The sequence below is a fragment of the Urtica dioica genome, chromosome 9 (assembly GCF_054948205.1).
Source record: "Urtica dioica subsp. dioica isolate 48M chromosome 9, U.dioica_male_clone48M_v1_H2, whole genome shotgun sequence".
Taxonomy (NCBI): domain Eukaryota; kingdom Viridiplantae; phylum Streptophyta; class Magnoliopsida; order Rosales; family Urticaceae; genus Urtica; species Urtica dioica.
The window spans coordinates 7,170,295-7,225,776 of NC_142764.1; the positions used below are offsets into that span (position 1 = coordinate 7,170,295).

The 55,482-nt window shown below is 40.2% G+C and overlaps 4 protein-coding genes across 5 annotated transcripts; 1 reads left to right on the top strand and 3 right to left on the bottom strand.

The window, feature by feature from the left end:
* Positions 1-2,786: 2,786 nt before the first annotated feature.
* LOC149384753 (uncharacterized) lies at positions 2,787-8,430 on the top strand. Its single transcript, XM_089626153.1, has 7 exons — positions 2,787-3,065; positions 3,144-3,269; positions 3,327-4,023; positions 6,314-7,101; positions 7,145-7,236; positions 7,393-7,846; positions 8,389-8,430. Exons 1-7 carry the CDS (start codon positions 2,787-2,789, stop codon positions 8,428-8,430), a joined length of 2,478 nt encoding a protein of 825 aa, XP_089482279.1.
* An 884-nt stretch (positions 8,431-9,314) lies between these two features.
* Positions 9,315-10,201, bottom strand: LOC149384754 (uncharacterized). The gene is made up of 2 exons (XM_089626154.1): positions 9,750-10,201; positions 9,315-9,651 (listed from the first exon to the last, which is right to left on the bottom strand). The coding sequence occupies exons 1-2, from the start codon at positions 10,199-10,201 to the stop codon at positions 9,315-9,317; spliced, it is 789 nt and encodes a 262-aa protein (XP_089482280.1).
* A 20,416-nt stretch (positions 10,202-30,617) lies between these two features.
* Positions 30,618-33,344, bottom strand: LOC149384755 (GDSL esterase/lipase At5g45910-like). Of its 2 annotated transcripts, XM_089627327.1 has the most exons (6): positions 32,949-33,344; positions 32,662-32,874; positions 32,453-32,601; positions 32,093-32,366; positions 31,554-31,814; positions 30,618-31,109 (listed from the first exon to the last, which is right to left on the bottom strand). In XM_089627327.1, the coding sequence occupies exons 1-5, from the start codon at positions 33,217-33,219 to the stop codon at positions 31,576-31,578; spliced, it is 1,146 nt and encodes a 381-aa protein (XP_089483453.1). In that variant the 5' UTR covers positions 33,220-33,344; the 3' UTR covers positions 30,618-31,109; positions 31,554-31,575. The 2 variants fall into 2 exon arrangements, with proteins under 2 accessions (XP_089483453.1, XP_089483452.1); XM_089627326.1 differs by lacking the exon at positions 30,618-31,109 and having other exon boundaries at positions 31,356-31,814; positions 32,949-33,343.
* Positions 33,345-42,422: 9,078 nt separating this feature from the next.
* Positions 42,423-43,211, bottom strand: LOC149384756 (uncharacterized). The gene has a single exon (XM_089626155.1). It carries the CDS (start codon positions 43,209-43,211, stop codon positions 42,423-42,425), a length of 789 nt encoding a protein of 262 aa, XP_089482281.1.
* Between the last annotated feature and the right edge of the window lie 12,271 nt (positions 43,212-55,482).

The window sequence follows — 55,482 nt, forward strand, 5'->3', positions numbered from 1 at the left end:
GGGATTACCGCCGGGTATGGTGACAATCAGAAATGCTCAACGAGTCGCAAGTGCGGCGGGGACGGTATCGGAGCTCAAGATTGATAACCGGAAGGATGTGATCTTTAAGAACTTTTTCAGGTTCAAGGTGGTGATTCCACGGAATGGAAAGCTGAGCCCGGGTTGGTTTGTGCCGTTTGGTGGGAAGAAGTTTTGGGTTGAGTTTCAATACGAAAAAATCCCACCTTTATGTTATCAGTGTGGCGCGCTTGATCACGAGACGAAGTCATGCTCCAACTCGCTGCTGACAATCCGTCGTGAGGATGGAAATGAGGTCAATGCTTTCGGGACGTGGCTCAGAGCGAACGTGAAGAAAAAGGGAGTGTTCCAATCTCCGGTGATGAAGATAGCGGCCATGGACACAGCTGAGAATACCATACCAACCCAGGATAAAACGGAAGCCAAGGGTAAGGGCATAGGACCGAGGCAGACATCGGAGAAGAGAAGTGCGAACCAAGAGGATCCCTTTGCAATGGCTCAGGCAGAGACACGAGGGGTATCCCAAACCAAACCTAGGAGCAGCAGCGGAGGGGTTTTCCCGGCTCAGACGAAAACTAGCTTCTCCCTACATACTTCTACCATGGTGGCCCAGACGAGCGATACCACTATGGTCGATGCTGTGGCTTCTCTTCCGCCGGTCCTGAGATCGGAATTGGGCCTCCCAAGTGCAGTTCCCCCAATTGCAAATCCCCCAAGAAGTAAATCTTGGGAATTCCAGGCTTTCGCATCACCCAATGGTGGGAAAGAACCGTTGGCGGGCTCCTCCGACGGGATTGGGAGTGCGAATTCCAAGGCCACCTCGTTTGGTGTCTCCCCGTTGATTCCCAATTCGTCACATGAAGAGTTCCAAGAAGACAATGATGAGCGCGTTGTTGAAACGAAAACGACGATATCCCTTAAACGACAAATTACCTCAAGTATTAAAGAAAAAATGGAAACTCTTAAGTCCATGTCTACCGGGCCGGGCCCATCGCTGAATCCGGTTACTCTTGCTGTGATGGGCCAGAGCGGGCCTACTCGGAGGGGACAGGTCCTGGGGCTAGCCCAGACGGGAAAGAAGGGCTCTAACTCAGACTAACTTCCCCATCCAGCTGAGTCAAAATCGTCGCGGAAGAATGTTGCGCTGGGAACGTCCGGTGGCTCGGCGCTCCCTGCCCACGCTGCGAAGAATTGCGGGACTCCGGCGACCTGGGCAACTCCACAAGACCCAGCCTAGGCGGATCAGCGTGCTCCATTGGGGGAGAAGACGAAGAATGATTTTATTTTCTCAGCCGTGAGGGACCTAACTGATGGGCCCCAGAACAAGACCTCTCCGGAGCTGCTAGTCAACAAACTGAAGAAGACTCCCTCAAAGGAACGCCATGGAGAGGTGGCGATGGTCTGCTCCACGACCAGTGCTCATGGGTCCTAGAAGAAGAGAGCCCGACACACCTTCGTGGCTCTGGTCTCAGGGGACAACACCAGGATGGCTCTCAGCATGGGGGAGAACTCGGGATCGGGGGATGAGGGTAGTCGGTCCAAGATTAAGGGGAAGATCCAGTCTTGGCACTGGAATGAGGGAAGCTTGACGGGATCCCAGGTTTATCAGCTAGCGAGGCTCCTGTTTCTTATCTGAGGCTGTCACAGGAGCCCTATCACCACGCCTCGAACACGTCCCCATTCTCAGTTCTTCCTGCGACTCCGGATTCGGCTGTGAACTCCTCGATGATTGAAGCGGTGCCCCGCATTGACGAGGACCACCGAGGACAATGATTACCCTTTGTTGGAACGTCCGAGGGTTGGGAAACCCCGGGACGAGGCGGGATCTTTAGTCGCACTCTCAAAAGTATAAGCCCGATATGATTTTTTTATCGGAAACTAAACTTATGAGTGGTTCGGCTGATCGAGTTCGCATATGGTTGGGTTTTGAGAACTGTTTTGTGGTGGATCGCGTGGGCCATAGCTGAGGTCTCATGCTTTTGTGGAGAGATACGATTTGATTCACGCTAGGATCTTACTCTCGGTTTCACATCGAATGGGGCGTTCGGGATGAGGAAGATCGGAGGTGGAGATTCTTGGGCATCTACAGGGACCCGGTCGCAGCGAATCGCAAATGATCTTGGGAGCTTGTTCGACGAGTCTTGGCTGCCCACACCGAGTCGTGGCTCATCGGAGGATACCTCAATGAAGTGCTCGAGAACCACACCTACTCGAGTCCTTCCGACACCTTGTGGAAGATTGCGAGCTCATTGACTTGGGCTTCAAGGGCGCGGAGTTCATGTGGCGGTGTAGCTCTTCTCCGGATAGCTTGGAGGAAAGGATCGATAGATGTTTGGCCACTCCGGAGTGGACGACGATCTTCCCTTTGGCGAGAGTCTTCCACCTTGAGTATTAGAGCTCGGATCACCGGTCGCTTCTTCTTACGTCCGACGGTACGAAGGGAAAACCCAAACCTAACAAGCCAAAGAGATTCTTTTTTGAGGAGGCGTGGTGTGACGAAGACGAGTGTGGAGCTATTATTCGGGAGGCTTGGGAGGCGAGTATCGGCTCTAGAGACCTCTTACGCTTCTTGATTCCTTAAAGAAATGTAGGAGGGGCCTCGTTCGGTGGAACTCGGGCAAGAAGTCGGAGCTCAAGTTGAAAATTGAGAGACAAAAGATCATCGTTGAGAGGGCCGGTGATAGGAGGCCGAATGGGTGTTGGGCGGATCTTGGTTGCGAGATACATTTGTCAAGAAAGACGAGATTTATTGGAGGCAACGAAGTAGAATGGCATGGATGAAGAGCGGGGATAGAAACTCAAGACTTTTCCATCGTAAGGCGACTACGAAGAAAAGAAGAAATAATATTCGGGGTCTCTTTGATGATGACGAGGAGTGGAAAGAGGGGGATTCGGAGTGCGAGAGGGTGATCACGGACTACTTTAGAAGTATTTTTTGCTCTTCTAGACCCGGGTCGGAATGCATTGATACGGTCCTTGCCGGAGTGGAGCCAAGAGTTACCCCGGAGATGAATCACCTCCTCCTTTGCCCCTTCAACAAGGAGGAGGTCAAAGCTACCCTCTTCTCGATGGATCCCATTAAAGTGCCAGGGAGTGACAGTTTTCCAGCCCTTTTCTACTAAAAGAATTGGAGGATCGTGGGAGATCGCATGACCGACTTGAGCCTTGGCGTACTCAATAGAGGCGACCCAGTCTCGGAGCTCAACGACACCATTATCACTCTTATTCTTAAAGTGGACAACCCGACCAAGGTGAATGATTTTTGGCCTATAAGTCTTTGTAATGTGATTTATAAAATCATTTCAAAGTGCCTTGTTTCTCGCTTGAAGGGTTTGATGGGCGATATTATTTCGGAGAACCAAGGGGCGTTTGTGGGAGGGCGGCAAATTTTTGACAATGTTATGGTATGCTTTGAAGGCGTGCATACTATGAAGAGGGGGCGCTTTGGCAACGGCGTCTTCACCGCATTGAAGTTAGACATGGCTAAAGCGTACGATCATGTGGAGTGGCCGTTCATCGAGGCCATTATGTTGAAGTTGGGGTTCGATTCGCGGTGTGTAGAACTAATCATGCGGTGTGTCTCCTCGGTTCGCTTCGTCTTCAATATCAATGGCTCGATCCAAGGCTCCCTCACTCCGGAACGTGGCCTCCACCAAGGCGACCCCATATCTCCCTTTCTTTTCCTTTTTTGTGCTGAAGGCCTTTCCCGCCTTCTCCTGGACAAGCAAAGACGGGGGCTCATCAACGGGGTTAGGTTCGGAAGAGGGAACTTTCGGGTCTCGCACTTACTCTTCGCCGACGATAGCCTCATCTTCTTTCGAGCATGTATTGAGGAGAGTGAAGAAGTGGGTCGATGTCTCTCGGGGTACGCCTTGGCCTCGGGACAAGTCGTCAATTTCTCGAAGTCCGACGTGTGCTTTGGCCACTCCGTTCCAGAACCCACGAAGACCTTGGTAGCCGAAAGTCTTGGAGTCGCGATCACCGCTTGCCACAAACGATATCTCTGTTGGAATTGATCTAGGGTTTAAGAAAAAGTTTTTCGCTTCGTTAAGCGGCAGAATTTTAAAAATTTTCTTTTTCAAGTAAAACAGTTTTTACTAACCTAGACAAAGTGCAAGCACATGTAAATAAAACTAATATGAGCATAATAAATTTACTAACCTCTTTAGAAGCTTGAACGTTGATGAGCCTTCGGAAGGTTGATAACGTTCGTCTCCCTCACAGCACGTCTCTCTTTCTTTCCTCGGCAACTCGAGCAACCACGAAAGTTTCTATCACTAAATCACTCGAAATAATAGGAATTAGTGTGTGGGCACTTTTAAACACTACGACTTAAGAAAAAGTCTTGAAGTCGCAAAGCTAAACTCTAGGTCAAATGAGGACCTAGGTGCCAAAACAATAAAATAAAATTGACTAGAGAGAGAGAGGAGAGGGGCGGCCACAAGGTCTAGAGAGAGAGGCTCTCAATCTCTAACTTATGTGGAATGAATGAAAAGAGAGGAATGAGGCTCCTATTTATAGAAGAGGTCTCACCTTCAATAAGGTAGTTTCATCTTCTATAGAATATCACATATTCATGAGCCAATTTCCCTTTTCCTTCATAGAGGTGTACGGCCAAGACTTACCAAGTAAGTCCTTGGATTTGTTTCCTCTATTGTTTGCTTCTCCCTTGACCCATGTGGCCGAAATTCCCTATGCATGTGTGGGAAATTTGTTTCCTCTTTTTCTTTTGGCAAGTATCATAATACATTTATGCACAAAATATTCTCTCTCTTTTTGGGTATTATGGGCGCCCAACATCATTCTAGAAGGAGCTTCTAGAAGCTTCTTCATTTGTTCATGACAACATGAAAAAGGCCCATTAAGAATTTTCAATAAAATTCTTATGAAATGAAATTAATCCACAAGGCCCAATGATCAAGTCATGGCCGAGTGTTATTGAGTCATCAAATGACCTTGTCAAAAAATTTATTGACATTCATTTCATGCTATGTCTCAAAAGACAAAAATACCATTTTGACAATTTTCGTTCTTGTTTTGACTTAGCTTCCAGTTTAACTATTCCTAATCGATGTGATTCGTGACAGCGACCTCATGGATCCAAATGAACAAAGCTTCAGCTAAAATACTTGGACTCAAAAGTTCACAAACCTTTTCCAAGTTTAGCTTAATGTCAACTGACTCCACTAAAGAGTTGACACTGAAAATCTCTCGATTCAAATGAATTTATTTTCTACTCAAGAATTCAACCTAATTGTAATGAGTGGATCCACAGAATATTATCATGTTTACCCTTCATGAATATCATCAGCTAGTCGGGATTTACAAAATTACCATTTTACCCTTCTAGCTGTTATTTCCTCAACTCATTTATCGCTTGTGAATAAGTTAGAAACAATGTATTGACGAGGAGCTAACAAGTCACATTGTTTCATCCAAAAGAGTCAAGACTCAATTTGGACACTGGCCAGTTCATTTATTCACACTCCAAGGAACAAAGCATGAGGTGATATACATTACATTTCAGCAATCTTGTACATGAATTCCATATCTATGAGAACTTCACAAAGTTACTCATGACATTCTCACAACATAGTACTTCACCAATAGGCCTTGTTCGGAATCACATAGTGAGTCCGAACTCTGACTTTCTCAAATGAGAATACGTAAGGTGTGAAATGGCATGTCTCATTTCAGGATTAAGGTAAGCACGATGCAATTCATACGTAGCGACTTCGAGACATAAGAGGTTAAATGGTTTGTTCTTATTTTGTCTCTAGAAGTGCACTGGTCAATTCAGTACCTTCGGAAGATACCTAGAAGAACTATAGAGTCTCCAACTCTCAATGCCTCATAACCAGACATCATAGATTCTTCTAACAATCATACTGAGGTCAATAGTCCTTTGACCCTTAGATTGCGAATATATCGTTTTAAGCAAACTACGAAGAGTTTGTTCATGCAAATCTACATTTGTCTCTTCGTAAGTTGTTTAGTTTGTTTATGGACTAAAGACTAATGTTTTATCATAAAGCTTCAAACAGACACGAAAGAATGAACGAACGTTTCAACTTTTTATTAATGAATAAGCAATTACAAGCAAGAGTCTTCATGAGACTTTATTACATCAAATGTACAATATAAGGATTACAACTCTTCTTGTGGACACCATTGACAACAATCTCGGGCTGCCTACGTTCTCGGGCCGGAGGAAGTGCGAGTTATTTGCTTTTATTCAGGATCGTGTGTGGGATAATCTTAATTCGTGGAGGGGTCTTTGGTTTTCTCACTCCAGTCGCGAGGTCCTCGTCAAAGCGGTTCTCCAAGCTATTACCGGGTACGTTGCTAGTTCTTTCCAACTCCCGAAGACTCTTATTAAAGATATCCACAAAATCATCGCCAAATTTTGGTGGGGTAGCAAAGAGAACGACAAGAAAGTCCATTGGTGCAAAATGGAAAGAGTTGACGATCCGTAAGGAAGATGAAGGATTGGGTTTCCGGGACTTGGAGCTGTTCAACCAAGCCCTTATCACCAAGCACGTGTGGAGGCTTGAGAGAAATAAGGGTAGCCTCGTCGAGAAGGTCTTCCGTGCGAGCTATTTCCCTAACAGGAATATTCTTGATGCCACTTGCAAGTCGAACGGGTCCTCTATTTGGCGGAGCTTGATGTGGGGGAAAAAACTTATTGTGAGTGGGTCGAGGTGGATGATTGGGAACGGAGAGACGGTGTTTGTGATGAAGGATCGCTGGATTCCACGGCCCCACAACTCCGCGCTCTCCGATGCCTACCTCATTCCCGACGATATGAGAGTGACGGAGCTCAAGCACAACGGAGGCGAGTGGAATGAAGCCTTGGTCCGAGCTATGTTTGACGATGAAGATGCTAAAGCCATCCTCGCTATCCCGGTGAGTAAAGACGGGGTCCAAGACAAGCTTCGATGGAACTTCTCCACCGACGGGGAGTATACAGTTAAAAGTGGATATCGCGTTGCTTTGACTTCTCTTGCCTACGCCTCCCTTTCCGATCCGAGTATCACCGGAAAATGGTGGAAGACCCTTTGGAAGCTCTCAATACCGCCCAAAGTTAAGCTTTTTATTTGGAGGGTTTGTAAAGTGTGGATCCCAGCCTTGGCGAACCTTTTGCGAAAACGGTCACGCTGTCCAAGATGCTTCGGTGGGCCGGAAATGGTCACGCACGCTTTATGGGGCTGCTGAAAGGTTCGTAGAATATGGGAGGTTACTAGCTTCCACGATTTCGTCAAGGATATTAGGGGAGATGACGCCACTTCGACCTTCATCAAAATCATGGAGAACTTTGAGGTTAGTAACTTGAAATTTTTTTGTGATTTTCGTTTGGGAAGTGTGGAATATTAGGAACAATGTCACGGCCGGGCGGGCCAAGTGGCATGCGGAGGACACGGTGGAATGGGCTGGAAATTTTCTCTCGGAAGTCCGGGCGGTCAACAGGGCTGCCCCACCTCGCGCCGCGACCCTCTCGCAACTAGAGCCCAAATGGCAGCCCCCAGGTCTAGGCACGGTGGACATTTGCATGGATGCCGCTCTCGGCACGGTGGAGGGGAAGTTTGGCACGGGGTGTATCCTTCATGACCACCGGGGATGGGTCATCGCTTCGGAGATATTGGTAAGAAACACCGGGTATTCCCCCTCTCTTGCGGAGGCCTATGCGATTCTTGGAGGTCTTCGTTTGGCGGAGGAGCTTGGGTTTCCTCGTCTCACGGTGCACTCCGATTGCCTTGAGGTGGTTCGGACGCTTAAAAGTGAGTCTATTCCGGTTACAGAGCTTGGTACGATTTTGGAAGACATCAAGGTTAGAAGATTAGCTTTTACTAATTTTGATATTATTTTTATTCCTTGCTCTTGTAACGTGGCGGCGCACAATATGGCTAAATACGCTCTTAGAATTAACTCGGATACGCGATGGATGGGGCTTGTCCCTCCTTGTGCTATGCAAGAGGTTTTGAATGACTTATGTGTTGTTGTAACCACGGTTTTCCTCCGTCATTTAAGTGAGAGTTTTAATGACATTTTTCGTGGTACTGTCCACGTTTTCAAAAAAAAAAAAAAAAAAAAACCTAACAAAATTACAAAACTATCACTAATCTTATAACCTTTTTGAACGTTACAAAATTACAAAAGTGCAACAAATAACTTCATACAGAAAATTCAAAAGTGTAACGTTTCATCTTCATTTCTTCTGCGGTGTCTACAAATATGTACATCAGCCTGGAAAAAAATACACCATATTGAAATCAACAAAGATTCAAAGAATAAGGCAATCAACAAATCCACCATTACCTGAAATTTGGATATAAATGTGTTAATTTTGACTTTTACCAAAATACCCAATAGGGTATAATTGTTGGTGATCCACAAGATGCAAGACATGCCTAGTATGTCCAACGTTTACTTTTACGTAGACCAAAGCTAAACCTTCTTGAATAGATAACCGTACACGTGTACAAATCAATAACGCCAATTTCTTTTTATCTCTAATTACCTAATCCATTAAAAGAGCGATCCTCTATAATAATGATCCTTTTTGTCTCCCAAGGATAACATATTGCTTCAAAAGCTAGATAACTGTGTAGGTCACGATTGTCAAATGAGCTTTTTGTTTACAAGTGAAATCACAATTATGCCAACTTTCCGTCGATAAATTACATCTAAGCTTAATATTAAGTACACTACATTGGTACTGCTATCGGTTTGAATGTGGTCACTCAAAGAAGGTTGGTGATTGAGAGTTTAAAATGTTACGCAAGCCAATTGAACAGTAAATAAATGAAAGGATAAAGTAAGTATTTATTAAGTAACTCATGGATTGGAGGTAAGGCAGAATCAACGGTAGTATGCAACCGACCGAAAATAGCTTATTGCTTACCTTATCCGATTATTTGTAAAATAATTAATAAAATCCTGATTCCCAAAATGTATTAGGTGCGCAAAGTGAATGAGAATTTCAATTTTTTTTTTTCTTATGAGATATGTTACTATACCCAGATTCACTTAATCCAATCCTCAAAAATATTTCTAACTTAAATTTATTTTTTCTTTTTTTTATGAAAAACTGATCTCATTAATCAAATAAAGATTTTCAGCCAAAATGACATTTACAATAGAAGGAGGGACATCAAATAACCAGGTAGTAGAATTATTAAAGGGCAGAGCAAATTTAGCAAGCAAATGCGCTGAGTTATTGTAGTTTTGAGGGCAGTGAGAAATCGAAAAACTCGAGAAACCATTGCAAAGGTGGCGAATCTCATCAATAAGAAGGCCTAGTTCCGTTGTGGGAGAAACGGTGGCCGAGATGAGTTGAGTGACAGAGAGGCAATCGGATAATACGGACACATGTTGTAGTTGGAGATCAGAGCGAGCTTGACAGCTTCAAGGATAGCTTTAGCTTCAGCAATATCGGGAGCGAGGAGAGCAAGAGTTGAAGCGATGTGGGAGGCCATGACAACACGTGTGTTTGTGCGAAGTATGGCGCCGAACCCGCAACAGTTCCGTTGGTGGCAGACAGCAGCGTTTACGTTGATGAGGATCGTGTCGGCATTGAACTGAGGATATTTGAAGATGTTGCTGGTGTCGGGATGGCGGACGTATGGCGTGGGACTGATTTCATCAGAAGTTAAGAGGTCCAGTTGATGAGATAGCGGGGATCGAGATGATTTTGGCCATTGAGAACTTCGTTCCGGTAAGTCCAGCGAGACCAAGTAAGCGCTGCAAAGAAGCGGAAAGCTTCCGGGTTTAAGTGATCCGCCATTGTAGAAAGGAAGTCAATATGATCTGAAGTGATGTATGTGTCGATGACAAAGTCGAGGTCGCAACTTTGCCAAAGAGCAACGGCGTCGGGGCACGTCCAAATAGCATGGGTGGCCGTTTCAGTTTTGGATCTGCAAAATGAGCACACGGGGTTATCAATAATTTTCGTTTTAGCGAGAACATCACTGGTGGGAAGGAATCCATGACTAAGTCTCCAAAGAATTTTTTTTTTAATTTTGGGAGTGAGCTGGAGTCCCAAAAGCTGGTTCCACCAAGTCTCCGAGGGAATAGAAGTAGACGGGGTGAGGGAGTTTTGTTTTGTTAAAGGCGATATGATAGCCACTTTTGACGCTGTATTCACCGCTCCGAGAATAGTGCCAACAGAGGCGATCTTCAACATCGCGAGTGGGGGTTAGGATGCTAAGGATAAGGGCAGCGTCCTCGTGTCAAAAATGGCATGGATGAAGTCTATGTTCCATTCGCCGTTGCCAAGGCGAAGGTCCGCGACCTGGGTGTCTTCGGGAAGGAATGGCTTTTCAATGAAGGAGAATGTAGGGGGTCGGGGAATCCATTTATCTTTGAAAACATTAATATTTTCACCATTCTCAACTCTCCATCTAGACCCAGCATGAATGAGGTCCCGTCCCCAAAGGAGGCTTCTCCAAAGGTAGGAGCTTTTGCGGTGAATTTTGGCTTCAAGGAAAGGTTTTTGCGGGTGGTATCAAGCTTTGAGAATCCGATAAGTGAGGGAGTTTAGGTTTCGAATGATACGCCAAGCTTGTTTAGCTAAGACGGCTTGGTTAAAGGCTTCAAGGTCACGAAATCCAAGACCACCATCAGCCTTCCTTTTACAAAGAAATTTCCAAGTGCACCAATGAATTTTCTTTTTTTCATTGGTGGACCCCCACCAAAAACGGGCAAGGAGGCGATGGATTTCGGTGATGAGGGTTTTTTGGATGCGGAAGCAACTCATGACATAGCTGGGAGTAGCTTGGACGATGGATTTTATGAGGATTTCTTTGCCGGCTTGAGAAAAAAGAGAGGATTTCCAGCCCCTAACTTTGTTCCAAATGCGGTCTTTTATGTAGGAAAATAGTGCTTTTTTTTAGAGCGACCGGCAAAGGCAGGTAGGCCAAGATATTTTTCGTGACAAGGAACAATGTGGACATGGAGGGTATTGGCTATGGAGGCTTTGTGCTCAACCTTCACTGATTTTCCAAAATAGAGCTCGGATTTTCAAAATTTATTTCTTGGCCCGAAATTGTGGCACTACTACAAATTTTATTTTCTAGTGCGAAAGGGTATCCGGTGCGACATGTCGCACCTTAATGTCGCACTGAATACTTTTCCAGAAAACCAAAAATTTCGCTCATTTTAAGTGGTATTGGGTGTGACATGTCGCACCTAATACTATCCGGTGCGACATGTCGCACCTAAAAGTTTTAAAAAATTTAGGCGGGCTTAAAATTCCCCCCTCTTATTTTCACTGTCTTGAATTGATTTTTTTAGTATCCGGTGCAATATGTCGCATCTAATACACTCAATAGATGTGACATGTCGCACCCAATACACTCAACAGGTGCGACATTGTCGCACCTAAAGTCGCACACTGATGCCTATATTTGTAGTAGTGTGGAGTAAGTGTTGAGAGTGTCACAGAGGGCTAGGTAATCGGTGTTTGTGGTTTTGAAAAACACGAGGCTATCATCGGCATAGAGGAGGTGGGATATTTGTGGTGTCGTAGGGCCAAAGGCGAGCCATGGATATGGTGGCGAGCTTGGGCTTCGTGGAGAAGGGAAGAAAGACCTTCAGCACAAAAAAGGAAAAGAAAAGGGGATAGCGGGTCGCCTTGACGGAGGCCGCGACTAGGGGTGATGTGGCCATAGATAGAGCCATTGAGCACAAAGGAATAGGTGACTGATGTGATACCATTCATAATTTTGTGGGTCCATCGGTCATCGTTTCCGAGCCGGTGCATCATGGCCTCCATGAACGACCATTCCACTCAGTCGACTTTGGAAAGGTCGAGCTTAAGGGTAGCGTGGTGACCATTACCAAAACGTCCAAGTTTCATGGTGTGTAAATCCTCGAACTCGATAATAGCATTATCAAAAATTTGTCAACCACGAATAAAGGCTGATTGGTTCTCGGAAATTGTAGCTGGTATGGTAGATTTGAGACGGTTTGCAAGGCACATGGAGATGTTTTTATAGATGACAGAGCAAAGGCTAATGGGTCGGAGGTCTTTCATTTGGGTAGGTTTGTCGATTTTGGGAATGAGGCTAATAAGGGAGTGGTTAATATCTTTGGTCGACCAATTTTCATTTAGCACCCCAAGGCAAACCCGAGTGAAGGTGGTGCCATAGATATCCTAACGTTTTTTCTTATAGAAGCTAGCCAAGAAGCCGTCAATGCCCAGGGCTTTATGAGGAGACATTTGGTAAAGGGTTTTTCGGATTTCGGCAGGCTCGAAAGATCGGAGAAGGAAGTCGTTTGTGGTGGGAGAGATTGTATCTGGGACGCAGTTTAGGATGACTGTGATGATGGAGGGTGATGGTTTAGAGGAAAGGTAAATGTTTTGAAAGTAGTGGTTAATTAGCTTGGAGATAGAGTAAGGTTGAGTGTGCCATGTGCCTCTAGCGTCAAAAAGGCCAGAAATTGAATTCTTCTTTCTTCGATGAGTGGCCTTATGGTGGAGGAAATGAGTGTTCTTATCTCCATGTTGTAGCCAAAGGGCTCGACTACGTTGATGCCAATATCGTTCTTCTTTGGCCAAAAGGATGCTGAGGCATTTTTCTTCAAGCCGAAAAGTATCAAGTGTGGCTGAGCAAAGATTGTTGCTGATCGAAGTAAGCTTATCCTTTTGGCAGTGAATGGAGTTTTGAAGGGCTCGGAAGTTGTCGCGGTTCCAACAACGAAGGGCGGCTTTACATCGCGAGAGGGCAGTCTTCAGTTCACACATCGGATTAGGGGCTGTCGGGGTGGACGATGTGTCATAAATGATGCGTGTGTAGTCAGGATCTTCAACCCAGGCCTCCTCATAGTGGAAACGGCGGCGAAGAGGGTTAGATTTTGGAGTTGGATCACTCAAACCATTGCAATGAAGGACAATGGGCGAATGATCAGAGCACCAAAATCGTAAGTGATGGACAATGGCTTGGGGATATTGGGCTTTCCATGAGGTGGTGGCGAGGAAACAATCAAGTCGTTCGAGAATCATATCATTGCCATTGGATTGAAACCAAGAAAATGAATCTCGAGAAGGACCAAGATCATAAAGGCTGCAATCATCTATGGCATGTTTAAATTTCTCCATTTGGTGTCGGGGTCGTGAGCGACCTCCAAGTTGTTTTTCCCATTTCTTATAGCTTTTGTCTCGTTTTGCGATTCCCAATATTGTGGATTTAAGAACTCTGAATCCGATTTCCATCTCTTTGGTTTGCAATAATGATTTGGTCTTACCATGGAATTGAATCCCTTGACCTTTCTCTCGATCAATCTCTCAAGTTCTCTCTCTCTCTCTCTCTCTCTCTCTCTCTCTCTCTCTCTCTCACACACACACACACACACATAACAGCCTCGTCGCCGCCATCAGACTCCGACACTATTGATGCTTGCACCTTCATTCCACGTCACTGACGCCACAATCACCATCGAGCCACCTTCAGATCCCAAATCCCCCAAAACAATAACCCTAAATCTGGCATCTTCTTCTTCGCTGGAAAAGAAGAGGATGATCTCCTAAGATGGAAGGACGAGGCATCGCTGAGGGCGGCTGAGGAGCATCAACGAAGAAGATTGATCACCAAGCTCGCCGACGGAAATGTTTTATTTTCAGAATTTTTTTCTTCAGAATTCTATTTAATGTATTTCTTCTTTATTTTTAGATTACATTACAGGAATCCCCCCTCAACTCTAGGTCGGGTAATAAGTTGCACTTTCAACTTCATTTTTTTTACAAAAATTGGTGTCTGAAACTCTTGTTTTGCTGCACTGCTGCCCCTTCCATCCAAAAAATTCCATTAACATCCACATTTTGAACATGAGATACTCACATGACCAATATTTAGAGGGAAAATTTGTAATCTTGCCAAAATAAATAAATAAACAATTTTCATTAAAACAAATGAATAAAAAAAGAGAAATTTTTTTTTTTAAAAAAAATCATTAACCACTTTAATCTCTCTCTCTCTCTCTCTCTCTCTCTCTCTCTCTCTCTCTCTCTCTCTCTCTCTCTCTCTCCAAATATGAATCGTTCTTCACAAAAAAAATTAAGTCACCGTAATTAAGAAACCTTGCTTGAATCCAACTCTAATCCAAAGAAAGAAGAGACATTTGATCACCCCCACGCGAAGAAAAGAGAAAGATGAAAATTTTTCTTTAATTTTGTATCTCTTAATTTCTCACCCTCTCCTAAAAAAAACCATAGCTATACTCCAACAATCACCACCTCATTTTCCTTGAAACTCGACCTCTTCTTCTTCAATAACACTACACTATGCGCATAAAAAGATTACCCATAACCAAAATCCCACATCACCTCAAAATATCATCTTGCCACGACGAGCCTACAATCAATCTCAAGCCTCTAAAGCACGAGCACCTATCTCTCCACCATCAAATTAGGATTCACTGTAAATTCTTGATCATCAAGCGAATCCCAATGTATTTCCGGAGCTCCGACGATGATACCGTATTAAACCCTAACAGGTAATAAACATGGGCCACATTACTTCCCACATACAAAGTTCACTAATAGGCGTCAGGAAATATACTGTCTAACATGATAATGTATTTTACGTGTCAATGATTAGTATCACAATACCACTAATGGTTTATTATTTGACAGGGCAAGATTTAAACTTTTAAGGTACCATATGTTATAAAAATATTTTAATTTTTTTCATTTTTTATTTTTATTTTTATGAAACAAACTGTATAATTACTCAAACTTTGAATACGGCCTCTCTGTGAAGAGGGCAGTGACAATATGAGGATGAACAATGTCGTTTATAGAGAATCAAAACAGAGGGCAAATTTAGCGAGATGGTGGGCTGAAAAATTGTGAATGCGAGAGTAGAATGTGACGATAATTTAGCGATTTTGTCGACAAGCAATCCGACTTCAGTCAGTGGGCTTTTCGGAAAAGTCTTATATGTTAATACTTTACTGTTAGTGTAATAATGACATTTTATATTATTAAAAATGACACCGAGTTAAATTGTCACACCTCACGGAAATATCTCTTTGACGATCATATCATAACCCAACGGTTACATTTAAGGTTTAAAATACAAAAAATTAGTCGGACTAAGCCACTTGAAACGTTGGTATTCTAATCTAGCCTATGTTTCACCTAAGTTTCATATCTAGCCACGGATGATGACATGGTTTTATTATTCATTTAGCAAATTACTAGATTATCCTCTATTAAAATTGACATCAACATATAGCCAACGTTTTAATGCGCACGTCAACTTTTTCCTTTTAAAAAAAAAATAATACACGTCAACATTTAATAGCCTATAATATTTTAATTCTATTTTTATAGTTTAATTAGTTGAATTGAAAAGGGCATTCAAATCTGCGTAATCCATAATATACAGCAAGTTTTTTTGGGTTAATTTCAATTAATTTTCGTTTATTTTACTCGCGATAAGTTTTGACTTCAAGTTTTCTAGGGTTAATTTCAGTTAATTTTCATTTATTTTTATACGTGGTAAGTTTTGGCTAGCTGAAACGTTGGCTAGTAGTTGATTTCTATGATTTATATTACATAAGAGTATTTCCGATATTTTCTAACCGTTTATTATTGTAAATAACTAGATTACAAAATTTACCAAACATTGGCTACATCCTTAAAACCATGTTTGAAATTGGCTACGTTGCTAGATTACCCTTAAAATACTGCACGGGAGAGTAGTATCCCACATCCCACAACCTCATATGAGCATAATGTTATTTTCCTGCAAAATACCTCAAATAACACGAGATTTTCGCATATTTCACAAAAACCGCAAATATTTCACAAATATTGCGAGTATACGCATTATCTGTCAATACCTCACGAATTGTAATATATATATATGTATATATATATTATATATATATATTGTTGTTACGTTTTATGTTGGCTTTATTTTTTAGTGCAAGTTGTTTGGAGAGATGTCGGTTGTCATGCTTCTACTTCTGGTGAGACATATTTCCTCCTGTGTGCAGACTTTATTTCAGGCAAGTTTCCAATATTGATAGATTGCCTCCCTGGTAACTTCATGATGAGATATTGCCTCTCTGGTGACTTTATTATGAGATATTCGTATGAGGCTGGGTAAGGAAACCCTAGATACACTTCCAGGCCTGTACAACTGCTATAAAAGCAATGCGCTCTCCCTTAGCAGCCTCAACGCTTTTGATAAAACACATAGAGCTCTTAGACGTGCAAGACCGGAGGACTGGGAGGCTTTGTGTTTTGTTAATCGCGGTGTTTTTCTCTCAAACACTATTCCACAAAGATTGAGTGTCTGTGAGAGTTGGGTTTTGTGTTCTCTTGATTGAAGGTTCACGAACGGCTGAAGACTGAAAGTCATCCAAGCACAGGCGGTTGCTCGAAGGGTAGAATTGAGACGGAGCTCAAATTCAGGGGGAGTCCCTGACTAGGTATTCACTGGTGGTAATAGTCTCTAGGTTTTATTGATTTGACGATTGTAATAATATATAAACCTTGTGTGTACTATTGACTACAAGATAGTGAAATCGTTTTCACTGGCAGAGTACCCCCAGACGTAGGTGTATTTCACCGAACTGGGTAACCATATCGTGTGTACTTTGTTTATTGCACTGTTTGTTGTTTATCCAGAACCTGTGTTCAAGCAAATTGTCGGACACATTGTCAACACATTGTGTACGACATCTTGTCTTTGTGACTAATCAGAATTTCAATTGGTATCAGAGCATGCACCTAGATCTTTTTTTGGTTTCCTGGATTTTTTTTTTCTGATTACCAGATATGGATAGTTCCAGAGAGGGAGGTTCGGTCAATCGCCCTCCAGTACTTGATGGAACCAACTATGGTTACTGGAAAGCCCGTATGAGCGCCTTCATGAAATCCCTTGACAGCAGAACTTGGAAGGCTGTGATACACGGGTGGCAAGCCCCGGTCACTGTTGATGACAAGGGAGCCCCTACAGGTCCAAAACCCAGAAAGGACTGGATCTCTACTGAAGATGTGGCAGCTCTGGGTAATGCACTCAATGCCATTTTTAACGGGGTTGATAAAAATGTTTTCAGGCTTATAAATACCTGCACAAGTGCCAAAGAAGCTTGGGAAATTCTTGCTGTTGCCTATGAGGGAACCACGAAAGTGCGTGAGCAGAAGCTGCAGTATCTCACAACAAACTTCGAAGCTCTCACTATGCTCGAAGATGAATCAGTTGCTGAGTTCAATGTTCGCATCCGAGACCTTGCTAACGAATCCTACTCTCTCCGGAAACCCATGACCGATGAAGATCTTGTTCGGAAAACTCTGAGGGCTTTAAGTCCAAGATTCAAAATGAAGACCATGATCATTGAAGAAGTCCATGACCTTAAAAATCTGAAGTTTGATGAACTCGTGGGATCTCTTATGACATTTGAGCTTTCTCTGCCCAAGATGGAGAAGAAACACAAAGGAATGGCCCTCAAAAGCTCTATTCATGAACGAAAGGATCAGGTATACTCGGATTCTAACAATGACATTGACGATACTATAGCTATGCTTGCAAAAAATTATAGCAGGGTTATGAAGAGACTCAATCAGATGAACGGGAAGAATGTCTCGCAAGATGTTAAGGACAATTTTCAACAAAGATTCCAGAAGAATGCTAACCTTCACAGGAACAGTAAAGGTGGTGAACGCTCTGGAAAGGGCAAAGGCATTCAGTGCCATGAATGTGAAGGTTTCGGACATAGTCAGAAAGAGTGTCCCAACTTCCTCAAAAAGCAGAAAAAGGGATACAACGCCACCCTATCGGATGACGAAGATGAAGATAGTGACTCCGACCAGATAAGTAACTTTGTGGCCTTCACAGCATCTATTTATACTCATGAATCTATTAATGAATCTAGTGAATCCTCTTAGAAATTTGTTTTAGATGAGGAACTATCTGATGATGCCATGAATGATGCATACAATATCTTACACACCAAATGGGTTGAAGAGTCCCACGTTCTCGATAAGCAGAATGCTCTTATTCTTTCACTAACTAAAGACAAGGCAAGGCTCTTAGAAACCATTGAGGATCTGAAAAAGGAAGTCAGCCGTCTAAATGGGGAGTTGGACTAGATGACTAAATCAGTCAGGATGCTGAACTCTCGCACTGACAGCCTTGACAAAATCCTCACCATCGGAAAACCTGCAAAGAATATGAAAGGGCTTGGATACACGCATGGTGCTTCCTCATCCCACACTACCTTTGTTCCCCAAAAGCATGCTAGCCAGATGTCGCGAAGCATGCCCCAAACATCTGGTGATGACAAGTTTCAAGATCTACATCAGCGACATCCTTCTGAACCAACCAGGTCTCTTGTCAACAAACCTCGTTGGGTCTGCCATCATTTTGGTCGAAGGCCATATACGACCCTTCTGCTATCGATTATACGGGAGGAATCGTCATCAGCATCAATTATCTCACAGGAATGCTCTTTCTCGCCGTCAACCCTTTACACGGTTGGAATGGAGAGTAAAAGACACATCCTACCATGCCAATATCGCGTACACATCTCTGAGTGCGTCCACCGGTAGCGACTGGTACTTCGATAGTGGTTGCTCTCGCCACATGACAGGTGATCATACCTTCCTGACTAACGTAAAACCTTACTCTAACTGTCATGTTACCTTCGGCGATGGAGTGAAAGCCAAGATTGTAGGTAAAGGTCAGCTAAATTATCATGGTATGTCTTGCTTGACCGAGGCTTTATTGGTGGAAGGTCTTACTGCTAATCTTATCAGTATTAGTCAGCTTTGTGATCTGAATCTGCGTGTCAACTTTACTCGTGATAAGTGTGTAGTGATGAATGAGGAACAGAATGAACTTATGGAAGGAACCAGGTCACGTGACAACTGCTACATGTGGACTCCCGTCCCAAACACTCATGCCAACAACTGTCTTATAACCAAGATTGACGAAACCAAACTGTGGCATCAAAAGCTTGGTCACTTTAATCTGAGGAGCATGCAGAAAATTGTTTCTGAGAAGACCATTGTCGGTGTCCCAGATCTAAAAATTGTTGAAGGAAGAATCTGTGGTGAGTGCCAGATTGGGAAACAAGTCAAGAAGTCTCACAAGATGGTGCAACATTTTACCACATCTCGTGTTCTGGAACTTCTCCACATGGATCTGATGGGACCAATGCAGGTCGAGAGTCTTGGAGGGAAGAGATACGTGTTTGTGTGTGTGGATGACTACTCCAGGTATACTTGGGTTGATTTTATTCGTGAGAAATCTGACACCTTTGTTGTTTTTGAAGCGCTTTGCAAGAAGGTTCAGAGAGAAAAAGGAGAAAGTATAGGCAAAATGATCAGAATTCGGAGTGATCATGGGAGTTCTCCCCCTCACTATGAATTATGGAGGGGGAGAAAGCCAAATGTGAAATACTTCCATGTCTTTGGTTCGGTTTGTTATATCCTTGCTGACAGGGATCCTCGACGTAAATTTGATCCTAAAAGTGATGAAGGTATATTTCTTGGGTACTCTAGAAATAGCCGGGCCTATCGTGTCTTTAACAAACGCACTAAGTCTATGATGGAATCCATAAATGTGGTTGTAAACGATGATATTGATGTTTCTAACAGTACTAATGATGAAGATGAAGTCTTTCCTAGTAACACAGATGTCAGGACAGATGTTGAGAATTCTTTGGACGACATCTCTTCTGGAAGCCCTAATGTCAGGACAGATGCTGATGACAAAGTGAGTGACATTGTTCCGGATGAGGGGTCTCCTCCTGTGACTGAACGAAGAATCCCTTCCAGAAGAATTCAGAAAAATCATCCTGCTCATGAGGTGATTGGCGAGATTAGTGAAGGAATGAGGACTCGCCCAAAACCCCCTGTAAACTATCGGGAGATGATTGGTAACCTTTGCTTTGTCTCTAAGATTGAACCTAAAAATGTGAATGAGGCTATTAATGATGAATAATGGGTTAATGCTATGCAAGAGGAACTTGTTCAGTTTGAAAGAAATGAAGTCTGGGAGCTAGTTCCTAAACTTGACAATGTGAATGTCATTGGAACTAAGTGGATATTTAAAAATAAATCTGATGAGCATGGCAATATAACTCGAAACAAAGCTAGACTTGTGGCACATGGTTATACAAAGGTGGAAGGCGTAGACTTTGATGAAACCTTTGCTCCTGTTGCAAGACTTGAAGCCATCAGACTATTGCTCGGCATCTCTTGTCATCTGCACTTCAAACTTTTCCAGATGGATGTTAAAAGTGCTTTCCTCAATGGGTACTTGAATGAGGAAGTATATGTGGCCCAACCTTAAGGGTTTGTAGATCCCAGCTCATCACAACATGTCTACAAACTCAGAAAAGCTCTCTACGGCCTTAAGCAGGCTCCTCGGGCATGGTATGAAAGACTAACTCAATTCCTTGTGCAGAATGGTTATACCAGAGGTGGAATTGATAAAATCTTATTCATAAAGAAGGAGGATGGAAATCTCATGATAGCCCAAATCTATGTTGATGACATCGTCTTTGGAGGAATGTCGAACAAGATGGTGGATCTTTTTGTACGACAAATGCAGTCTGAATTTGAGATGAATATGGTTGGTGAGCTTAATTATTTTCTGGGCTTTTAGATCGGAAAATGATTGATGGTATCTTCATCTCCCAAAGTAAGTATGCTAAAAACTTAATGAAGAAGTTTGGCTTGGAAAAGGCTTCTCACAAGCGGACCCCCGCCGCTACTCATATCAAACTTACTAAGGATGAGCATGGTGAATCTGTTTATCAAAGCCTCTACAGGAGTATCATTGGTAGCCTCCTCTATCTCACTGCCAGCCGACCAGATATAGCCTACTATGTAGGTGTGTGTACACGATATCAAGCTAATCCCAAAGCTAGCCATCTGGCCCAAGCCAAGCGAATTATAAGGTACATCTCAGGAACTGCTGACTTTGGCCTTTTGTATACTTATGATACCTCATCTACGCTTGTGGGATACTGTGATGCTGACTGTGCAGGTAGCACGGTTGATAGAAGAAGTGCCTCTGGTGGATGTTTCTACCTTGGAAACAATCTCAACTCCTAGTTCAGCAAAAAGCAGAATTGCATTTACTTGTCCACAGTTGAGGCTGAATACATCGCTGCAGGGAGCAGTTGCACTCAGCTCCTCTGGATGAAACAGATGCTTGCTGAATATGATGTTGGACAAGAAGTCATGACATTATTCTGCGACAACATCAGTGCGATCAATATTTCTAAAAATCCAATTCAACACAGTAAGACCAAGCATATTGAGATCAGACATCATTTCATTCGAGACCTTGTGGAAGATAAAAAGATCAAACTACAATATATTCACACCGAAAAGCAGCTAGCAGACATCTTCACCAAGGCCTTGGATGCTAACCGGTTTGAAAATCTCAATAGCAATTACTGCTTTTTAGAAGGATTTTTGGTTCCTTCATTCATGTTGTCCAGACTGATAACTCTCTCATTTGTGTTGAGAAAGTTTGCTCATCGGCCTATTTTTCTGGTTGGCCCATTCGACTGTAGTGCCGGGCTAAAATGCCACTTGTTCTTTTCTTGGGCCCAAGACGGACCATGGCCCATTCCTTGCTACGACGTCGTGTTATTCCTTGACATGCTCTCTTACATGCAGACGGTTGCGTTTTCGAGAAAAACTGCGTAGTTACATCTTGCCTTTTTCTTAATTTCTCGCATTTTTCTTCGCCTTTCTTTCACACTATCTCCTTTATTTGCGCTTTCACCTCTCTCGACTGTTATTTGTGTGACAGTTTTGTTCAAATTCCTTTCAAAATAGTTGGGACTAGAAGCGGGATCATCACTACCATTCTTCCCAAGAAAGAGAAGACCGTGATGAAGGGGAAAGATGTTAAATCAAAGGGGCCTGGGCTGGAGAGTAATAGACACAGTGTCCGGGTTCGAGGTTTGCGATCCAATAAACGCCCCGATGGTCAGGCCGGATGTGCGATTACTAGGTCAATTCCTCATGGGAATCCCTCACTCTCCGCCACAAGAAATGCCATGCTCAAGAAAGCCTCTCTCTCGATCACTGACATTACTGGAGAAGAATTAAGCTCCAACAGTTCTTCTGAAGAAGGAAGAAAAGATCACGCTGCTCCCGAAGAAGAAATTCTCACTGGTGGGTCTCCTATTGAGAGCCCTCACGAGGTTGTGCAAGGTAACCCTGAAACCTCTTTTCCCCCTTATGAAAATCCTAGGGACAGTGAAATGTTGAACTCTCTCCTCCATGAACAAGAGCCTCCTCCAGTTGATGCCATTGCTGGCATTCTAGGTTTAAGTGGAGATGTCGCGAAAGATGTTCCAACATCTTCTTCTCTGAGGCAAGAGAGGAAGACTGATCAAGTTCAGAATGATGGGGAGGATATTCTTGCCTTACTGAAAGAGAAGGTCCTGAAAGATGACGACGTCTGCATTGCCACTCTTCTGTCAGAAAAGAGAAAGAAGAAGAGAAAGTTGATTGAAGAAAGTGCTCCTGATGCTCCCATCCCTGAAAAGAAGAAGAAGAAGAAAGAAAATGTGGGCATGATAAAGAAGCGTGTAAAGAAGTCTGCTGAGACTCCTATTGACGAGGTCCATGAGGTTGAGGAAGAGGAACCGGTGATTTCTCTTGGTTTAGGGAACAAGAGATCTGTGGGAGGGCAAAAGCTCCCAAAGAATGTCCCTGCTGCTCCTATGGACAATGTCTCATTCTATAAGGAAGATGGTGTCCTCAAATGGAGGTATGTGTATCATCAAGCCATTTTTCCTGAAAAGGAATTGTCTGTTGAGGCTCTCAAGATTGATACCGTCATTGAGCTCTTGCACGATGCTGAAACGCTCAAGACTGTCACAAGCATTGGGGTTTACTATCCGGCTTTGGTGAAGGAATTTATCGTCAATCTCTCCTCGTCCTTCAATGCTCCAGACAATGCAGAATTCAGAAAGGTCTTCATCAAAGGACATTGCTTTGAGATCTCTCCTAGTGTTATCAACGAGTACCTTGGTCGAGGGAAGATCATTACTGCCGATCGGGAACCCTCTCTGGACATCATTGCTCAAGAGATTTCTGGTGACGAAACCAAGGTCTGGCCCTCCAAGGGGACACTGCCATCTGCAGATCTCACTGCCAAATATTCCATTCTCTATCGCATCGGCATTGCCAATTGGGCTCCCTCCTCTCATGGGTCGAGTATCAAGGCAGATCTGGCTCGCCTAATCTACCAGATAGGTACCCGTTCCTCCTTTGATTTTGGTGATTTTGTTCTTGATCACTTGGCGAAGCATGCCAAGTCGTTTGCAGTGAAAATTCCCATAGGTTTCCCTTCCCTCATCACTGGTATCCTGCTCAAGCAAAACAAGAACATTTTGCGAAGTACAGATGTGGCGGGAAAAAGACCTGGTGTTCTCAACTTCAGTCACAAACTCTTTGAGGGGAAACATGTTTGAGACCTTGTCAGACCTGCGACATCTGACATCTCTAGAAGCAAACTGCATTTGGGATCAATGACAGAAGAAGTTTAGAAGAATGTGCTGAAAGAACTTCTTGAGGAGATTGAGACTCTTAAAAAGACTATTGAGACTCTCTCCAACAGGAAGTCCAAGTGTGAAGCCCTTGTCCGAGATCTCACTGCTCCTAGTACGGCTACCGACTCTCAGCCTGGCCAAACTAATGATTCTGATGTTTCTGATGCTGTTGAAGACACTGAGGATGCTGAGGAGTCTGGGAACGATGAAGGAGGTAATGGCAGTCCCCGAGATGATGTTGGTGATGATGGTGGTTCGGCTTAAATCTCTCTCTCTCTCCTTTTTTTTCAAGATCTGGTCTGTATTTTTCAACTTCTTTTCAGACTTCTTTATGATTGGTCTTTGCTACAGTTCATCGTGTGTTACAGACTAAGCTGCTTTGTTGTGTAAAACATCTTTCTCATACTTTTGATGGTTAATGTACTGTTGTTTGCTTCAGTTCTCACCTCTTTACAGGCTATGTTTGTTGTTTGTTCCTCCCTCTGTTTTGGTCGATCCTTGCCTTTGGTATTCTTTTGAGGCAATCAGGGGGAGAGGCGTCATGAGGTCATTTATTTTTACTCCCTTATTCTGGTCATGACGCTTGTATGAGAACTGTTCCTGGAAGTGCTTGCCTAAAAAATAGCCAAAGGGGGATATTGTTGTTACGTTTTATGTTGGCTTTATTTTTTAGTGCAAGTTGTTTGGAGAGATGTCGGTTGTCATGCTTCTACTTCTGGTGAGACATCTTTCCTCCTGTGTGCAAACTTTATTTCAGGCAAGTTTCCAATATTGACAGATTGCCTCGCTGGTGACTTCATGATGAGATATTGCCTCGCTGGTGACATTATTATGAGATATTCGTATGAGGCTGGGTAAGGAAACCCTAGATACACTTCCAGGCCTGTACAGCTGCTATAAAAGCCATGCGCTCCCCCTTAGCAGCCTCGACCCTTTTGATAAAACACTTAGAGCTCTTAGACGTGCAAGACCGGCGGACTATATGTAAATTGATCGGCTCTACCTGCACATATGTAAATTTACCATAATTAACATAAATTAACAAAGCAGCGGAGATTAACAAAAAATTAGAAAGAAATAAACGCTCAATAACAAACTTTGTCATATATAGAATTTTTTTTAAAATTCTAAATATATACACGTGTATTAACTTCGAAAATTTTGGTTGATCAAACGTGGGCTACAAGTTTTGTAAGCAAATTTTAGTAGAGGATATTATAGTAATTAACATATTACATAATTATAAGACACGCCATCATTTTTTGCTAGAGTGAAAATTTGGACGAAACATTGACTAGATTACAATTTCAACGTTTCAAGTGACTTAGTTCGACTAATTTTTCTTAATTTTATGCATGCGGTATGCTTAAAAACCTCTGTATACTCCAGCGGTATGCGAGTTACCAATAAAGAAACGCGGTTGTGGTAAACAATATTCTAATCCTTAGCTGCATTTAGTTAAGAAATTAAAAAAATATATATATTATCTCTCAGTTTTATATATGATTCATTTACAGTTATATTAATATGATAAGCAATCCTGAGAAAAATCATTCATAAATTTGATTTAAAAATTAAGATTATGTTTGGTTCAAAAAATAAATATATGGCAGCTACAGCAGCTATTTTAGATCATCCTTCTTTCTCACATTATGTTTCTCCAAATTTAAGAGTTAAGAGGCTTTTACCCGCCTCAAAATGTGTTTGAGGGAAAGTATTTGGGGCTCGGGCTATAACAATAACAAACTAGTTGTTAACGTCTTTAATAAAACCAGATTGAAGTTCATAATGTTTCTCAAATCCAAGCCACCTTCGTCTTAAGTTTTTATCATGTTCTTTGACCTTCGTCAAAGAATACTTTTCTTTTCAACTTTGACATTTTTCAACGGTGGACTGAAACTCGTGCTTTTTGTGATAAAGGTGGGAGGTCCATATATGTATCTATAGTCTATACCCTTGTTTTCTTCGCAACCCATGATCTACTCTATGAATTAGGTTTCAGCTTTAGTAATAGGTCTTCTTCAATGGTATGCTTGTTGCCCATCAAATTAGTAAATGGATTTAAGAAAAATATTTTTTTTATTATATAAGAGGATAAAATCATGTGTCTATTTTGATAAAATTTAAAGGAAAAGATATTCTTTTCATGCTAAAAATCGGAAGTTCTATTTTGATCAAATGGGATATTATAAGATTACTTATATTGACCTGAAAAAAAAAAAAAAAAAAAAAAAAACAGAAAAAGAAAAAAAAAAAAAAAAAAGACCATATTGGAATCGCTTTTTCGTGCGTATAAAATAAAAACGGTCGATCAATCACGTGGGCTCACATAGAGATCTAAAATCTCTTACAGAAACTTTATAAGCATTTTATAAGAAACATTAGCATAGGATAAAAATTAATGTTGGCTTGTACGGACATGTGAGAGTGGGGGAGTCTCTTTTCGGGTAAGTCCCAAATGGCAACATCTTACAAGCATTTCGAAAAAATTAAATGAACGGAAAGTAAAAGTCCAGATTTGCAGACTTTTTTTATTCGAAAATATCATTTTATTAATTTTTTTTTTTTAGTATTGTTCTTGAGAGTAACACACCGCCAACCCTTTTTGTGCTTTCACCATAATTTATGGATGATAAAATAAAACATTATCTCTTTTTTTTTTTTCCTTTTCAGAAAATAAAACATTATCTTAGATATGTGCATCGACGAATCTGTGAATGTAATGTTATTTCACTTAAATAATATTATCCAAAAAAATTAAAAGTGTTGATTCATGTTTTTTTTTTTCGGGGTGTGAACGTGGGTTGGAATATATTTCTCTTTAGCAGCGCAACTATCTGCACGTGGAGCTTGGAAAACTTCAAACACAATTTCATATGAAAAAGGTAAGTGTAGGGAGTCTGAATCTAAGGACTCATTTGATGGCAATTACAGACCTAGAGCGTGGTCGGTTTTATACTATCCTAGACCATGAGTTTTTCTTTTTGATGATTAATTACTTATTCTTTCCCTTCAAATAAAAACGGCATGATTGAAGAACAAGGTAACACTACTACAAATGTTGGATTATACAATCCATATTCTACAACGCTTACGGCTAAATGTTGTAGAAACTGGAGATTCTACAACACTTAAAATAAGCGTTGTAGAAATTAGGTGTTTCTACAACGCTTATGGCTAAGCGTTGTAGAAACTTGGTGTTTCTACAACGCTTATGGCTAAGCGTTGTAGAAGCTTGGTGTTTCTACAACACTTACTATAAGTGTTGTAAAATTTCACCATATTTCTACAACACAATAGTCTTCGCTGCGGCGAGAGTTCTACAACGCTTACTCTAAGCCTTGTAGAAGCGTTTTAAAACTTAAAAATTTAATTTTTTTCAAAAGGCCCGCCCGAATTTCAGACTTAGTCAATTTTTCTTCTTCATTATTCTTCTTCTTCTTCTTCATTGTTCTTCATTATTCTTCTCCACCTCTCTCTCTCTCTCTCTCTCTCTCTCTCTCTCTCCGTTGTCACTCTTCTTCTCCGCCCGCACCCTCTCTCTGCCTTCACTTATCTTTCTCTCTCCGCCCTCACTTCTCTCTCTCTCCACCTCGCTCTCTTCTTCTCTCCCTTACTTTCTCTCCGCCCTCACTATTCTTCTCCGTCCCTACAAAACCCAAACCTCAAACCAACAAAAGTCACAACCACAAACCCATAAACTCCACCACCACGTCAAACTCACACAAGCCTAGGCATCTCCGGCGACAACTCCGACTCTCTCTTTCTTCCACGCCTCCATGCTCCACATCTACACTCCGGGTTAGTTTTTGGTTGAGAATTATGTATGATTTAGGTTGAAAATAAGTGTTTGTTTGGAATTGAGAGTATGGATTGATATAATTTAGGTTGAAACATCATATTTGTTTGATATTTTTGTTGGAATTGAGTTTGCATTTGATATTTAGTTGAAATTGTGGTTCTTAGATTTTATGTCATCCATTACTACTAGTTTTAGCGGTAGCAGTAAAAGAAAAACTAGAAAACGACCACAAAATACACATCACCGCGACGAGAATTGGGTAGAACCCAGATATTTCTCGCCGCGGCGAGATGCTTCTACAACGGATATATTATCCGTTGTAGAATATCTCGCCGCGGCGAAAAATTCTGGAATTTTTTAAAATTAGACAATGGAACTCTATCGTTGTAGAAGCTTCTACAACGGATGTGTATGCGTTGTAGAAGTCAAGCTTCTACAACGGATATCTAAGCGTTGTAGAAGCTTTTACAACGCTGGATTCTACAACGCTTAATAAGCATTGTAGAATCATTCTACAACAGTTTTTAAGTGTTGTAGGATCCCAGTTTTGTAGTAGTGTAACGAGTTAAAATTCTAGTCGAATTATCTAAAAAATTATAAAATAGCTCAAAATAAAAGCATGACGCGTACACCTTATTACAGAGTCGTATGCATGAATTTGACTTCTTTTTTTAATTATTTGAATAATTTAGCTATCATTTTAAAGGGCTGCCGTTTCACTATTTAATATAATTTCATGTATAAATAATTTAGTCAAAAAAATTATTAACACGATAAAAGAAAATTATTGACCCGTGCTATTTGCTCATTTTGGTACATCTAGACTATTTTACTAATTTCATATAAACTTTGGTTATTTTAAAATTAATTAATTTCAGTTTGTTATTCAGATATAGAATATCCATGAATATTTTGAAAATATTCATGAGATTGTTTATTTTTTAGAATTTTAATCATATTTATATCAGTTTTAGTTTTTCTTCAATGAATCTGTATACAAAATACATATTTTTCAATTTAATTAGTGATTTGTTAATGTTATAAAAAAAAAAACTAATTATTTTATATCTTAACTCTGAAAAGATTATAAAAGTCTTTTTCAGTAAGATTGTCTCAATTAATACTATTTAGATTATTAATAAGTAACATTAATTTGTAAGTATGTTTTAAGTTGTTAAGTATTGAATATCATTTAACAAATCAAATATATTATGAAAATATTTATAAAAATATTATAAAGTCAATAAAAAATAAAGACCATTTCGTTAAAAAAAAAAAAAAAATCAGTTTATTGATCAAAAGCGCTTGTGTACATTTGAGAGACCAGTTTATTACAAATAAGTTATATATATATATATATATATATATATATATATATATATATATATATATGTATATTATTGTTATCGAATTGAATATAGTATTGATATTAGTACCACAAACATTACAATTTTTATGGGTCAGCTTGTAAAATCTTTACAAATTCTCCATTTGTATTTGTGATATTAAATAAATTATCATTGTTGGGTTCTATATGGCATGGATAAGTTTGACAAAACAAGTTGTAACAGCTCTTCAAATGAAAGCTGCAAGAAGTTGTTCAACCAAGTTCAAGACTCGGGTTACTTCAGTCACCTCCCTCATGTGCGAACTGAAGTAAACAATAATCAGTTTTAAGTTTTGAAAATCATGGAGATACGATCGACTTGGTTTCTTGATCGATTTGATTCACGGAGATTTTGTTATTGACTCTAATAAAACTCGCATAGGGTTTCATTAGCTCAATTGGAACTTTTAGGTCAATTAACGCTGACCTCAACCCAGAACCAGTCTCTTTGATATGAGATCATCATCGACAACTGGTGCAAGAAACTTGTTGTTGCTGTGTATAGAGTTTTGCGAGTGCGATCTATGGGGAGTTTAGATTGTCGTCCATTAGAGAAACAAAAGAAGCTAAGCGTTTGAGAAAGAGTCTGCAAACTTAAGTCATGTACCTTTGATTGTTGAGACAGTGGATCTCTTTTCACCATCGGACGCATTAGTCCTCCCGAGTAGGTGGTTTATCATAGAACATGGTTACTAATTTTGTGTGTCCTTAATTGTTTTCTACTTGTTTTTCACCAACAGATAGTTGTTCAACTAGTTGTTCAAATCGGTATAATTGAACAGCCTTCTCAGTACACGTTTAATAATTTCAGTATGCATTTGTTAATTGTTTTCATACATTATATGTAGATAAGACATACGTGCCACAAAAGTATCCAACTTTTAGATACATAGAGTCCCTTTTTGATGGATATGTATTAAGATGATTTTGAAGTACAAGCATAATGTTGGAAAAATGGAGAAAACAAAGTGATTATGTCGAGTTTAATGGTTGGTTTTCGGTGTCCTAACGAGTTAATTTCTCTTTTATTTTTAGCATATTGCACAGGGAAATACAATCCTCTCTTCCTCGAGTCATTTTTCTTTCTTCTATCAAGGTGATATTATTCTGACAGGTACTAATATTATTTTAACACGTGCTCCAATTTGTTGAGGTAAAAAATATCGATGCCCAGTTATTTCTCATTTGGGAGAAGTTTGCTCATAATTTTAAGCACCCAATAACAAAGTAATATCGTTTTAAATAAATAATCTAACTATTGGATAGTTTTTTGTTAATTCCTTTAATAGTGTATGTTCAGTGCATCCGAATTAAATTTGACGTGTCGCTAGATGCACAAAAGTGACTCCGAAGTTAATCATATTAATGTTCTGAAACGCTATTCTCCCAGTGATGGATTGATGTCCCAGTGATCGAGAATTAATCAAATTAATGTTCTACTTAATAATAGACTTTGATTAATAAATAAAAAAAGATAAAAGAGATTACTTATGAGCAAATAAAAGAACATTGACATACAAATACACAACCGTTAAATGAAAACGCTATTCTCCCTCCAAGGTGCATGGTCAATCTTCCAAATGTGGTGACTACAATAATGTAGTTTTGTCTTAGAATGCTGTTATTGTGGAAAATGGATGATGACATATGGAAATAAATATAATTGCCATAAAATCTAATGATATAAATGAAGAGAACTATTCCGTTTAGATGCTTCAGTTTTCTAATTTATTACACGAATTGTGGCACATTGTAAAAATAAAACAGCTTAAATTAAATATTTAGTGGAAAAAGTAGATCTACTATTCAATGTGATATTTGTTAGGGTGTTGTAACATGTTAAAAAATAACTTATCAGTTTAACAAAATAACACAAGCGTGGTAAATAACACAAGTGTGGTACCTAGGATAGCCTAGTGGTAATTCCACATCACCTCATGTGTGGAGGTCGTGGGTTCAATCCCCACTGCAGCGAAGCTGCCTTCAAAAAAAAATAAATAAATAAATAAAATAAAATAACACAAGCATATAAACTAAAAGTAAAGAGCACAAGAGATGGTAATCCAATTCGGCTAATCGTGTCTACTTCTGGAGGGATGATACTCCTGATGAAAAGAAAACTTCACTAGACGGTAGAGTAAGTACAACGTCGGACAAACATGGACAAACCTCACGCTAAGCGTGTCCTCAAGCCCTCACTCGAAGAAGCCAGACAACTCGGTAATCCAGTCTTGTCTTCTATCCTTGACTTGAGTTTGTCTGTGTTGATTCATTAATTGATTGGTATTTGATTCTGGCTTAACTACAGGATCGGAGCTCTTGCTTTGAGAAAACGAGGGAGTCGCTGCTTGTTTATTATATGTACTACGACGACGTAAAAGACTATTAGTTCCGGGCACGCATTTTTTGTCTTCTAAGTTTCCTGTTGTGTTATATTTTTTATACTGATATTAGACTGAGCTAATGTAGTTATATTACTACTGTTTAGCAAAACAACCAACCTGTAGTAACATTTCGTATATCTCACTCCTTATATGAGGCACCGTACCATAGATTAATTTTGGAGCACAAATTGTGTACTAGACTAAGCTAATGTAATTATATCACATATGTTTGGCAAACTCTGCCAACCCGTAATTGTGATCCTAGTTTAAATTACACAAGTGTTTATAACAAGTCTACACATCAAGCTCAACCACTACATAATTCTCACCTTAAGCGTACAAGCAACAAATCTTGGCCTGTAAACCTATCTGATGATGAAAAGTGATGTAACAATAACAGGTAGAGGAGAATGTTATTTCTTACTATATAAACACCATCAGGATGATCAGATAGAATCGATTTGAGCGCGATCAAGAAGTGGTGGATCCATGAAAGGGCCGTTGAGAAGAGAGTCGGTGATGGTGCGATAAGCAGCCTCGGTCAAGTGGATTCCGTCCCAGTTTGCATACGAAGATGGGTCTTCACAGCTGGTGGACCCGCTGGTCCCGCACGTCACCGCAGGGTTGAAGTTGTGTGGGCCACCTCCGCCGCAGCAAGCCATGAATAGTGTCTCTTTACTAAACCCTGCTTCCCAACGCAGCATCATTTTTCCAAATTGTGGGTGGTTTATGTCATTAAATATATCATATTTAATTGCTCTTTATCAATTATGGTCCAAATGATTCAAGTTAGTTCATCGCGTGACATTTAAAAGCCTGACCACCAGATCCGAAACATATTTAATTAGCAAAAATGACTAAACCGATACGATTTATAACTCATAAAGACCATTTTGGCAAGGCTTTCAAATCAGGAAACACAGTGACACAATTACTACATATGTTGTTCAGGAGCTCACTCACCGTAGTCTTGTGGGGCTCGAACGAACTGCATTGTGGCACCAAAATAGTCGGCGTAAACTATCTTGGATTGTGGATATTCCTTCCTGAGAATCTCTAGCGAGGCTTTGAGGCGCAAGTTGTAAAGCTCGGAGAAGGCATTGAAAGCCGTCAAACAACCCAAGGAGTCATAGTCAGAGCGGTTCAGACTGTGAAACATAGTGAGGTACACGGCCGAGCAGCCAAGCGGGAAATTACCCGCCACAACCAACTCCGCCGCCCCTTCTTCTATCAACGCCTGTCAAAACCCAAACCCGCAAAATCACAAACCAGAAGAAAAAATATAGGAAACTAAAAACCAGTACTGTCTGGCAATGGACTTACTATTGTTGCGTTTATTATTGCATCGACCACCAGTGGGACTAGAGCTTCGGCCTCTTGGATTGTTCCGCCAGAGAAGAATTCCAAATTAAAGTCATTTCCTCCGATCTCTCCCACCAGAAACAACGATCTCTTCAAGTACGCATTGCAATCTGATAAATACCGGTCGATGAGGAACATAGTATCAGATTCACTTTGACGCCAAATCTAACCTTGTTGCGTGGCGCAGAGAGATTGCTTAACCTCCTTGAACCATCCGAGCTGGACTGTGAGGGAATCGTTTGACCACACTCTCGGCGCTATTCTCCGGCGGAGGAAGAACTCTGAGTCAAGCGCGGTGGCTCCGGCAACGGCGAAATTGACTCCGGGGCCGGGGTGAGGGTGCGCCAAGTACGGGTTGAGGTAAGGCAGTCCGAACGCGTCCGCTACAATACAATAAGTCGTTTGGAGATTTGGGGGTTAACTAAATAGCGTGGTTAGGTGATGGAGAATTATTTACCGAGGAAATCGACGATGAGGCGTCCGTCGGAGCAGCGACCAGTAGGGCGTCTGAAGAAGGTCTCGCCGTAAGGAAGCTCGGCAATGGAGGAGAAGTCGGGGGATTCGCCGGCGAGGAGGGCGTTTCCGGTGTCGCTAATGGAGTCGCCGAAGTTGAAGATGGCATTGTATTTGTTTCTGAACGGAGACGGAGTGGCTTCAGATGAAATAGACATGCAAAGGGAAAGAGCGATGGCTGTGCCTATGAACAAGAAGAAGATGGGCGATCCCATGGCCAGTGGGTTTTCTGATGATCGCAATACGGTCAAGCAACAATTTTTGGCTTCGCTTTCAACTCAAAAGAGTATTATTGTCATTTGCTATTAGTCCAACTATTGAACATTTTGCATCTCTGTCCATTTTACACCAGTGGCACCAGTCAATTATTCTTCTTCCAAATAAATATTCACTTTAGCGCTTTAGAAAGAAAAAAAAAAAAAAAAAAAAAAAAATTCGACGACGCGCCCACCTGAAAATTATCAATTATAATCAAGGAAAAAAATGTTGTTTTCGTTGCTGTTTCAAACTTCCTGATTTACGGAAAATCGCCATGTCGATAGAAAACCGAACGGAAAAATTGTGGAAAAAAGCAAGTGAAATGCCGTTTTCAACCGTCGTTTTCGATGGAAAACCGACGTGCCGGCGGAAATAATGTGGCGAAACGAAACAAACACATACATATATATTTTTAAATATAGTTCAAATTTAAAACACTTCAAATCATACATATCTAGTATAAATGTTCCATTTGTTCATGAAATAAATATGTTTTACAAACATATAGTTACAATATAAAATAAAATGTATCAATAGAATCCCGATAGACGTCCCGGTTGGATAAAACTCAGTTGGTTTTCTTGAAGCTAGCAATACCGAGACCAAGTGAAATTCCCTCGGTACGATTGTCGGAAGTTTTGAACATGTCTGTCGTAGTCGGATTGATCGTACCTCATAGCTTCACTTATTAGTGGACATCCTTGTGCACATGCTATAATGTGCTCGGCACTAAACCAATCTACGCGTACACCGTACATACGACGTCCACGTCCTTGCGGATGCACCTGTGGCTGTGGCAGTCCTATCGGATTAGGATAACGGTAAGAAGGACAAGTATACGAACCGTCACTCTGTGTGTCTGACGTTGTGAATGACATTGTGTCGAACTGAGATATCAAGTGATCGACGCCGTATTCACTGCCAGAGGACATGTACGCTCCATAACCTTGTTGGAAGTCACCGCCGTAATCACTACCAGAAGACATGTAATGCATGGGTGCTCTCTGTGTTCCACCACCGTAATACGATCCGATCTCAAAGTCAAAGTACTCTCCGGGTCTGTTAAACATGTAATATATTACTTTCCATATTCATCATACGTACATTGTTTGTGAACTCCGACATGAATAAATGTGAATACACTAACTTGTCAGATCTTTGACGTCGTGACCTGTGATGAAAATCTTGCGTGGCTTAATAACCTTGCTCCATAGTCCACGGATCGTAATGTTGGCTACCATCACCACCACTACCACCACCAACTTCTTGACTAGCTGGATAACCGCCAAAGTCACCATCGTCACCGTCGTTAGGACCACGTCCATCGTCTGATGATCCATGCGAACTGTGACCGACGTCTTCGCTCAAGACGATGTCGACATCAACACCTTCCGCCTGGGCCTGTGAGGCGACGTGTGGGTCGGGGTTCCGGTCTTCATCGTCGAGGTGAACTGGGCGGATCCATTGTAGGAGTTCATCATCATCGACGTTGTCGCCCATTACCTCCATTGATATTTGGATCATATCCAACGGTTATTTCCTGTCGACGGCGTCGCTTTGGGTATCTCGTAATTGCAGCTTCATCTTGTAGCTGGAAAAAAATGGTGTTTCGCCGGAAAAATTCAAGGTTCGCCGGAAGTTCACCAAAAAATCTGAAAACAAATATATATGATAGATCGTCACATTACGAACAACATTCATGAAGAGGATTATATGAAAAAAAAAATCAAATTACTCAAAAAATTGAAGATGCAAGTTTCAGAATCTAGGGTTTAAAAACGAACTGGAATTTCCTTAAAATCGGAGGAAATTTGTCGAAAATTTGTTGATTTATAACTTCACTTTGACGAAATTGATGGAAAGTTGCCGATTGCTATGGAATTTCGCCAGCAACAGACTCGTCTTCTTCACAGCCGAAACTCTTTTTTTTTCTTTTCCTTCGATTTTCGTCGACTCTCGAGGAAACACTGAGGCTTTTATACATAATTTTGAACGACAAACAACGGTAGAAAAAGACCGAAACGGCATGTCGTTTCCTGGAAATTTGAACGATAAAAACGAAGGAAACGACACACATGCCTATCGCTCGTTGTTGACTCACCGAAATAGATTTCCAGCCGAAATTCCAGGAAATTCGACGACATTTTTTTCCTTGCTTTAAACTAACCTAGCAATTTCTAATCCAGGGCCCTCTGTGTTTGACCTCCCTTCACTTTCCACTTACACTCTCCCAATGTTTCAACAACGTTTATAACAATACGTATTTTACAATAATCTGAATCAACGCACAACTAAATCTGTGACAAAGCTCTAACAATGGCTATCAATAAAAACAGAGTAACAAGCACTCATAGGACACAGTATTTTCGCGATGACGACTGCAACAAATTCTCTAGATGTGTAACCCTACCAAAAAGGAAAATAGATCCTTTTTATAAGACAGATACATGCATAGTATCATTGGTTAGAGTTTCCCAATACACTTGTAGAACGCTCATTGTACGGTCGGAGACAACACGGAAGCGAATCAGGCAAAATGGTATGCCAGCAAAAAATCACATCACAGTTCTGACCAAGGATCGAAATACCGTTACCGTTACCGTTCCGAGCTTTCGAATTTACTGGTAACCCCCCGTACCGTAAAGGAATACCGGGGGAAGCGAGAAAAAAAAGGAAACCGGTACCGTTGAACTTACCGTTACCGTAGAGGAATACCGTCAAATACCGTATTTACCGAGGGGAATTCAGAAAAGAAATATACAAAAAAACATACAAAGTACGTATGATAAAATTCATAAAATTAAAAATAGTGTAAAATTCATAAATTAATTTTCTAAGAATTATTTTCATCATTTTGGGTTTGGAATAATGAGTTTATCGAATTAATTTGAAATATATTAAGGTAAGGAGAAATCTCGGAATAAAAAGGAAGGATTTATCGAGTTCGTCTCGAATAAGAAATTATTTTCCGATGAGATATTCCGGAATTTAATTTGAGAAAATAAATTCTCAAGGACGAGAATGAATTCCGAGAAATCTTAAATAAATTTGAATCAATCGAGAACGAATGAGAAAATTCTCGGTTCAAATCATTTAATTAAATGTTCGATCGGTTACGGTTTTAGTCACAAAATTTTGTGACAAGGATGTGGTTGTAATGTTTTTCTGGGCTCAGTTGAAATAAAATGTGGAGCTCGGGGTCAGTTTACAAGTAGTGGAGAATTGAAGGTTTTAAGAGCAAATATGGAATTCTCATTTCATATAAAAGGAAATTTTATTTTTCTTTTTTCCTTATTTTCTTTTCTTCTTCTTCTTTCTTCTTCTCCTCCCTCACGCGCAACCTGCAACAAAGAAGAACAGAAAAAAAAAAAAAAAAAAAAAAAAAAAAAAAAAAAAAAATTAAACAACAACAACAACTAGCCGAGAGCCCAGCCGCCGCGCCGAGACCCCGCGAGCACCGAGCGCTGAGCGCCGAGACCCCGTGAGCGCGAGCTCCTCTCTCCTAAGCCGAGCACCGAGCGCTAGACCCCGCGCGCGCGCCTCCGCTGGTTCGCGCGACCAGCCGCCGCCGCCACCGCTCCCTCTCTCCCTCTCACCTGGTTTCTCTAAGCCGCGCTGACCCGACGCGAGCCGCGCTGACCCGGACCGGGAAGTGGGAACCGGGTTCCCACCCGGATCCCGGTCCGGTTCCCCCGGAACCACCGGAAAAATCCGGTTTTGGTGGTTCCGGTGCCGGGTAGCTCCAAAAAGGGGGAACCAGACCGGTTCCCGTCCGGTTCCCCCGGTTTTTAAATCCTTGGTTCTGACGCGTAAAGCAGACATCTCATGTTTTAAGAGGATATTTCTAACATCATACAGAACAACAGTTTTGGCATAACAAAAATAGCCAACATAACATACCAACACTTAGATTTAATAGGAAAAATTAAGTGACTAGTAATTTAAAAGTGCAACATTTCAAAAAAAAAATAAAACGGTTATTTTAATCCTTTATAAATTCTTTTCAAACCGTAAACATTTATTTTTCTTTAAAATGAAATAATAAAGTTAAATAAAACTAAAAACTAAAAACAAAGTTTTATAATAAAAAAAATCTTTAAACATAAAAAATAATGATCGTTTATAGATAGAAAAAGAAACTATTTTTATAATAAAAGTTTAGCTATTCCCGTTCTTAGATTTAAGGATATCATGGCAACGAAAAATTTCTACAATTTTTTAACACTGATTCCAATATAAATGTGATGTTTTCTAATTTGATTTAAAGTTGAATTTTTATCAAATTAAAATATAAATTCTGGATATTCGAATATATCACTCATTTATATGGGTTGGCCCATTGCCCATTGCCTATAGCCAGCTTCAAATGGTGTCGTCGTCACAATTTTGAGTGGAATTTGCGGTTAATGTTACAACAACAGCACATTATTTCATTTGTATCACAAATGAGTCTAAATTGCATTCGTGTCTTATTTTTGCATATTTGTCACCTATACAATGTCTTAATTACCCTTCTATTTTATATCCAACAAGAATTCATATCCACACCCAAACCCTAATCTCTCATCAAATTCTCTCCCAAACTCTAATCCCTCTAGCTTAAGCTCCGATTACCGCGCCGATCGCCGCTCCGACGAGGTCACCGCCGCCGTAACCCTCGCCGGAGCTCTCGTCAGAATCACAGATTCAGCCTTCTAGTCTACTTTTATTTTGTAAATATTTAACTGTGGTTCTACTTTCTTTTTCTAGTCTACTTTTGTTTTGTAAATATTTAACTGTGATTCTACTTTCTTCTTCTAGTCTATTTTTGTTTTGTAAATATTTAACTATGGTTCTACTTTAAGGGTATTTTTGGTCTAATAATAAATACGAGTGACTTACTTGCAACACGTTTTTGGTGGTGACATAGATGCAATTTTGTTTATAAGAAGTGACTTTGGTGCAAATCCCCCCAATTTTAATGTGCGTCTAAATAATTTGTTTCTCGTTTATGATTTCTTTTAATATTATTATGTTAAGTGTCCGAAAACATGATGCTCTACTCTTTAATTCATTTTTGTCACACTTCGCGCGCCTTGTATTGTTGATGATGTGTTGGCGGGTTGTTTTGTCCTTTCTCTGAGTCCGCTTTTTTTTAGTGATCTCAAGAGTCTGCTTTGACGAGCGTTAAAACTTCAAAATATTCTAAACGATAACGACATGCCAAGAAAAGTAAAATGCATGTACTTTTTTTCCGATATAATTTTTTTTTCTTGACGCCTATATTTTCTTTTTAGTATGAAAGGGAGAGTGTGTGCTGGACGATATATTCTTTTTTTTAGTAATCGTGGGTGGGACCACGAGCAAATAAATTAAAGCCCTCACGTATGGCGGAGGAAAACCGTGAGTATACCAAAGAAAGATCTTTAAGAACTCTCCGGACGGCACACGGTGGGACATGCCCCGACCAACGGACCGCCGAGATAACAGATAGAGCAAACCGCGCCAAGTTAAGGTCAACAATGATACAAGAGCGAGGAATAAAAATAATACTTAATTCAGCAAAAACCAAGGTACTTGCCTTAATGTCCTCCAGGATGGTACCGAGTTCTGTCGTAGGAATGACTACGTTCTTTATCGTTTGCACCACTTGGAGGCAGTCGGACTGAACCACCACCCGGCTAAACTTGAAATCTTTAGCAAGTTCAAGACCCCGAAGGATGGCGGACGCCTCCGCAAGAGGATGCGCTAACCCTTGGGACTTAACCGAGACTTCCGAAGCCGAAACCAACCCCACTATGATCTCGGATAACACACCCAGTTCTAAAGCGGCTGCCCCTTGGATCGATAGCCGTATCCACACTAATCGCGATGACTCCGGGTCTCAGTGGCGGCCAAGCCGAATACGAACCCTTGTTGTCCGCGAGGGAGGAGTCCTTATTCGCCGCCCTAAAAGCCTCGAGGAATCCTCCGGACCATTCCACAAGCGCAATAGGGGAAATGATTTTATTCATGTGATTCCAAATTTCTCACACCAAGACCATAAAGAAATCAAGTTTACTAACCTCAACGGACTCCATGGCTTTGGAAAAGATGCTAATGGTGTCCTCCCCTTGAATATCTTTGATCACGTTCACAAAGCTTGTGAATTTCCAAACCTTTTGGGCCCAACGACACCCCCAAATGGCGTGACTAATCGTCTCCGGACCGCCACGACATAAAGGGCAGCGATAATCCTCGGTAATATTTCGGCGATGGAGCATCGCATTCACTGGGATCCACCCTTTACACACCCTCCAAGCAAAGAGTTTGACCTTCGGGGGGATCGAAAGCTTCCAAAGGATGTTCCACTACTTAGAGGACCCTGAGGAAGTCAAAGAGCTAGCCATCATAGATGACGTACAAGCACGCCAGTACCCACTCCTCACCGAATATTCACCGTCTTTGGAGTAGTGCCACCTAAGAACATCAGTAGCCCCTACTCTACTCATCGGGATAGCGAGAATGGCCTCCGCGTCCTCCCTCCTAAACATATTACGGACCAAGGCTTCATTACAATCACCTTCGCAATTCTTAAGCTCTACCACTCGCATATCTTTGGGGATAAATTGAGGGTCAATGAGAGAGAAGCTGGTAGGTCGGGGAATCCATTTATCCTTGTTTACGAATACCGACTCGCCATCCCCCACTCTCCAGCTCGACCCCGCTTTAATAATCTCTTTCCCTTACACCAAGCCGCGCCAAAGATTGGAGCCGTTAGCGGAACAAGTGGCTCCGAGAATATCACCATCCGGGTAGTAGCTTTCTCGCAGCACTCTCTCAACAAGGCTGCCCGGTCTCCGAAGAAGACTCCACACACTCTTCGCGACAAGGGCTTGGTTAAATTTTTCCAAGTCCCGAAACCCCGAGCCTGTTGGAATTGATCTAGGGTTAAGAAATGATTTAACTCTTCTAGCAAGTGGCGGAAAATAAAAATTTTCTTTTAAACAAGTAAAACGATTTTACTAACCTAGACAAGCGCATGTTATTATTAAAACTATCTAAAAGCGATTACATGTTTACTAACCTTTATGAAGCTTGATCGTTGAGAAGCTTGTGGAGGTTGAATCGCTCGTCTCCCCACGCAGCTCGCCTTTTTTCGTTTTTCGGGAACTCGAGTAACCACGAAAGTTTCTATCACATAAATCACTTGAGGTAAGAAGGAATAAGCGTGTGGGCACTTTTAAACACAACGACTCACGAACAAGTCTTAGAGTCGAAGAGCTATAACACTAGGTCAAATGTGGACCTAGGTGTCAAAACAAACAAAAATGAAAAGGGTTATAGAGAGAGAGAGAGAGAGTTGGTCGGCCACAAGGTCTAGAGAGAGAAGCTCTCGATCTCTAAAATTGTGGGATGAGAAACAATGAGAATGATGGCTCTATTTATAAGAGAATGGTTGGCCAAGAGGAGTTTCCTCTTTTTTTCAAGCATTCAGGAGCAATCCCTTGTTGCCCGTTTTCTCCCCATACACGCCCAACATGACTCATTCCCTCATGGGATTTGTTTCCTATTTTGTTTCTCTCTCTTTGGTCGTGACTCATTCCCACTAGAGGGATATTTGTTTCCTCTTTTTCTTTTGGAAAGTATCTTCATACATCATTGCACAAAATAATCTCCCTTTTTCTCTCTTGTTTAGACGGCCAAGGGGCTTCTAGAAGGAGCTTTTCGATGTTTCTTCACTTGTTCATGACAACATAAGAAAAGCCCATTAAGAATTTTCAAGTAAAATTCCATGAAATGAAATTAATCCTCAAGGCCCAAAAATCTCATCATGGCCGAGTGATACATTTCATTTGTCATCATATGACAATGTCAAAAAAATTATTGACATTCATTTCGTCCTATGTCCAGAAAGACAAAATTACCCTTTACACAATTTTCGTTAAACTTATCTAGTTCTTGTTTTAACTTAGCTTCTAGTTTAACTATTCCTACTCGATATGACTTGTTACAGTGACCTCATGGATCCAAATAAACAAAGCTTGAGCTAACATACTTGGACTCAAAATTTCACAAACCTTTCTCAAGTTTAGCTTAATGTCAACTGACTCCACTAAAGAGTTGACAGTGAGAATCTCTCGGTTCAAATTAATTTATTTTCTACTCAAGAATTCAACTTAATTGTAATGAGTGGATCCACTGAATATTATCTATGTTTACCCTTCATGAATATCATCAGCTAGTCGGGATTTCCAAAATTATCATTTTACCCTTCTAGCTGTTATTTCCTCAACTCCTTTGTCGCTGGTGAATAAGTTAGAAACAATGTATTGACGATGAGCTAACAAGTCACATTGATTCATCCAAAAAATTCATGACTCAATTTGGACACTGGCCAGTTCATTTATTCACATTCCAAGGAACAAAGCATGAGGTGATATACATTCCATTTCAGCAATCTTGTACATGAATTCCATATCTATGAGATCTTCACAAAGTTACTCATTACATCTTCATAACTTAGTACATCACCAATAGGTCATGTCTATATCACATAGTGAATCTAGAACTCTGACTTTCTCAAATGAGAATACGTAAGCTATAAAATGACATGTCTCATTTTACGATTGAGGTAAGCACGATACAATTCATACGTAGTGACTTCGAGACATAAGAGGTTAAATGGTTTGTTCTTATTCTGTCTCTAGAAGTGCACTGGTCAATTCAGTACTTTCAGAAGATACCTAGAAGAACTATAGAGTCTCCAACTCTCAATGTCCCATAGCCAGACATCATAGATTCTCCTAACAATCGTACTGAGATCAATAGTCATTTGATCCTTAGATTGTGAATATGCAGTTTTAAGCAAACCATGAAGAGTTTGTTCATGCAAATATACATTTGTCTCTTCATATGTTGTTAGGTTTGTTTAAGGTCTAAAGACTATAGATTATCATAAATCTTCAAATAGACAAGGAAGAATGAATGAACGTTTCAACTTTTATTAATGATTTAGCATTTACAAGCAAGAGTCTTCGTGAGACTATATTACATCAAATGTACATAAATAGATACTACTACTCTTCTTGTGGGCACCATTGACAATAGAGGCCTCCCTCGCTCTTATGCTTGGTAAGTTCTTCCCATTTACAACAATGAATCTTTCTTTCCTCTCCACTATTCCCCCACCAAAACTTCGCTACCACTTTGTGAATGGCGGATATGAGCGTTTTGGGGAGGCGGAAGCAACTAGCCGCATAGCTCGGGATGGCTCGGAGAACCGACTTGATGAGAACCTCCCTCCCGGATTGGGAGAACCAAATTCCTCTCCAAGAGTTGATTTCGTCCAAACTCTCTCATGAGTAAAGGCGAACACCTCAACTTTTCTCTTGCCGATGAGAGTAGGAAGACCGAGGTAGCATTGGTGGCACGACGTAATAGACACTTCGAGATTCAATGCAATCGCTTTTTTATCCTCTTCCGAGACGTCGCGCCCAAAGCTAATATCAGATTTGGAGTAATTGACGAGTTGGCTGGAAGCCGCAAAGTAAGTCCCAAGGCAGCCCATAATCGCATCACTTTCCTCAAGGCAAGCGCGGAAAAAAAATGAGGCTATCATCGGCAAAGAGCAAATGCGAGACCCGGAGGTCACCTTGACCGAATTGGACACCGGTAATGATTCCCCACCTCTCCCCATCTTTGAGAAGGTACAAAGGCCTTCCGCGCAAATGAGGCAGAGAAAAGGAGAAAACGGATCCCCTTCGCGAAGACCCCTTTCCGGCACCACCCTCCCTCTAACTGAGCCGTTGATGTTGAAAGAGAAGCTCACCGAGGTCACACAACGCATCACTTTCTCCACCCACTCACCGGCAAAGCCTAGCTTCAACATCATAGCTTCAATGAACGGCCATTCCACACGATCATAGGCTTTAGCCATATCAATCTTCAGAGCCGCGAAGCCCCCATTCCCAAAACATCCTCTCTTCATCGTATGGATCCCCTCGAAACAAACCATGATGTTATCAAAGATTTGGCGTCCTCCTAAAAAAGAACTATACAGCCTATACTTTTTTTTAATGCAGCCTATACTTAATATATTTCATATTTGAATGATGAGTTTAGTTTTTCAACGAATACACTGTATTTTTTTCTCATATTTGGTGTAATCGCTTTTAATGATAATCTAAAACTCTAAGCCATAAACGATAGTAATTTTTTTGTGAATTAGCTCAATAGCCAATAGCCCACGTTCATTTTGAAAAATAGCCAAAATTTAGATATTTAAAAATAAATCTAATATTAAATAGGTAAAAATACTCACCCATCAAATTTATAGGGTTTTAACCAGATACAGACCCATTAAAAATAAATAGATATAGATATCGTATGGTAAAAAAAAATCGTGAGTAGGGTCTGCTTTTGTAGATCTTACCCCATTGGCATCCCTATATATAACTATAAAAAATCCAAAAGCATAAAAATAGATATCAATTTGTTTTGTTTTGTGTATCTATTTATATTTAAATACATTGCCAGCATAGTAAATGCCAATAATATATCAAGTACTGAAAAAAAAATAACAAAAATAAAAAATAAAAAAAAACTAACCCCGACAAAATCTCAAGTTCAAGGCAATTAAGAAAGTTTTTGTTTCCGTCTTAATTATGAAAGTTGCAGTGGAACTGATTTGCTAGGCTGTTGACTGATTTTCCTGTTAATTAGGCCGCTAATAAAATGCAGAATCCAATTAATCAGCACTTATTTTTCAGAATTTTGGTTCGATTTGAAAATTCTCTTATAAACCGGTGAATACTTTGTACTTCCATCATTAATTGTCAAATAAATGTGTTTCCTAGGAAACAGAGAATTATGCAAACTTCAAATATATATGATTTAAATAAACTTATAAGACTGTATTTTAATTCAAATGCAATAAACACGCTAAGTGCCCTTTTTAGCAACGGTTTTATTACTTCGGTCCTTTTAAATGAAATAAATCAAAAGGCAATTAGGCCACTAACCATAATAGTTTACCCTTATTTTTAAAAGGGTAAAGTTTTATTTTATTAAGAAAATAGTCAACCAAATCTGTAAATAATTAATTAAAGAGTAATTAAATAAACTAAAAGAGTAAATTAATTTACTCTTTAGTTAATTAATTTACTATGGATCTAGTGGACTATTTTCTTAATTAGAATTTAAAAAGAAGTTAGAGAATTGGTTAATTGCAACAAATTCTTCATAAATCAATCCTAAAATTACATTAATTTGTTTTATGCATAATTGCTATGCTTAGCGTGCGACTCGTTTGGTTTTTTAGGATTGGATTAAAAAAAGGCTGAGAAGGTTGACGAAAAAACAAATGTAATTAAGGGCTCTATTGATTCTAGAATTTAGAACTAACCATTAATCATGAAGTGATGGGAACAACAAAACCTATGATTGCGTAAAATTCTCTTCCAAACCAATTTTAATGATTTGCAGGGTAGGATGACGGAGCAGAACTAAGAACCAATTCATTTATTTTGAAATTTGGTAATAACGTATGTATGTTAAAATGTGCGTAATAGCTCATTGATCGAGTGCTCTTGTGCCGAAGGTAGAGAAAAGTTAGTTATTTTGCATAACGAGTTTCTAAAATGTAGTTTAATTACTTATTATTCTTTATATAATTCAGTCACGTAACTTTTAACTTTGTTGGTGCTGTCGTTGATTTTTGGACAACGATTTAGTGGTGCAAGCGGTTTGATCTAAAGTTGGACCAAGTGATCACGCTCGAGCCAAAAGTGCTTTGAACCCAAAGACTCGGGTTCCTTCATGATGGTCGGAAAACATGTTCGTCGAATAATCTAAAACAAGATGAAATACATGTGAACTCAAAGGGACTCAGAGGCGTAACCTCTGATTACCTGTCAGATGCTCAACATTAGTAGGGTTGAGATAGGATCAATTGTGAGGTTTTAGAGCAGTTGGAAAGGAATTTGAGTGAAACGAGCTTCAGTTTACCTTCAGGCAGTGTTTCGGTACTCAAAAATTCGTTACCTTGGGTTGTGTGTGAGGGTCTTATTTATAGACTTCGGTATGCGTGTATATGAGGTCTAGGCGCGTCGAGGCCTAGACATGGAGGCCTAGGGACGACGAGGCCTAGGAAGGCCGAGACCTAGCTAGGCAACAAAAGAATAAACATGTAATAACCATAATTAGGTATCGAAAAAACATATCATGTTACTACACTCTGAGGTATGAGGGAACAACTTAGACAACCTGAGAAATGCTTCCCCAGCGAAAGATTCATGCGTACGGACTAACTACAAAAGTGTGCACAATCAATCGGTTTTGGAATCAACCCTTAGGTGAGTGAACATTGACCTTCTTTCAGGAAGGCTGAATTCCGTATTTGTGAATCACTTCCCGCTCAGATTATATCCCGAATTCTCAAGTCATAAGTATTTAGGCATCTTCAAGTAGCCATTAAAGAATGAGTCAATGAACTCAGTAATACAACCTAGCAGTCGGTGACCACTTTAGGATAGATCAAGTCTCACTGTGACCATTATCGCAACCCTGGTTAGTGTGTCATAACAGTACTTAAACTACATACCAACAACCAAAGTATGTCCAAGCCCTACACTTACCAAAGTGTAGAATGCTCCCCAAAGTGATAAACCTTCACTTGCGTTCTACATATGTGATTTTAGATCCAACTATCCAGGCCAGATCAATCACCGACCACGTTTTAGCTCACCGCCCGAACTTAGATTCCCAACATGTAATTCAGTCAAATACGGAGGCTATGGATGATAGTTGTTATTGATTCTAATAAGAAAACAACCCATAATCAATAATGCTAATAATGTAAACTTCCTTCTATATTCAGCAATCATTCATGTTTATTTTATTATCTTTAGTAGGCAACATTCCTAACACGAAGGGCATTACTTTGTAACAATAGATCCCCTTATCCATTATGAATGTTGTTTTCTCTTGGTCTTCTGGATGCATCAATTTTTGGCTGCACCCGGAAAATGCATCCATGAAGGATAGAATTTTGTGACTTGTTGTGACCTCGACAAGCCGGTCGATGTGATGGAGCGGAAAGCTATCCTTCGTACAGGTTTTATTTAGGTTGGTGAAATCTATACACACGCACCATTTCCCATTCTTTTTCTTAACGACGACCGTGTTGTCTAGACAATCTGGGTACTTAACTTTCCTGATTGATCCTGCAATTAGAAGTCTTTCTACCTCATCATCAATGATCGTGGCTTTGTCGGGGCCAAGTTTCCTTCTTTTATGCTTTATAGGTTTGAAGCTTGGGTCGACATTGAGTTGATGGGACACAATGTCGATGCTTATTCCAAGCAAAAGTTTTCTTGTTTCTTTTTAGGAAGGCTATTATTTCCCTTCTCAAGCTCCTTTTTAACTCGGCCCCGATTCCTACGCAATGTTCAGGATTGGAACCATCAAGCTGAACTTGGGTGGTTAGCTCAAGGCATGGGGAGTCTTCCTCAACTCCCGCATCCTGAGCGATCATGGTCTCAGCGATAGTCATTAATTGATATTGTTCACCACCATCGGTCATTTTTGTTGTTAACTTATGGTTTCTCATATAGCATATTCGGGATACTTCTTGGCTACCTCTTATTTCTTTGATCCTTTATGGTGTCGGGAAATGGATACATTGATGGTAGGTAGAAGGCACGGTGTCGGGAAACGGATACATTGAGGGTAGGTAGAAGGCACGGCTTTCATACTGTGAATCCAAGGTTGTCTTAAGATTATATTAAATGGGGATGGGCAATCGAAGACTGCAAACTCAACTATTTGATTTGTTCCGGCCGCTTGGACAGGGATTTTGATCACTCATATTGAAGGGGTGACCATACATTGAATTCGGTCAGTTCGATGAGTTCTTGCTCGCTATTGGACTCGTCAATGTCCATCTTCTTACGGGTACTCTTGAAGATTACGTCTACCGAAGATTCGTGCTACCACATAGTTTGATACGTCTAGTTCGATTAATAGAGCATCATCGTATGGCATGACTAGCCCACTTGCCTCACTTTCACTGAAGATGATCGTTGATTCTTTGTGATTGTTCAGAGTGGTGTGAGGGACATTTTTTAGTCAGCATTGGTGCAACTTGATGGAATTTATGCACTCCCGAAAAAATTTGAACCACGCATTATGAAGTCGATTCTAGGTTTTGTTTGATTTTGAGGGGAATTTTGAGTTTCTTCATCGTATCTTTTTCCCTCTCTCTTGGGGAAGGGTTTCCTCTCGGTTGGGAATCAAAGCTTCTTTTCTTGGGACGGGTCCCAATTCAATACCCTCTAATTCGTCCTTAGTGAACTTCTCGGCCAATACTTTTCTCATTGTTTTGCAATCAAGGGTGACGTGCCCGTTGCTTTTGTGAAAATCCCAGTAGGCATCTGCGTTTCGACTCCATATTTTATATCGAAGCTCCTTGTTTGTTCTCCATCATTCACATTAAATGAAAAACCTTGAGGGGCATGTTGTCAATGATATGCCCACAAGAAGAGTAGTCGTCTTTCTTTATTTATGTACATTAGATGTAATATAGTCTCACGAAGACTCTTGCTTGTAACTACTGAATCATTAATAAAAGTTGAAACGTTCATTCATTCTTCCTTGTCTGTTTGAAGCTTTATGATAAACTATAGTCTTTAGTCCTTAAACAAACCTAACAACATATGAAGATACAAATGTAGATTTGCATGAACCAACTCTTCATGATTTTCTTAAAACAATATATTCGCAATCTAAGGATCAAAGGACTATTGATCCCAGTATGATTGTTAGGAGAATCTATGATGTCTGGCTATGGGACATTGAGAGTTGGAGACTCTATAGTTCTTCTAGGTATCTTCTAAAGGTATTGAATTGACCAGTGCACTTCTAGAGACATAATAAGAACAAAGCATTTAACCTCTTATGTCTCGAAGTCACTACGTATGAATTGCATCGTGCTTACCTCAATCCTGAAATGAGACATGTCATTTTATAGCTTACGTATTCTCATTTTAGAAAGTCAGAGTTCTAGATTCACTATGTGATATAGACAAGACCTATTGGTTAAGTACTAAGTTATGAAGATGTCATGAGTAACTTTGTGATGATCTCATAGATATGGAATTCATGTACAAGATTGCTGAAATGCAATGTATATCACATCATGCTTTGTTCCTTGGAATGTGAATAAATGAACCGGCCAGTGTCCAAATTGAGTCATGAATTTTTTGGATGAATCAATGTGACTTGTTAGCTCCTCGTCAATACATTGTTTCTAACTTATTCACCAGCGACAAAGAAGTTGAGGAAATAACAGCTAGAAGGGTAAAATGGTAATTTTGTAAATCCCGACTAGCTGATGATATTCATGAAGGGTAAACATAGATAATATTCAGTGGATCCACTCATCACCATTAAGTTGAATTCTTGAGTAGAAAATAAATTCATTTGAACCGAGAGATTCTCAGTGTCAACTCTTTAGTGGAGTCAGTTGACATTAAGTTAAACTTGGAAAAGGTTTGTGAACTTTTGAGCCCAAGTATGTTAGCTCAAGCTTTGTTCATTTGGATCCATGAGGTCACTGTCACAATTCATTTCTAGTAGGATTAGTTAAACTAGAAGCTAAGTCAAAACAAGAACTATACAAGTTTTACGAAAATTGTCTAAAGGGTAATTTTGTCTTTTTGGACATAAGATGGAATGAATGTCAATAAATAAGTTTTTGACATTGTCATGTGATGACAATAGATAATTCCACACGGCCATATTAGAGTAATTGGGCTTTGAGGATTAATTTTATTTCATGGAATTTTACTTGAAAATTCTTAATGGGCTTTTCTTATGTTGTCATGAACAAATGAAGAAACATGTAGAAGCTCCTTCTAGAAGCCCTTGACCGTCCAACCTAAGGAGAGAATAAGTGATTATTTTGTGCATTGATGTATGAAGATACTTGCCAAAAGAAAAAGAGGAAACAAATTTCCTCTAGAAGGAAACCTTCCACACGGCCAAGAGAGAGAAGAAATCAAATGAGGAAACAAATCCAAGCCCTTGATGGACAAGGTTGGACGTGCAACATGGTAGAAAAGAGGAAATAAGGTTTGCTCTTGAATACGTGATATTCAATAGAAAAGAGGAAACTGCATTTTGAAGGAAATCCTCCTCCTATAAATACCACACCTCATTCACAATTCACAACACACAATTTTGAGATTGAGAGCTTCTCTTTCTAGATTGTCTAGCCGCCCATCTCTCTCTCCCTCTCTCTAACCCTTTTCATTTTTTATTTTTGGCGCCTAGGTCCACATTTGACCTAGCGTTTTGTTTTAGCTCTTCGACTCTATGACTTATTCTTGAGTCGTCGTGTTTAAAAGTGCCCACACACTAAATCCTTCTTCTCTCGAATGATTCATGCGATAGAAACTTTCGTGGTTACTCAAATTCTCGAAGAACGAAGAAAGGCGAGCTACGTGGGGAGACAAGCGATTCAACCTCCACAAGCTTCTCAACGATCAAGCTACGTAAAGGTTAGTAAACGAGTAATTGCTCTTCAATAGTTTTAATTTAAAATAACATGTGCTTCCTCTTTGTCTAGGTTAGTAAAAAAAATCGTTTTTACTTGTTTAAAGAAATATTTAAATTCCGCTGCTTGAAGAAGCGTTAATCTTTTCTTAATCCTAGATCTATTCCACCAGGGCATTGGTTTTCTTAGTGGGACTGTGATTCTTCGTTTCCCCTGGTTTTGAGGACCTGCAGTGTTAGAACTTCCATGGGAAGCTTTTTGGCGTTGTGGATTTTTGCCAAGATGCTCTTTTCTTCTTCGGCCCTAGCGAAGTTTGATGCTTGATGAATCGCGTCTTTGATAGTGAATGGCCTGTTGACAGTCATCTCCTCACAGAATTAGGAGTTATGCTAGAGTCCGTTTTCAAATTCGTCAATGTCGATTCATTGTCGACGTTTTGGATTTTGACCATGACATTTTTTATAAGTATAATGAAGTTCTTAAGGGTCTCGGAGTTAGTTTGTTGTGTGTTGTAAAGGTCTACCATGGTTTCCTCGTCTTCGACAAGCATGGAATAATGCTTAAGGAAGGCAGCATATAACTTCTGAAAACTAATGATCGAGCTCTCCTGAAGCCTTGAGAACAAGTTCAGTGCAGCTACGGTCAGATTTTCTATGAAAAGCTAAGAAGTCGGCTTCTAGTTCATCTTCCCGGAGATGGGCTCGACCGATTGCAATTCGGAAGGCATTCATGTATGACTTTGGATTGGTCGTTCCGAAATATTTTGGAAGTCTGACCTTTCCAACGTCACCAATCTTGACCCTGCTTATGTTGTTAGCCAAGGGAGTTCGCCTTATTTTAGCGACTAGGCATTCGATCTCGGGTGCCGAGTTGGTAGCTGAATGCATCTTAGAGAGAATAGCTCGAAACTATCATTTACCAACCTATGAAAAGCTTTGAGCTCAGTCATTGCCGATCTCCTGGCGTTGAGCGCACTCCCCTCAGCTTAAGTCGTGGTGATCATAATATGTTCACCATAGGCGGGCTGACTCCAAGCTGGAATGCCATCAGAGGTCGCTATCTGACCTTGACGAGCTGAAGCTCTAGGCATCGCGCTGGAATTCAATCTACTAGGGACTTCAATCCTTAGTACGGATGTTCTGCCCTGAGCTGGGATACCGGTCCTCCAGGAGGTGGAGGGGGCAGCATACTCGATCTCGTCAACATCGTCGGAGTGGAAGGTCCAACTTAGGAGTACCTTTTGGGCTGATAGATGGGATAAGATGATCCCGTACCCGAGGGAGTGGCTTTGATCCCGTAGAAGTCCAAGCAGGTCCCAGGTGAAAGAATTCAACCATCTCAACCATCACCGGAAGGGAGGATTGATGAGTTCACCGAAGAGGCCGTAACCTTGTCGGCCTCGTATCTCGTGTTGGCAGAATTCTTAGTAGCCACAGAGTCCAGAATGGTCCGGGTGGATTGCTGGAATTCTCGATTTTCCGCCGATCTAGCGATCAAAGTTTCTAGAAAGGCTTTCTTCTCGAAGGTGGCCCTTGGATTTAGCTTGATCTGTTCGTTTTCGTTAGCCATACTTCATGAAACTGAGCTTGCCTTAATTCTTCGAGATTAGAATTCTTGATAGAATTTCTCTCAGACAGCGCCAAAATATTGATGTCAGATTCGGTCCCTCAACAATCACGAAACTATATATTATATTTAGTGTATCGTATTATTTATATAAGCACGGATCTCGAGTGTTCATCGTAACGAGTGCGTATAAATGAAAATATGCTTTATTGAATACTTAAATGAGTAATACAACATGAGACGAGCTCGGCTAACTGACGAGCTCGATGAATACAATATTGCTGGTAAAATAGCAAAGAATGGTAAAAAAAAAGATTATTTTCTTATTTTCCAAGATCTAATCTATTTATAGCTAATGTTGGCTTCTATTGATCGTCCATCTGGAAGACACGGGATCGTGCTGGAGATCATCTCGGAGTTCGTTTGTTGATTAACTTGGGCTGTGGAGGACGAAAAGTCAGATTGAAGACCTCTTCTCCCGTGTTGACGCGGTGAAAGCTGAGATTCGGTCTGGCTAAAAAAGGTATTTTGAATGTGTTGGGCCTGACCTTATGAGGAGATGAGCTCGTTTGGACAAGGTGAATTGGGCTATGTTGAGCTGAAACTCACATTGTCATATTCACGTTTTGGCTTGGCCTTGAGCGTTATGGTGAGGAAGTCGGATCTTACACCCACAAGTAAATTACTCATTGCTCAAGAGAGAGGGTGCAAGAAAATGTAAGAGGAAAATGTGGAAGGGGGAACATGGCAGCCAAAATGGAAAGTGCCCTCCTTCTAGCGACAAAATGTTGCCGCTGATTTTTGGACAAAGATTTATTGGTACGAGAGATTAGATCTAAGGCCAGATCCAGTGATTGCGCTCAAGCCAAAGGTGCTTTGAACCCAAAGATTCGGGTTCCTCTTCAAAATGGTTGGAAAACATGTTCATCGAATAATCTAAAACAAGATGAAATAGATGTGAACTTAAACGGACTCATAGACGTTGCCTTTGATTACCTCTTTGATGCGTAACATTAACAGGGTTGAGATATGATCAATTGTGAGGTTTTAGAGTGGTTAGCAAGGAATTCGAGTGAAACGAGCTTCAATAGACCTTCAGGCAGCGTTTTGATACTAAAAAATTTGTTACCTTGGGTTGTGTGCGAGGGTTTTAATCGCGCCGAGGCCTAGGCGTGGTAGGGCTTGCTTAGGCACGCCAAAGCCTAGGCACGAGGAGGCCTAGGCATGCCAAGGCCTAGGCATGGAGGCCTAGGCATGCCGAGGCATGGAGCCCTAGGCACAATGAGACCTAGCCATGACAAGGCCTAGGCATGAAGGCCAAGGCAAGCCGGGGCCTAGGCGTGAAGGCTGAGGCTTCTAGGTTGAGGGCCGTGCTCGAATTCCCACGTGGACCTTTTTGAGGATTCTTATCAAGCAAATATTGGTTGAACCATTATGCAAGTGGCTTAACCAATTAAATGGCGAATAATTCTATTATTCTTATTATATTTTTAAATCAAGTGAATAATTATCTTGATTCAGTCACCTTCTTAAAACACATTAAAACTAGTTTTAAAATGAAATGTCTTACCCTAGAAACTTGAAGCATACTTAAAACCAGTTTAGAGAGGGCTATGCATATATCATATTGAAACTCTTAAATTTAAAAGTTTAGTCAAACTATCTAATAGTTCCTAAATAACCTCAACTAAGGTAACATAAGTGACATACAATGGGAGAGCAATACAAACCTGATTCAAATTATTTTTAATGATGCTAAATCAATTGTATTCCAACCGAAAAGGCACTATATTAAATGTTAAGAGGAGTTTTAGATCTTTGGAGCAAGGATTAAAATCTCGCTCGAGATAGGGGTATCTCGCGCGAGATCTCACGTTTTTAAGAAGTGTGAGATGGGTACGTGAATATCGCGCGAATTGTATTAAATCTCGCGAAATCTCGCCATATTTCTCGCGTCTCCCTTGATCTCGCGCGAGATCTTCATTTACCGTCCGCCGGATGTTCATTTTTGCGCAAATCTCGCCGTTTTCCGTCATTTCCGCAAGGTAAGTGTTCATGTCTTATTTTTAATGTTTTTTAGTTGATTTTTTAATGGATTTTCCGTCCGGTTTAGACTTTAAATGTTGATTTTTGAATCGTTGTTAATGAAATTATGATGTACGAAGAAGAAGACACAGATTTTGATTTTTGAGTATTTGTTCACTTGATTTTATATGGATTTTTTATCATCCGAATTTAGGTAGTTATTTGAATAATTAGATGTTGTTGTTAATGTTGATGTTGTTGTTTTGAAATGAGTTTTTTTTTAATCCGAATTTAAATATTTATTTTGTTGATTAAGATGTAATTTGTAATTAATTTGATCTAAATGTATATTGATTTGTACTCTATTTAGAATACTATGTGTGAAATGTTGAAAACTTTATTTTAAAATTTAATTTTTTGTGTATCCTAAATTTAAACAAAATCTTAATTAAAAAGTTGTTTAAATACCTCGCGGAATACCCTTTCTTGGGCGGTATATCCCACGAAATGTTGTTTACCACACGGTACGAGATACCCCGAACATTCATCAAATACCACGGGATACCAAGGTACGAGACGAGATACCCCAAAATTAAAAGTGCGGTACGACCGCGAGATGCGAGATTTTATTCCTTGCTTTGGAGCACGAGAACTCCAAAAGAAGGTGCTACAAAGTTGTTTTTGCTCAAGTGGAGAATAGCTATAGTTTCCAAAATGAGACCCGCTAAGAATATATAGGGGTGACAACTTTGTGTTCGTGCCATAATCGTGTCGTGTTTATTGTGTTTAAAAAAAAAAACACAGAACCAAATCCGATCATTTATTAATCATGTTTGAAATGTAGATTCAAATCTGATCATTCATTTTTTTTATAGAATCATACCCATTCAAATTAAATCATTAAATAATCACATTAAATGATTTATTTAGTCGTGTTTTAATCTTTTTAGAATTTTACGTGTGTTTTATTGTAACTATATTTCCAAAATCCCGTCCTTTTTTTGTTACCTTAACCCACCACTACTTTGGGTAGTGTTAGAGAAGCAATAGATAATTTCAGAGTCTAACACTATAACTTACTTTTGACTTTTGATCAAAAAAGTTCTTTTAACGACATTTTTCTTGCATTATATATTTAATCTTATGGCGCTATTGTTATTGTTATGAAAACACTACAAGCTTATTGATTTAATCATTAAAAACAATTGAGGTGTAGTAATAAAAAAAAATTAGTAATTCAAACGTTGTTCTATAGACTGTTATACATGAATTCAAAAGATTTTTTTCTCGTGAATTGTGAATTTCCAATATAATTCGATAACGTTGTTATAAAAATACTACATACTAATTGGTTTAGTTATTGATAATAACTAGACATACAAATTGATTTAGTAATCGAAAACAAATTAAAAATAACATTTCATGTGTTGTCTTCGGACCAAATTGCCATTCGATGACAATACAATTATCTGATTCAAAATGACTCATGAAGGCAATTGGTTACGGCTCTTTAAATTAAATACAATTGAATAAAATATAAATTTTAAAGGTATATAATATTTGATACTAAAACTATATAACATTTACATTTTATATAATAATTATGTATTAATATATAAAAAAAAAGTATGTTATTGACAAAATAATTGACAACCTTGGTATGTACTAGCGACATTTTAGATTTCATAACTAATTGAGGAGTAACAAAACAACTATATGATTAAAAAGTTATTCTTCTTAAATTGTTATATTTAATCTGATAGATTGAAAAACTATTTGTTGTTCGACATGAATATTTGGGTTTAACTATTTTGAAAACTATTTACACCACTTCTATATATAGTAATAATTATACATATATAATATTAATCGTTTATAAATTGGTCGTAATCGTGCTATTACTCGTAATCGTTTTAGTTGAGTCATATTTGTGCGGATTTTGTGCGGATCCTAATCGTATTTCGTGTCGATCATTTAATAATCGTGTCAATTGGATTTTAGTGGTGTTACCGTAATCGTTTCATTTTGACTCATTATTTAATCGTGTTAGGTTGTTCGACCCAATTAAAAATCGGCCTATTTTGAGATCAAAATCCGATGTAAATCGTGTCAT

Excerpts from the sequence above, each read along its gene's own strand:
- LOC149384753 (XM_089626153.1), top strand. The coding sequence starts at position 2,787 with ATGGCATGGATGAAGAGCGGGGATAGAAACTCAAGACTTTTCCATCGT. Across the intron at positions 3,066-3,143 it reads GCCCCTTCAACAAGGAGGAG|AATTGGAGGATCGTGGGAGA; the intron begins GTCAAAGCTACC and ends TTCTACTAAAAG. Across the intron at positions 3,270-3,326 it reads AAGTGGACAACCCGACCAAG|TGCCTTGTTTCTCGCTTGAA; the intron begins GTGAATGATTTT and ends ATCATTTCAAAG.
- LOC149384754 (XM_089626154.1), bottom strand. The coding sequence starts at position 10,201 with ATGTTGAAGATCGCCTCTGTTGGCACTATTCTCGGAGCGGTGAATACA. Across the intron at positions 9,652-9,749 it reads TTCTTTGCAGCGCTTACTTG|TCCCACGCCATACGTCCGCC; the intron begins GTCTCGCTGGAC and ends TGATGAAATCAG.
- LOC149384755 (XM_089627327.1), bottom strand. The coding sequence starts at position 33,219 with ATGGGATCGCCCATCTTCTTCTTGTTCATAGGCACAGCCATCGCTCTT. Across the intron at positions 32,875-32,948 it reads CCTCATCGTCGATTTCCTCG|CGGACGCGTTCGGACTGCCT; the intron begins GTAAATAATTCT and ends ATTGTATTGTAG. Across the intron at positions 32,367-32,452 it reads CAATAATAAACGCAACAATA|GCGTTGATAGAAGAAGGGGC; the intron begins GTAAGTCCATTG and ends GGGTTTTGACAG.
- LOC149384756 (XM_089626155.1), bottom strand. The coding sequence starts at position 43,211 with ATGAAGAGAGGATGTTTTGGGAATGGGGGCTTCGCGGCTCTGAAGATT.